Genomic DNA, 72089 nt, shown 5'->3' with positions numbered 1-72089 from the left:
CTACGTATAGGAGAGAAGTTGTAAAAATGCCAAAAGATCAGACCACCACTAGACACTGCACATGGACCCACTAAGCGAGCCTACAAGATTTAATGAGTCATCATGCAAGTCAAGACAAAAGGAGCAAATAATTGGAACAAAGTGACACCTTGCATGTAATTAATGAAGTTAGATAAGGTTAGGTGCTAATAGTGAAAACAAAGCAAGGTGTCACTTTACTTTGATTTTGTGGATAAGATGGAAATAAATATGTTTTGGTGTTTCATGTGGGATAGAGGGAAAATGCTCTCATATAGAGGAAGAAAACAAAACAAAGTGGAATCACTCTATTTACTCCCTTGACTTCTTTTTCCCTTATTTTCCTTGTTTTGCTTTTAGTCTTTAGTTTTTGGTTTTTAGTAAAAAGCTTGTAACATTTTAATGGTGGAAACAACTTGCTAGTTCTTAATAAAACTTCTTTCTTTCTTAGGTAATCAAATTGTTTTACATTCCTTTCTTCTTTCTCTCTCTCTCTTTAACTTATATACCTTGTAGCCTTCAAACAATCCAAGGATCCCCTCTAAGGTTGAGGGTTAATGATGCTCATGTGAGGATTTGTATAAATTTCTTAGAAGTAGAATTCACTGCCTAGACTTAAAGACACATGTAACACACTACCCCAAAATGGTAGTGTCCGGCCAAACTTGAGGCCTGGAAGTGAAGAAGGACTCGCGTGCGCCTACCTTTTTATGCTTGGGCGAGCCGCGCGCGCAGTTATTATTTGACTTCTTGTTTCCATATTTGAAAGTAATATGTTTTATGAGTCCAGGAGTTGAAATGGAGTTTCAAAGATGAAATTCCAGTTCAACTCCTTATGCTAGGAAAATGGACTTAGAGATGAGTTCATCTCGCTAGGGATCGACGCTCATGCCGGTTCAGGTTTGATAATGAACCCGAAATAGCGTAGAGATGGTAGTAATCCGATACTAAGATAAGATAATAAGACCTTGCATGAGTAGCATGATCCTCCACCCCTTCTTTCTCTTTGAATATCTTGTGAAAATTCTTAGCTTTTTACCATTTTCGTGTTTCGCATGTTAAGCATGCATTAGGATTAAACAAAGGAAGCTTAGCTAGCAAATCAATATGAAACTTACTCACTAGTTTCCTGACTTAGAGCATAAGAAAGTTGTATGTTGTCCTAGAATTTAGGTTGGTTCGAATCCCTACTCAACTAAACGCACAAAGACACGTGAGTAAAGATCTTATATTTACACCAAACGGAGAAAAGAAACCGAATCTAAAGTCCGCAAAGTGTGAAGATCATGCACCGAACTGGAGTTTTGTTAATAACTACAGTAGCAACCCAACTGGACGGATTTGGGTATTATGGGATCCTAACCTAGTATCAATAAACAAGCTGCATGAAACCTCTCAGTTTATCCATTGTGAGGTGTCAATGCATTGTAGCTCCACTAGCTTTGTTGCCACTGTTATCTATGCCAGTAATAACAGTCAGGATAGGGTGGTACTATGGATAGATCTTAGACAGCTACACCAAAGCATCTTTGAACAATGGTGTGTCTTGGGTGATTTTAACAATGTCTTTTTTTCTCATGAAAGGATTAGGAAAGCAATGCAATCGAGGGAAACGATACCCTTTGGGGAATGTCTAACTGATACAGGGCTGTATGATTTAAAAGCATCAGGGTGTTTTTACACTTGGACTAATTATGGGTCTGGTAGTAACAGGAAATGGTCTAAAATTAATAGAGTGCTTGTAAATGTTGAATGGTCTAGAGTGTTTGCATATGCCATAGCTGAATTCTTAACTCAAGGTATCTTAGACCACTCACATATGCTGGTGCATCTGGTTGAAATGGAAAGGGATAGAGTTCTATTTCATTTCTGCAATGTCTGGACACTACATAAAGAGTTCAAGGAGGTTGTCCAGCAAGTTTGGAATGTTGAAGTGGTTGGTAGTCCGCTTTATATCCTGGTTCATAAGTTGAAGCTGCTGAAAAATAGATTGCGCGGATGGGCCAGAGTTCACATGTTGGATATACATCTTAAAATAGAGGCAGCAAGAGAGGAGTTGAAAGATATACAAAGAAAACTTCAGCAGTTCCCTCAGGATGCTCAATTAACTGATCAGGAGAAAGATGCTAGAGATAGACTCTGTACCTTGATAGAGATGGAGTATATGGATTTAAAATCCAAGGCAGAAAATGATTGGCTTGACTATGGTGATAAAGGCAACAAATTCTTTCATCAAGCTATGAAGGAAAGGATGAATAAAAACTCCATTTGGGCTGTGACTGATACGAAAGGTGTAAAACATGAAGCGGTCGATGTCTCTAAAGCTTTCCTTCAGTTCTATCAAGGTCTCCTAGGTGTTCAATCCCAAGTTATGTGCTCTGATTCTTTGTTACAAGAGATTCCTATCAGAAAAGTGGTGGATCAAGAGACGGTAAATATGCTCTCTGGAGATATATCAGATGAAGAGATCACGAAAGCTTTTTTCTCCATGGAAGATGCAAAAGCTCTGGGCCCGGATGGGTATAATGCTTTCTTTTACAAGCAAACATGGGATATAGTGGGTAGTGATTTTCTTGGAGCTATCCAATCAATCTTCAGGAATAACAATATTCATAAAGGTACCAATGCTTCTTTTATGTGTTTAATTCCAAAGAAAGCTATTGTGTATAAGGTTGATGAGTATAGACCGATTGCTTGCTGTAATGTTACTTATAAATGTGTTGCCAAGGTTCTAAGTAACTGGATGAAACATCATCTAAAAGAGTTGATAGAGCTAAATCAGTCGGCTTTTATCCCTGGAAGGTGTATTCAGGACAATTTGCTGCTAGCGCATGAGCTTCTCAGAGGATATACAAGGAAACATGGTCCCCAGAGATGTACAATCAAAGTGGACGTACATTCAGAAAGCCTATGACATGGTCAGCTGGGAAACATTGATACTAGTCCTCAAAAAATTTGAGTTTCCCAAGAAGTTTATCAAATGGCTTGTCATGTGCTTCACATCTCTTTTTTTATTCTATATTGGTGAATGGATGCCCTCAGGGGTATTTCGAAGGCAAGAGAGGGCTCAGGCAAGGAGGCCCATTATCTCCATATTTGTTTGTGTTGATCATGGAACTACTGGGGGGTCTCTTAAAGCAGGGTCTGAACTCACGAAGTATTATCCCACATTCAAAGTGTAGAAGACTGACCATCACACATTTGAGCTTTGCAGATGACGTTCTTCTTTTTTGTAGAGGGGAAACAACGTCTATTACTGTAGTAAAAGAGTCCATTGATTGCTTCTCCAATCTTACAGGGCTCAAGATTAACTCCATGAAAACTTCTATGCTCACTGGTAGCATGACAGAGGATGATGGGCTGGCTCTAGCTAATTTGCTAGGAATTCAGAAGGCTACTCTTCCTGTAAAGTACCTCGGATTACCTCTTACCTCTGCGAGAATAAGCTCCAAAGACTGACTGCCTTTGATTGAAAGAATATCGGTCAGAATCTCAAACTGGAAAAATAGAGCTTTATCTTATGCAGGAAGACTACAGCTTATACAATCTATTCTTTCTTCTTTCCACATCTATTGGGCTAAGATCTTTATCTTGCCTATGGGAGTCCTTGATAAGGTGGCCAAGCTGTGCAACTGGTTTCTTTGGTCTGGAGTGTCCATGCAAAATAAGATGCATAAAGCCAATCATGCAAAATTGAGATTACACAAATCCGAAGGGGGGTTAAGCATTATGGATCCGCGAGTGTGGAACAAAGCGGCATATTGTGGTCTAGTCTTCAAAGTGGCGAGTAAAGAGGAATCTTTATGGACAAAGTGGGCCTGGGAATATCACATAAGGAATAAGCACTTTTGGACCATGAGGATACTGCAACACTCTTCTTGGGCCTGGAGATGCATTCTCAAACACCGAAAGACTGCTAGAAAATTTATACGATGTTTGCTAGCAGACGATGAAGGGACTAGCTTGTGGCATGATCCCTGGATGTCATCAAAGCTGTTGATCCATGATAATCAAGCTCAAAACTTGCTGCAAGTCTTTCTAGATGACTCCAAAGTAAGTGAACTGATTACCAATGGTAGATGGAATGAGGTGGTAGCACAGTTACCAGATGGAGAACTGAAAGTGCACATCCTACAGACGACCATTAAACCTAACATAGGGAACAATCTAGTTGTGTGGACACTTTCCAATAGTGGTAAGTTTACCACGAAATCTGTATATAAGTCTATAAAGAAGGTCAGAGAGAAAGTGAAATGGCATAAGCTAGTTTGGGGTAAGTTCACAGTCCCAAAACACTCGTTCATAACTTGGCAGCTGTTCGCAGGGTTCCTAGCCACTCAAGATAGGTTGATACACAAGAGGATTATCACCACTTCAAGATGTTATTTCTGTGAGGCCCATCCTGAAAATTCTAAACATCTCTTTTTCAACTGTGAGTATTCACGCACAGTGTGGGCAACAATAAAGCAGCGACTGGGGTTACAAGCATTTGTTTGTGAATCTACTTTAGAATGGCAACGTATTTTGTGGATAAGTCGGCAAAGATCGGTGACTACTGAGATAATCAAATCTTTTGTTTGCGCCACAGTATATGGTCTCTGGAATGAGCGGAATAGCAGGAAGTTCAAACAAAAATCTCACGCAGCGATCACACTTTCTAGTGATATTATTGAAAGGATGCGAAGATACCTCTAGAGAGTGAAAAAAGACGCAGAAGATACACCTGAAGCTAGGAAGATCATTGCCAGTATCGGTATTGTCTTATCGCTGAAACAGAATACTCCAATACTAGGACAATGGGTGAAACCACCTTTTGGAACGATAAAGGTTAATACCGATGGGGCAGTAAATGTTGAAGGAGTGGGATATGGTGGAGTTATAAGGGATCTAGAAGGGGTACCAGTAATTACCTACATGGGCCACTCAAATCTTAGATCGGTAATAATCCAATAGCTAAAAGGAGTTGAAGCTGGGCGTTTAGCAGCCCAATATATGAACTGTAAGAACATCTTGGTAGAATCAGATTCCTTGAAGGCAGTTCAAGTGATCAATGGGAGGGAGATATGTCCTTGGTATTGTTTAGAACAGGTTGCTGTGATCATAAGGACCATGAGGAAGTTTGAGTCTGTTGTCGTCTCCCATGTGTTTAGGGAGAGAAATAGAGTGGCCGATTGGCTGGCCAAGGCCAGTACTATTATGGGTAGATGTAATCCTTGTGAGAGTCGAAGCACCTTATATAACATTCTTCCTCTAGCGTATGAGTTAAATGTAATAGTGGATGAGGATGCTAGGGGTATGATGTACCAAAGAGGTTAAGCTGATTTTCTAATACAGGTTGGGGTCTGCCTAACCACTAACTGTGTCTAAAAAAAAAACCCTCTTGAGCCTTCACCCTTTTGTAAAAGCCTTTTTATTCTTCACCAAAAATTTCTAACCCGTTTCTCAAATTATCAGATTTTGTTTTCCCTTCGTTTTTCTTTCTAAACCATCACCCTTGCCCCGTAACTCCTAATAAAAGACCTCTAGTTTAATTAGAAATAAGATGATGTGATAGTAAGTGGCAAGCGTGATCAATCGACCCCAGTTTCTTTGGACGTCATTTGAGTATGCGAGGAATATAAGTGCCCACTGCACTTGAGAGAACGAACCTTGAGTGAATTTATCAAAGAGTTGTGATTGCAACACACCTTTGTGAGAACCCACCTTAAGGATGCTCTCCAAAAGTCTCAGAAACAACTCTGTTTTTGTATTTTATTGCTCATGTTTTACACATTTATCTGTAGATGATTAAATTATTGTACATATATTATTCTAAGTTTAAAGGAGCTTGTCCTTATACCCCACTAATGAGATGTATGAACTTCTGAGAATAAATAAGGAAACAAGACCCTTATATAAGAAGTTTGTGAGTACCTTCACTGGAAAACTCTTACGAGGCTTAAAGCTCGTCCACTAGGGAATTTCTAGTCGTTTAAGGCCTTGTTGCATATGGTCAATGCAATCGCACTCTGTGAAACGAGATTAGTATATCTTATAATAAATCACTCATTTGTGATCTTAGTTTTTTCTCTCATCCGTGCTTGAGGACAAGCAAAATGTTATTTAGGGGTGGTGATCAGCTCCCAAATGTGTGTTTTATTACCATTATATTGCTGCATTATATGATAAGTGTAATGAAAAGACAATGCATAGCTTTTATTGCCTTTTTTAGGTTACATATAATTTCAGACCACTTATCATAAAAGTTGCGTCTTAGCACCAAAAGGAGCCTTAATCACGCTTATTATGAAGACCAGAAACTGCTATGGAAAAGTGCTGAAAAAGTTAAACTCAACGGTCAAAGTCAAATGTCAAGGTCAAAAGTCAAAGCCCTAAACTCATAAGACCAAAGATGGAGGCCCTTATCTCAAAATATGACATTCTCAATAACCTACCTTGGTCAAGAAGAAATCAAAAAGTAAAAGAAAAAGCGAAAGTAAAGTGTGAGGTGTCTTATTTGTAATGGAGAAGGGCAAATCAGTAAAAGACATAAAATAGGGGTATATAATCCAAAAGTTAGGGAGAGAGAAGGTATCCATTGCTTTAGGGTCCAAACCATTTGGTTTGTTTTAATTTTCTTGTCTAATTTTTCAATTAAGTCATTTACTTTCTTGTTTTTTAATTCAATATTTTTCTTGTTTTTTTTATATTTCAATCAATCTATTTCTTTGTGTTATTTCTTCAATCAATCACTCTCTTATTTGTTTCCAAGTTATTTCTTTCAATCATTCAACAACTTTAACTTTGTTTTCAATGTTCTTCATAACTTAGATAAAGACACAAGTCCTAAAGATAAGATCTCTACATTCCTTTCTTCAAACTCCCATCATTCAAGCCCAAACAATCTAGGATGAACCTCACTTCTTACTATATTTTGAAGTTACACACCACTTACACAGCTTCAGCAGCACCATGCAACTAATCAAGAAAGTCATTTGACCGTGGAATAGGAAATCTGTACTTGGTAGTGAGTTTATCAATAGCCCTGTTGTCGACACACATACACCAAGTACAATCCTTCTTGGGAACTAACAATGAGGGAACCACACACGGGCTTAAACTTTCCCGAATAAATCCCTTATCAAGCAAGTCGGTAACCTGTCTTTGTAACTCAATATATTCCTTCAGGCTCATACGATAGTGTGGGCGGTTAGGGATTCTGGAACTAGGCACCAAATCAATTTGATGTTGGATATCCCTAATAGGAGGTAGCCCAGCTGGTAACTCATCTGGAAAAAGGTCCAAGAATTCCTGCAATAAATCCTATACAAAATCTGGAATAGTGCTTATCACTGTATAAGGTTCACACATTAAAACAAACACATGGTTAGCAGCTAATAACTCAGTCTCAAAATTGTGCATAGCTAGGCAAGAAGCTTTCAGTTCAGCTGGTGTAGCTGGAACAGGATCTTTACTAGGTACCAACACAATTTTAACACCCTAAAAAATAAAGCTATAAGTGCTCTACCAACCATCGTGCGAAACTCGATGATCAAACAGCCAAGGGCGTCCTAACAATAAATAGCATGCATCCATAGTAACAACATCACACCACACCTTATCATTATATTTAGAGCTAATAGAAAAGTTAACCAAACAACGTTTAGTCACTATTACCTCGGTTCCTTTCTTCAACTAAGACAAATAAAGGGTTGAGTGCTTCTCAATCGGCAAACCAAGCTTGCGTACTACTTCAGAAGAAATCACATTCTCACAGTTGCCAAAGTCGATAACAAGTTTACAGACCTTACCCTGAATAGTACAAGTAGACTGAAAAATATGGTTACAAAGCCAACCATCACCTTCAGTCTCCTTAGAAGCCAAACATAACCTGCAAACAACAAGAAGTTCACCCCTATCTCCCGAAACTATCTCTTCAAGAATCTCACCCAACTCCAAATCAAATAGAGGAGCTTCAAAAATATCCCTAACAGGGTCCTCATCAATATCTTCGTTCTCAGCAAATAAAATTTTCCCAGGAGCAGGTGGTTTAGAATACCGGTTTGTATAATGACCTACCTCACCACAGCTACAACATTTAACCGATAAGATCATTTGAGGGTTAGAAGGACTACCACCCTATCAGTTCAACTGCTTCTCCAGAATTAATACCCATTGTTAAGCCTCAGACACAGAAAAAACATCAAACAGATTTAAGGCATTTTGTAGATTAGAACGAAAACCCCTAATATAACATGCCACCAACTGATCATCAGATTCCGTTAGTTCTACATGAGCCAATAACAGGTAAAAATCCTTGGTATAGTCATCCACAGACTTAGAACCTTGGCGCAAGTTCTGAAGTTATTGATACAGTTCACGAGTATAAGTAAATGGTAAGAAATTAGCACAAAGATGTTTTTTAAGTTTCTCCCAATCAACAATTTTAGATTTACCTCTTCGTGCACGAGTTACCTTCAACTGTTGCCACCAAGCCATAGCACGACCAGGAAAATGAGTTGCATTTGTTGTCGGGCACTTCTTTGAAATCCATAACTTCCTCCACTATACCGATCCAATCAATCAATTCATCTGGTTGCAAGCTCGACGCTATCACAATTTTCACATTCATTCTTTATGCCATTCAATATATATATATCTTTACAAAATACATAATTGTGACTGAGCAATTATCATTTATTGGATTAGGAATATGGTATCCAGACTGTTAAGGCCATAATAGATGAAATTATTGGTACTTCAATAGTGTTTGATATCAAAATCAGCCAATACAACATCCAAAGTCAAGGCAGGTATGGCTTTACATCTAATAAGGTTTTTCAGGTGGATAACAAACTTGATTCACACCAAATACAAGAACAAACTGAACATGTAAATAGATATACAAACTTATCCTTTATGAATGTGTTTTCTTTATTCAATACATACTTCATTTTTTCCCCTTCGTACCTGTTCAATTTATTATTATCCCTCGGCATTCTTTCATCAGCTGGATGGCGTTGAGTGGATGACTCAAGACACTTCAGAAAATGAAAGAGTGGAAGGTAGTGACTACTGATCTATGTGTACTCTGCTAGAAAGATATTGAAATAGAAGAGCATCTATTCCACATGTGTATGTTTGCACAGGCAGTTTGGAGTACAATTCTGAGGAGAATGGGTTTTAACAGGCTCATGGTGGTGACATGGCAAGATGAGATACAATAGGTTGAAAATATTACAAGGGGAAAAGGATGGATTCAAGATGGGTATCAACTTTTGTGGAATGGGTTCATGTATTGGATCTAGAAAACAAGAAATGATAGAATCTTCCAGAACATACAAGTATTTGCAGATCAAGTTGCAAATTTGGTAACAAGAGATGCAAGAACACGATTGCTAGTGCTTAACATCATGATGGAGCAAGGGCCCAAAATTCAGGACTTCATGAATAAATGGAATGTAGAGGTCAAGATGAAACAGGGAAAGAAATAGTTTTGTAAATGGGAGGGAGCTTAACAAGGGACCTATACGCTGAACACAGATGGGACTTTACAAGGAGTAGAGGGAGGATGGGGCAGCAGCGCTGAGAAATGAAATGGGAGAAGTGATTGTAGCAAGCCATGGGAAATCAGATAGGCAGACCATTACTTTGATCGAATTGCAAGCAGTTGAGCAAGGGTTGGAAATAGCATTAAGGCACGACATCAAGAGCATTACAGTGCAAATGGATTCCACAAATGTTGTCTCTTTTCTCAAAAAGAAGACCAAACATCCTTGGGCGGCCGAAAAGCTGATCAGAAACATAGAGAAAATGAAGGGAGAACTAGAGTTGTTTAAAATTATTCATGTATACATGGAAACTAACAAACTAGCAGATGCTTTAGCTAGCAACATTCGTACTATTAGTTATATAGAGTTAGTACCTAGTTCATTTTCAGAAGATGTAAAGAGCATAATCTATGATGATGCTAGAGGGAAGCAATATATAAGAATGTAACAATATCTATTCTATTTTATGAAAAGGGGTAGGGGATCTCTCTAAAAACCTTGCTTATCGATAAAAAAAACCAAAAAAAATAATAAAAAAATAAAAATCATATGCTTATTTATCATTGGCTGATATTTATTATTTTACCTCTTAATGTACACTCAGGTGACAGAGTCATCACAAATTTTAAATGATACCTTCCAAGCCCATACACTTGACAACATACATAAGAACAAATCAACTCTGATGAAAGAGAAGGTATTCATTTACTTTTACTCTACTGCCAATGAATGAATATCTATAAAAAAAAATATGCATATTCCTTGATTCAACGCTTTGTTCTTATTATGATCTTTTGTGTAGCAGCAGCTTTGTTTGCCAAAGTCCACTGACATTCCTCAATCCTCAAATAAAAAAAGCAGGTCTAAGAAAACTTACAAAAACAAAGCTTATGTGGTATGTGTTTTACTTTTATATGTGTCCCTTTTTAATAAATAGTTAGACATTCACTTATCCTCTTTCTACTTATTTGTCAAAGGCATTTTCAACTTAAACATCCCAGACTTCAGCCAATAGACCTCCATCTAAAAGGGTGCGTAGGATAAAAGAATACAAGGTATTTAAACATTACTTATGGTAAAAAAAAATTTACCTTTACCACAATTCTACATGATTCTTCTTACTGATTTGAATCACATCTACTTTCGCTTTGTCTGTAGGACTGAAGGTCAAATATGTCAAAGTGGATCATGCGATGGAGATAATTTATATTAATTCGTTGTTATTATTAGTTGTGTTCTTAATAAGAAAACTTATTGTACTATCTTCTGTAACTTTATTGCATTTAGACATAAAGTCCATCTCTATCATACTTCAACTGTAATTCAGCAATGCAAGATCTTTATAATTATGTACTGATGATAGTGTACATCCGTTTTTTTACTCCATCGTGTCATCGATACTTACTACTATCTCAGTAACAAGCTTATATGCTTAACACCCTCAAATACGCTAACATAGGATCTACTAGCCCAATCTTATGCCTATATTAGAGCAGTATATAAGCTCACTTAGACGCATATACTATTATAAGACTAATAGGATCCAAGTAGGTGATGCCTCATTCATGAATCAATATAGCACTCATTATCATACTTTGATAAGGTACTCTATCTCCCCCACACTTCGCATAGATGTACATTTTTACCCGTTCCTAATGCACCAAAGGTACCACTGGCAAACCAAACAAATCAAGAGCAAATTAAAACCTAACAAAATGGGTATGTACCCTTCTACCATTTTTATTTTTCGTATAACTAAAAAAAGGAGGCTCTAACAAATATACAAACAACCGTTTTTTTTTTTTTTGGGTAAAACAGCCCGTTAAGGAACCTATGAGGTATTGCTTGAAAGTGGTTTTCTACTATTACTTTTGGAAAATGCTCATACCATAAAGATTTCTAGACAAACTAGCTAGGCCCAGGAAGGGAACAAACAACAACAAACTTATCACTTAGATCCCTACTACTTGAAGTTCAATTCCCTCAAACGTCAAAAAACTCTTCCTTTAAAATTCAAATACTAACTGCTCCAACTATCGCTCATATGGTTTCTTCAAGCAATAACCGTTTGTTCAGCAAAATTGTCATTATAAATACATAAATTGTTACGTTGTCAAAGCCTAAATTCTTCTCTTGCTTCCCAATTTCTCATGTGGCATCATTGGCACCAGGGAATAGCATTATCCTGCAAAAAAGGTTTGCTCATTACTATCTTCAGTCTCTTCTACAACACTTTGCATATATTAACTTTAAATGGACACAATTTTATCCTTACTGCATTGTTTCATCGTCTCAATTTTTTTTCATATACTATAGTTTTTTTTTATGAAATAGCAGTTCGACAATTACACTTTCTAGAGTGATTGATTACTTTTTTGTGTAATATTTTTTATTCACTTCATTTTATAATCTCCTTGCATTAAATATTCCTTCCATGGTTTATATTCCTTTGACTTTAAAATTTTATAAGTTTCCTTTGAAATGACAACACCGGGATATGTTCCTTTGTTTGACATAAATAGCTAGAATCAGCACTGCAGAATTAAGTTTCGCGTCTCTAGAAAATGGAGCATCGAAAAAGAATTGTAGGGAAAAACTAATAGATTTGACATGGTTTTGATAGATGATAAAGTTAGCCAATTTCATTTGAATTGCACAAATTCCCCTTCCATTATTTTTATTGCAAACAATTACTAACTATTTTTGTATATTTTGGTTTCAGGGAAATCAAATGAATGCAATTGTTCCAAAGAAGCAAGCAGATAAATACTCTTTAAATAGGACACATTTGTTAGATTGCTAAGTGAAACTCAATCAAAAATTCCGCCATACAAGTTTGCTTTTGTTGAATTTGACAACATTAGAAGTCGTTTAAAAAAAATCATTAGGTACGTTGAGAATATATATAAAACTACAAATATATATATATATATATATATATATATATATATATATATATATATATATATATATATATATATATATACATACACAAATATCTCTTTATAATGTCTATCAGATGTATATGGCGTGCTTGAAGGAATGTTAGCCATAACGTTTAGCAAAGGAATGAAGCAACTGAGAAATATTCACTTAAGGAATGGCAGGTCAGCTTTCAATTTTGTTTTTTTTATGAATATGGAAAACATCTTACCTATATCTATATACTCACAAAATGTTAACTACACAGTGGGAAAAAAATGAGGATTACACTATGGGAAAATGGAGTGGACTTGGTTGACAAAGATATCATTAACTCTATTGTGGATCAGTCTGTGGTCATTGTAACATCATTGACTATTGACATCTAAAATGGTAACTTCATTATTACGAGTATAATTATACACTATATATTACTATATTATCTCTTCACCTTGGAACTAACTACTTTTTTAAATATTTCATAAGTGTACTATCTAAATTCGACAAGGGCGACAAAAATTTATTACAACTTGAACATTCCTGAACTGAAACATCTACTGGACAGGTAAAGTTCCCACACGTTCATATACTTTACATTACTTAAGTTAAATAGAAATTTAACTATCAATTTTTTAGTTCGAAGAACAGGAACCAACTACTCAAGAATAGAAAAACTCTTTCTGAAATTCTGAATTCATTGGGCAGAGACTCCATTGTGAGTTAACATTACACTTTTATATAATATTTTTTTAAAAAAAAACTTCTCACTATATAAAATCATTCTTTTCATGGACATGTTATGACATGCAAAGCTTCAATTTGCGAAGTCATACATGATTACGAGCCATTCTATTTGTCCTGCCCAAAAGCTAGGTGTTGAAAGAAAAAAAATGTTGGAACAAGATGATCGCTATTGGTGTAATAGCTGTAATGAGTTTATACCATCTCCATTTACAAGGTAAAACTATTAAATTTTATTAAACATTTCTTCATTTCCCTTTCAATTATTGATATTGACATTCAATGCTAGATATCAAATTTGAGTCCACCTTCACACAGATTGTTCAACTATGACCATATTTGGACAAGAAGCAGAAGCACTAGTTAAACATCCAACATCTGAATTGGAGGCAGTGCTTAAATTGGTAAATCTACTATTAAACATTTCAACACTAATGATTAGCTCTCAAATGTGCATTTTATTAGCCTTATATTACTGTATTACAGCCCTTCTTACTCTTAATGAAAAGACACCTCATAGCTTTTATTGCCATTTTTAGGATACAAAACAATTCAGACCACTTATCATAAAAGCTGCGTCTTAGCACCAAAAGGAGTCTTATCTACGCTTATTATGAAGACTTGAAGTTGCTATGAAAAGGTGCTTAAAACGTCAAGGTCAAAGGTCAGAGGTCAAGGACGCAGAACCTAAGGGCTAAAAGTCAAGTCATTAACTCAGAAGACCAGAGATAGATGTCCTTAACACATAGAAAGGCTTTCTCTAAAACCTATCTTGATCAAGAAGAAATAAAAATGCAAAAAGAAAAAGCAAAAGCATAAAGCAAATGGTGAGGTGTCTCAAATGTAATGGGAGAGGGCAAATCAGTCTTTTGTAAAAGTAGGGGTATAAGAACTAAAAGATAGGGAGAGAGAATGCACTTAGACTTATTCTAGTGTCATATAGGATTTATTTTCTACTTTTTTTTTTTCATTCAAGTCATTTACTTTTTGTTATTCATTTTCAATCTTGTTATTTACTTTTTGTTATTCAATCAATCAATCATTCTTCTTTGTTGTTCTTTCTTGGTTCTTTCTTGCAATCAATCTTTCCATTTCTTTCAATGTTTGTGTTTCCAATCTTTCATTCAACAAATCTTTCCAATGTTCTTCATACAACTAGTTAACTAAACAAGTCCTAAAAGAAGTCTACCTTCCTACCTTCTAAAACTCCCAATCATTCTAGCTCCAAACAATTTATGGTGAACCTCATTCAATACAACTTTGAAATATTCACACTAGATCTACTTCAACTAACTTATTTGCCTTTAAATATATCTCGTTCAAGTGCATAACCTTTTCTTACACCAAGAAAGTGGTTCTCAAATGGTTAAGAATATACTGAATGAGCTTATAGGTTCATCATTAATTTTTGAAATAAGAATCAGTGAATATAACATCAAGAATAAGACCACCAATGGCTTCACAGCAACTAAAGTTTTTCCTGTGGATTACAAGTTAGAAGGAGACATGATGCTTACTCACATTGAAAAGGTAAAAGGATAAAGTATATTTGAAAAATGTTTGGAATAGATAGACAAGACATTATTTTTAATTTATTCAATACATAATATCTTTTTGTGATTATAGATGCAGGGCACCGTGGAACTACATACTCTTGATACTATCTACCAAGATCCTATATCCAAGAGTCCAAAAGCGAATGATCCTAAACTAATCGAAAAACAAGTTTTTATTTAATTGTTTACTTGGGATAACTTATATATATATTAGAGAGAAAATATACATACTAATATGCTATCACACAGTCGTTTGTGCCTGTGTTGTTTCATTTCGTTGTAAATTTAGATGTATAAACCAATTTTAATACCTTCATATTAAGTTCCCCGCATAGCAAAATCTTTATATCAAGGAATCATTATTACCATACTAATCTTCCTTATTCATTCCTTCTTGATTCATATATTACCATTTGAAACTTCTGCTGAAACACCTGGAACCTCAACTAAGGAAACAAAGCCTAAACGGATGCATAGAAAGTCTGAATGTGTGGTAATATGCAACTGCGGTGATTATTTACTATTTGCTTTTATCAATGCTTAATTCTTTATAAGTAACACGGGGAAAAAAATGTGCTTATTATGATGGCACAAGAAATTTATTCTTACAACTTTAACAAAACCGTGCAAACTTCAGACACGACTGTCGCATCTAAGAGAATATGCAAACTTTACCAGGTAAGCCACTTTAGTTATGGTCAATAGAATGTTACATTTCCATTTATTATGATCTTTAGTTTTAATAAAAGTTGGGGTATTTAGGTTTTGATCCTATTTATAGTAGCGATATTAGGCTTTGATACATTTATTATTGGAAATTAGACTTTAGTCCAACTTTTGGTAATCAAACTCATTGACTGTCTTGTATTTTGCTTAATACCTAGAACACCCTTACACGTGCGTCTCACACATTTGATTAATTTTAGGACCATAGCCTAATATCGCTACTATAAATAGGACCAAAGCCTAAATACCCCTAATTTCAGATAGACAAAAGAGATTAATTCTGATAAGTACAGCAAAGTTAAAACTCATATAAATACTTTAGCTCCTCATCTATACGACTCAAAATCCAAAGTGACCAAAGAGGGATAGATCTCCTCATCTATATGGGGTAGTGTGGGTCCAAAATACTTTAGCTCTTTTAGATTTGGGGAGCAAATGCGGATATCACTGGTATCATTACCATTTTTTGTTCCCAACAACTCCAACACCTTAAGGTTTGGAGGAGAACATATAATGGTATTAAAATCATGCCTACTGCAAGAACGGATGATCAATTCTTCTAGCACGTGACAGCTCGAAAAGAGATTTTCAGTTAACTTTTCACCATAAATAGCATTTGCAGTGAGCTTCAAAATTTTGAGACTGGGAAGAGAAACCGTGCTAGGTAAATGAAAGTCTACATATTCTAAATGCAATTCCATCAAGGTATGACACTTAAAGACACAATCAGGAAGCTCTTCCCATGGATAAGAAAGTTCTAACATGTGGACATTGTGCTTTATAGCAAAGTATATCCATGCATTGACCTAAACATCATTAATCACGTCTTCGTTAACAGTATCATCCATTACAAGTTTGAAGCTTCTTATCTCAAACCTACCGTGAGTAATAAGAAAACAATCACCAAAGTTCTTGAAAACTTGCACACTTCTGAACTTAGGTTGATTAAACTCCAAGTGAGAAAGAGAATAACAAATGTTTCTCCATTGCCGAGAAAGAATGTTGGTTCTAACAACATCTTGCATAGGAAAAAAAGAGAATATGTGATAAGAGCCCAAAACTGTAGTTTTAACCCCTTAACAATCGTACTTTTAGACCAATTATGTGAATAATAAGTAAGAGTTAATACTGATTACGTGTTTTTATACATTTCAGGCTTCAAAGTCCATTATGTGCAGAAATGTGCCACTTTAGCGAGATAAAGAAGCAAAGGTCGGTTGCTAAGGAGTTTTGTGATTAAAGGCCAAGATTCAAGAAGACAAAGCCTCTGTAAAGCCCGGTCAAAAGATGAAAAGTCAAAGTCCACGCAGGCAGAAACAGTGCACAAAGTCAACAAAACTTCCGAAAACCATATCTTTGGACTCAGACCTCGGAATTGGGCCTACCTTACGTCAAAACGACCGGCTCGGAAAGAGCTTTCTAATGGTTTAAGCCTTGGCCCAATCAGAAGAGAAAAAGTGGACGAAAAGTCTGTCGAAGTCAACTGCAGCTGAAGAGGCCTTTTTGGACTGAAAGAATTGGGTTTTGGGCCTGATTCTCTGGCCCAAAACATGGCTCCAAGCCCATGCACGATTTTTGGATCTGGATGTATAAAAACAAAAGCTTAGCTCTTTGTTAATGGTAGATAGTTAGGTTAGAAAATAAATTAGGTTAGAATAAGAAAAGTAGCCATTAAACCTTAGTTCTAGATCTAGTTTTAGATTAATTAATTAGTTTTTATTCTTGCCTTAAATTCAGTATTAAATTATTGTTATTGATTTCATTAGATAAATAAATTAGTGTTCTTGATAATCTTGTTCAATTTCTTTACTTATTAGCTTAAATCCTTATATTCAATTACTTGTCATTATTAGTTTAATTCAATTATTGCATGAGTAGTTTCGAATTGAGTTTAAACAAGTAAAGTTCAAATCTTTATATTATGTCTTGTTTAGATTTCATGAGAAATGATAGTTTAATGACTCTAGGCTAACCCTCCATTAGAGGGTTGAGGAAGCCTTGATGAAGACTTGATTTTGTTAGCGTAGAATTAGTCCTCATAATCTATTCAATTCTAGAAGTAATTAGTTCACCATGAGAATGGGTTTAATACTTCACATGCTAGTTATTACTTGGTAGAGATTGCCATGAATAGTTAGGGATTAGATTTACCAATTGTGATGCGATAACATTTCAATTTGGAGTGACACAGTTCTTTGTTAGTAGATTAAGTAGAGTTAAAGGCGGATTCAATCCCCTAATTCCTTATCATAGAGTCTAGTTAGTATTTCGTAGTTTAATTATTATATCTTGTTAGTATAAATTGAATCCGTAGTATAATCATAGAATAGATATTTCATATAACACATCACTCTCACGATTGTTCTTTGGGTTTGATTAGTTGAATTTGTTTAAGTCTTGAGAGTTAAGAGTGGAACGATTCCGTACTCTATATATTGCATGAATATATATGTGAGAGTAGGAAATAAATCATTGATACCGTAAGAATAAGGTTAGAGTAATCTAATTGAGTTTTTACGGGTTATCAAATGGCGCCGCTGCCATCTTAATCTCGTTCAAGACAAGAATTCAATTTCTTGAATCTAAGGGGCAATCCCCCATTCTCTACCCACCCACCCTTTTAATTTTTCATTCTTATTCCTTGAATTTTCGGAACTGTTCACTGTTTCAGGCATAGGGGCTGCGGATTCACAGAGAAAAATACTGCGGTGAAGGTATTTCTAAATTTTCGAAAATTCTGAAAATATTCATACATAATATTTAATGTGTTGTTGATTTACTAGAATATTTTCAGATTTTTCAAAGTTGGTTTACCTTGTGAAACAAATACGATCTTTACAGTGCTGCATTTCAGTTTTCACACCGTATGTTCTTGAAAAACAGACGAGTAAGGTTACTTAGGGAGTTCTAAAAATTCTATAATTTTTACAGGAGTATCTATCCTAATCCAGGAGTTTGTAGGAAAAATTTGATGAGTTTTGATTTTTTTGACCTCCTAAATAGTAGAGTGTTTCCAGTGTGTTTCTGCAGTGTTGCAAACACTTAATATCTGGAACACCATCCAATAAAGAGAGGTTGTAGACATCCAATTGCTCTAAATTTTTTACAGGAACAACTAGAATCTGTCAGGAGTCTCCAGTAAAAATTTGGAAATTTTTGGATTTGTTTTGATGGGTTAACCATTCGGTTGTTTGTATTGTGTCCAAAAACCATTTCGCAAACTTTGAAGGGCTGTAGAGGGACTTTCACAGCTCCGATCGATCTGAAATTTTACAGGCTACTTGATAGACGTCTTAGAAAATTACTGTAAAAATTTCAGATTTTTTGGAGTACGATAAAAGGCCTAAAACTTGAAAACCCTGGAGCGCGCCCGCGCCCATGTTGAGCGCGACCCGCCCTTATTCACTGTAATTTCGACTTACCTTGAGCGCGCCCACGCCCAACCCGCGCCCTACAAGAAAAATTCATCCGAACAGCCCAATTTTCATAGGTAAATGCATATTTTTATTCCTTAAAGTTATTTAGTGTTTCTAACTTGTTAAATACACTGAAATCACAGATACAATACAAGCTTATATTATTATTAGTTTAAGCAAGGAGGCATTCAGGTACTCCTTCTTTCACTCCTTGTTTCTTCTGTCAGAGGAGTTTTAATTCTAGTATAATCAGGTTTGTTTTCTTAAAACGAAATGCCACACGCCTATCTAGAAATGTATGCTTAGAATTGTGGTTGCATATTAATTGCCCTATAATATATTTGAAAAACCAATATGGCATATCAATATGTAGACCAACAATCATATGATAATTATGCAAACCCTTCACCATGTTCATCTTGTGGTAGTCCGACCATTGGGCTTCTCAATGCCCATCATATCAAGAGCAATCTTGTAATTATTATGGGAACCCTTCACCATGTTCATGTTGTGGTAGTCCTGATCATTGGACTTCTCAATGCCCATCATATCAAGAGTCTGAGCCTACTATAGGATATAATAATAATTATGAGCCTCAATTTTCAAATTTTTATAGTGACTCATACAATCAAAAGTTTCCTAGTCATCCAAACTATTCATGTAATTCCACCAATAACAATCAACCAGCCATTCAGCCTCAACCTAACCCATCACAGTACGACATCAACCAGAGTCACTCAAACGCCAATAACTATGACTATCAAACACCATACCAACCAGACCCACACCACCAAGCTTCACCTCAGCTAACAACATTCGATGAAATGATGGCCCAAAACAAATTAATAATTCAGGAAATAAACCGAAACCTAAAGATACTAGGTTCACACCGCCAGACATTTCTACCATCCCAGAGATCAACACTATTCCCATAACTAAGCCCGGTCCAACCTAGTTCACACCTACCCTACATTTCATGAACCATTACCTTCCAAAGACCCTCCCATTAACCATGATATTAACTCCACACCCCACTGGATGAGGAAATTCTTGTAGGCGACTCTTTAATTAGGACTAGTTTCAGGATGACCACTCAAACTTGGCGATGTCTCCAAGGAACTTCCCAATCGATCCACCGACGATGAATATAATGATTACACTTTAGAAGATATTTATAAAGATGTGACGAAGGAAGAATTTGATAACTATTGGCATTCCGTAATATGGACCCTCCGTTGAGCATGTCCGGGCAGCTTTGAGTTTGCAAACCGCGACTCGATTTGGATGATGTCTCGACACATTCGAATGAGGCCATTGAGGATACTTGTAGTGTTTTAGAGGAAAAGGGTGAGGACATGGAGATTAACAATTCAAATCTAAGGCATGAACAAGTTAATGTGCAAGAAAAGCGAGGAAGTTACATCTTTAGAGCAATGTGAATCTCAATTCAGGTTTGGCGGTGAGGAAATAACAATGGAAGAAATAGAGAAAAATCTTAAAGATAAAGCCACAAACCATAACCTTGTGGATTCACGTAAGCCAGATGTAGAGTTCTTAAGAGCATGTGAGGATCCACCACCCAATGAACCACCAACCAACCACCATCCACCTGAAGTTACCACCTCCTATAATCCAACCATCTACCACAACTAAGCCATCCATTCACCCACCATTTAAAAGGAACCTCGATTTTGCCCTTGAGCCAATTGCCTCGGAGACCATCTATAATTTTTTTCAACCCTCACAATGAAGAGTGTTTGCCTAGCACACAATCCCATGAGTACACCATTCGGTAATTGAGAGACAAGCTCGACCGAGTGTAGTGAGAAACCTAGTTTGTCTTATTTTTCCTTATCGAGCTTCATGAAAGACATCATGATCCACACTTCATTCCCTTCTCACCTAAAGTATCGCTAATTCATCTTTTTGGTCATTCCAACTATTTAAAATAATTACAACATGATGGTTTGCATATGTTCTTTGATAGGATGCATAAGTTTTCATTCCTTCGCGGCTTACATGTTTGCTTCCAATTATACAACATTATTACGTTTGGGGGTGCATTTAGTATCATGTTTTATGGCTAGACCCCAACTCTTCCGACTATTTGTTTATAGTTGACCCGATCATCCACTTTGTGCCACCCCAGTGTCATGCTTGTTTGGGGGTGTGCCTAGGGAAATCTGACGTAAAATGACCCCACATTAAGTCTCGGGAATCTGACCTTAAAAGACCCACGTTTTAAAACAAATTTTTACAAACCTGTTTTCAAAAATTTGTTTGGGGGGTGTGTTTGGTTTTTCCATGCTTGATCACTCAAATTCTTATTCTTACCCCACCTCGCTCCCTTGAAGAGTAGCTAGATTTCTTCTTGTTTGTTGTTTTGATGTTGTTTTTTATTATTTTTAGTAGATAGGATGTTACGTTGTTAAATTCCGTAGTTAACTTTGAATTTGGTAGTTAAATGTTGTTTGAATTTCAATTTTAATATAATGTGGTTCTTTTCAAATTGTGCATGGATTTTATTGTTAGTCCCACCTTCCCGAATTGTTTGGGGGTGGTATTATTTATTATATCATGATTTGTAGAAGATCCTCCATTTTAGAGTTTGTTTTGGAGTGAAGGTTGAGAATATTGTCGTAATTGGCATACCTATGATTAGATGTGGTGGTAGGATGAAATCTAAGAGAGTTTAGAAGTTACTAGTCTAAATCCAATATGAAAGATATTAGGGTTGTTATAGAATCAAGAATATGAGTTGTTTCCGTTTTCGGGTTCGGAAATTTTATTGTTTCCGGAAATTGCCTTAAAGCTTTTTGGCAACCTACCGATTCGTTTTAACAATTCAAAACCTATTTAAACTCCCTTCTTTCTACACTAACAAACCACAATACATTCCACCATCATCCCGCACCATGCACTCCAAGTTTTACTTTCTTTTTCATCTAAACTCCGATTTCAGCCCTTCAGAGCGCACCCGCGCCCCATCAGAGCGCGCCTGCGCCCTTCACATTTTTGGAAAATTTAGTCAGAGCGCGACCGCCCTCATACTGAGCGCGACCCGCCCTCATCTACTGGACCTAGAGCGCCCGGCGCTTCAAGCCGAAGCGACCGCCCTCATCTATCATTGGACCTAGAGCCGCCCCAAAGCCGGCGCGACCAAGGCCAAACACTGGAATTTAAAACTCGAGGCCGCGCCCAGCGCTTCAAGATGAGCGCGACCCGCGCTCAAACACTGGAATTCTAAAAACTTCAGAGCGCCATTGCGCTCTATCGAGCGCAAGCGCTTCGGCGGCTCGACTTCCTGGACCAGAAAAATTCCAGTTTTCTCACGGGTAGTTTCGGATCATTCATAGCTATTCCAGGCGTAATTTTGAGATGACATCTCCTACATTGATACCGAACAGTCTTTCGAAGATTTGTTTCAAAGCACTACTTATGGTGCTTGGTTTGTGAGGTGATCACACACGTAAGGCGGGAACCGCTTATGGTTCTTGCTAGCATTTGTTCTTGGACTTGCCATGCCCGCTGAAATACATTACCCATGATGCTATTGGGTAGATAATATGCATATCTACACTTATGACTTTTTGCATGAGGCTTATGGGGCAGGCATTTTCCGTATCGAGGACCAAGGGGAATATAACGTCGCCCTTGGTAGCCTGTCCATGAACATTGGAACTGTTATGTTTTGGATCATGCTAAACATTTTAGGGGAATGTCGTTTTTTTTTTTCTTCTGTGAATGATGCCACTTGCAGCGTCTTCCTTGCTTTAGCCACGGGACGTATGTGCCATGACCTTCCCAGAACCTTGATGTCTAGTTTAGCACGAGCCCATAGCATGAGGCATAAGTATCTTCTTATGCCTATATTAGTTTGCCGTATTATACTATGTTTCTTCCCTGTTTTTTGTGCCCGTTTCACGGACTGGGTTGGAGTCGACATTGTGAGACCCACCAATTCTATTATTCGATCTTTCCGTGCAATGACTTGGCAAGGGTGGAGGATACAACCTCATCAGGTTGCACCTTACACCCCATCCGACCAAGTGGTGCTTTTAATGTGTTAGCATCCGTAGATGATAAATGGCGGCAAGCTTGGCAAATTATCATGGCATGGCTGAACGCGCGAAGGAACCTCACTTCTTTATAGAAGAGGAGGATGACGATAAACGCTTATTTGGAGTGGAGGTAAGTTTTTAATTTCAGTTAGTGTCCGCTTATGTCCCAAGCAATTTAATTACGCTAACCCCATAATGGGTGTAACTCTTATAGAGTTCGTCGGTTTTTGTATTTCCTATATTAGTATGTTCTAACCTTGTTTTGCGGATGTTCCGAATTTCACGCGCGTTTCCATGGTATTTTTTTCTACCCTCTTTATTTAAATGCTTTGAGGACAAAGCATGCTTCTTGTGGGGGCATAGAAACACGTGTAATTAAGGCATCTGTTAGGATATAGAAATGTATAATATGCATTTGTTTTCAAGTTAAAAATTTCAAAAATATAAATAAATAAGTTTATGCTATACACTTAGGAATATTGGTATTGTTTTCTTTCTCTATGCTCTTAACAATCTAGATGTCTCACATAGCTTTTGCATCAGAATAATTGTTAGAAACTTAGGTTAATATGTAGGTAATAATCTTTGCATCTATCTATAAATATATTACATGAGTATCTATGATTGTTAGCAGTAAGTTTCTGAAATCTAGGCTAGAGTACTTATTCTACAAATCCTGTGAGAATATAGCCTAAAGCCTTTATATGAGCTAAAACATTTGAGAAATGACACAAGGGAGAAGTAAAATCCGGATAGAGAAATCACACGTCCACTTGCTTGATCACTATGCCATATCCTAAGCGAGAATTTAGGCCCTCTTTGGATCGATATAGCCAGAAATTCAAACCTATGAATTATTTTCCGCTAGTAAGCCCCCTCGAGCCTTTCTTTAGCCTTCCATAAAACCACAATTCCTTTACCTGTTACAAAAAACAAAACAAAATAAAAAAAAAAAAAAAATCAACCTACCCAATTTAGAATAAGTCTGAGAATAGAATGAGTGAAGAAAGAAGAAGAGAAAAACTTGTGTAAACAAAAATTAGTTAGATGCTTCAGAAAAAGAAAAGAAGTTTCCATCCAAGGAAAAGAAAAAAAAATAGAAATAAATAAAAACTCCAAAAATAGAATAAAAGGGAGTCAAAAGCCAAAGAAAAGAAAAAGAAAAATATGGCTAAAGATGGAAACAAAGTATAGAAGCAAAAGAAAATAACAAGGTTTTCTCTAAGTTACATAATATGAAGACTCTATTATCTCAGACTTGTCCTTTTGAATATCCATTTTCTTCCTTCTTAAACCATCTCCTAATCCCCGCAACACCTAATAAAGACCTCTAGCTCAATTAGGAATAGGTTAGTGTGATAGTAAGTGGCAGATGTGTTTGATCGACTCCGGCTTCCTTATTTGTCATTGAGATTGTAAGGTAAAGTGTGCCCACTGCACACTGGAGTAGCGAAACTTGAGCGGAAAAATCAGAGTGATTTTTGTCTTGACATTTATGTGAGGACCTACTTAAAGACGCTATTCCGAGTTTTCAGAAACGAACCTGCTAGGCATTTCATAGTATTACTCATAGTATCTATATTTGTATCACAGATGATTGATTATTATGAATATATTAGTTTAGGTTTTTGACTTGGTTATTCTTATTCATTTGCTAGTGAGATATATAGATAGTTGAGACATGAATGAGGAAACAATAGTTTTATTTCTTAGTCGTTGTAGTATAGATGAAGTTTGTGAGTACCTTCACTGGAAAACTCTCACGAGGTTATAACTCGTCCACTAGGGAATTCCTAGTGGTTTAAGGCCTTGTTGCATATGGTCAATGCAATCGCACTCAGCGAAACGAGAGTAGATAGAACTCCATTTTTGGTCACTTATTCTAATTTCTCATATTTGCTTGAGGACAAGCAAAATGCTGTTTGGGGGTGGTTTGATAAGAGCCCAAAACTGTAGTTTTAACCCCTTAACAATCGTATTTTTTAGACCAATTATGTGAATAATAAGTAAGAGTTAATACTGATTACGTGTTTTTATACATTTCAGGCTTCAAAGTCCATTATGTGCAGAAATGTGCCACTTTAGCGAGATAAAGAAGCAAAGGTCGGTTGCTAAGGAGTTTTGTGATTAAAGGCCAAGATTCAAGAAGACAAAGCTTCTGTAAAGCCCGGTCAAAAGATGAAAAGTCAAAGTCCACGCAGGCAGAAACAGTGCACAAAGTCAACAGAACTTCCGAAGACCATATCTTTGGACTCAGACCTTGGAATTGGGCCTACCATACGTCAAAACGACCGGCTCGGAAAGAGCTTTCTAATGGTTCAAGCCTTGGCCCAATCAGAGGAGAAAAAGTGGACGAAAAGTCTGTCGAAGTCAACTGCAGCTGAAGAGGCCTTTTTGGACTGAAAGAATTGGGTTTTGGGCCTGATTCTCTGGCCCAAAACATGGCTCCAAGCCCATGCACGATTCTTGGATCTGGATGTATAAAAACAAAAGCTTAGCTCTTTGTTAATGGTAGATAGTTAGGTTAGAAAATAAATTAGGTTAGAATAAGAAAAGTAGCCATTAAACCTTAGTTCTAGATCTAGTTTTAGATTAATTAATTAGTTTTTATTCTTGCCTTAAATTCAGTATTAAATTATTGTTATTGATTTCATTAGATAAATAAATTAGTGTTCTTGATAATCTTGTTCAATTTCTTTACTTATTAGCTTAAATCCTTAGATTCAATTACTTGTCATTATTAGTTTAATTCAATTATTGCATGAGTAGTTTCAAATTGAGTTTAAACAAGTAAAGTTCAAATCTTTATATTATGTCTTGTTTAGATTTCGTGAGAAATGATAGTTTAATGACTCTAGGCTAACCCTCCATTAGAGGGGTTGAGGAAGCCTTGATGAAGACTTGATTTTGTTAGCGTAGAATTCGTCCTCATAATCTATTCAATTCTAGAAGTAATTAGTTCACCATGAGAATAGGTTTAATACTTCACATGCTAGTTATTACTTGGTAGAGATTGCCATGAATAGTTAGGGATTAGATTTACCAATTGTTATGCGATAACATTTCAATTTGGAGTGCGACAGTTCTTTGTTAGTAGATTAAGTAGAGTTAAAGCGGATTCAATCCCCCTAATTCCTTATCATAGAGTCTAGTTAGTATTTCTGTAGTTTAATTATTATATCTTGTTAGTATAAATTGAATCCGTAGTATAATCATAGAATAGATATTTCATATAACACATCACTCTCACCATTGTTCTTTGGGTTTGATTAGTTGAATTTGTTTAAGTCTTGAGAGTTAAGAGTGGAACGATTCCGTACTCTATATATTGCATGAATATATATGTGAAAGTAGGAAATAAATCATTGATACCGTAAGAATAAGGTTAGAGTAATCTAATTGAGTTTTTACGGGTTATCAATATGCGATCACGAATTTCCTCGGGCAAAGAGCTAAGCCTGTCTATGGGTCGTTTAGTAGAAGAACATTTCTTTTTACATTTCCTTTTACCTGTCATTGTGAACTTTCTTCAAACACCTTGTGATCAACCCACACTTAAGGATTTACCACTTGTCATTGAGACCTTTTTTTAAACACCTTATGCTCAAACTAATAGCTATCTATGACACGTTCTATTCTTATACTTCTCACTCGTTTAGTTTTCACTCAGAGACTCCACCAGCACATCTCAGTTCTCTCACTCTCTCTCTCTCTCAAAAAATTATAAGCTTTGTAATAGGTTGGGCCTAAAAACATGCCCAATGCAAAGTTTTTCATAAAGGCTTAAGCCGAGGAGAATTTTCGTCTAAAATTAGGGGTATTTAGGCTTTGGTCCTATTTATAGTAGCGATATTAGGCTTTGGTCCTAAAATTAATCAAACGTGTGAGACGCATGTGTAAAGGTATTCTAGGTATTAAACAAAATGCAAGACAGTCAACGAGTTTGACTACCAAAAGTTGGATTAAAGTCTAATTTCCAACTATAAATGTATCAAAGCCTAATATCGCTACTATAAATAAGACCAAAACCTAAATACCCCATAAAAGTTTGACCAAAGAATCTGTGGTTATAGGACTGAAGTCTGGAGATGGATTGGAGCATGTCAACGGAATTCATTATAAACAATGTAAAAGCCATTATAAAGTTTTGCAAAAATTAGTAGGTATAGGTTCTTTTGCCTTTATCAATCTCTGAGAACGGACTCGAATTAGTTCTCAAGTGATTAGGGCCCTAGCAGTATGTATTTTTCAGTTCATATTAACTATGGTGAATTGTGTATTATTAATTATGGTGATGGCAGCAACTCAATTGGACTCAAACTTTATGACTATATTTGATTATTAGATAATTTTTCATTGGAAGAATTGTTAGAGCAGTATTTGAGTTCATTTTAAATATTTTCAAATTTGTTCCAACTGTTTTTATTGATTTTGTGCATTTTGCACTTGCAAAATAATGCTCTAGAGCTGCTCTGATGGTTTTTACCACTAACTTTTCCATTAAGCAGTCTTGAATCCTGATTGATGAAGGTTTTTCTCCTTTTCATTTTTTTTTGGGACTGCCTTCAGTGTAAATCGTTTCCTCATTTCTCCCATACTGAACTTTTTCTAAATCTTGCAAGTAATATCATTAGGCTTCAGCATGTCTTCTTTACAAAGTTGGATTTGAGCAGGGGACTCAACTCTTTATTCCTCTCTAGACAAGAATATAAGTTGGGCATAAGGCCATTAAGTATTTTACATCTCAAGACACTAAAGTAAAAGATGAGTCTATTGTCAAAGGGATGTATACCGTAAACTGATTACTAACTAATGCTAAATTGTTCTTGACTTATCAGAGAGTTATGTTCAGTCACATCACATATACTTGACCCTGCTATTAAAGGCAACTTAACCCTCCTTTAGTACAATGACATCTCAATATAGCACCGGGAATATGATATCCGCAGTAGATGAATTTGCTGGTCCAAATCATTAACACTAAAAAAAAAATGATTCGATAAATTATGCCCAATTTTGCAGCTCCACCAAATAAAACATCAAAAACCCTATATACCACAAGGAACAAACTATTAATAATTTGTCCTAGCAAATGTATTTTCTTTTTCCATCTTCACCATCTCTAACCACAATTTTTTTTTCTCCCAAACTCTCTCTAACATCTTGCAGCACTTATGCTGGTTAAATGAGATTCGTTTGGCATTCTTAATCATGAAACCAATGAATTTGATTGATCATTTCAAATACAATAAGGTAAAAGTGGTGCTTATGATTCATCATATACATCTTTAACAGTGTACATCGAAAAAAACGGAGTTTATTACAAACAAACAACTATTAATGTTTTTTTAGGACTTTGATTCACTAGAATCTAATGAATTTGCTCAGTTCAATGCGCAACTTCAAGAACCCAGTTATAACAGCAGCAGCATCAAGGTTAATTAGAGTCCTTTGTTCTCATTTTTTTTCCTTATTTTATATATTATTTTCTTTTAATTAAATAGTTCCTTACACAAGTACTTAAAACTTGCTAATTAAAAATAGCCAGCTAGATACCTTTTCAAATATATTTTTTCAGTACGTGAATAGGCAAAAATGCGGATGACTAAAGATGAAGCTGCTGTTGAGAAAAACAATTAGCGTCTCCAAATTCAAATCCAAAACAATAATGCTACGAATTATTGTAGTTAAAATTATCTTATTATTTTGTCATATTAAATTCTATATGAATAAATCAACTATATGACTTACACGTGCAACGCACGTGCTCATTTACTAGTTAGGTATAATACTGGTATCCGAAAAATATTTCCTCAGCCCAGGACTGCAACACATTCATAACCTTCTTCTTCTCATACATCCTCAAAATCAAGTTGGTTCATCGCAAGTGTAAGGCAACAGAACCATGTCCAGCTTAGTCAGCAAGCCAACTTAAAATGTGTGAGATGAGAGCCTCGTCTAATCTGCTTTCGGTAGAACTGTGTTTAATCAGTTTAATAACAATTCACATCAAACTCGCTTGAATCTATATTAAGAGGTTATGATACCAAGTAATAACTCAAGCCTCAGGGTACTAAGAAATTACGAAGTTATTAACTCTAAATAAATATGGGTTTTCATATAGACACCACTGATTTTATCAAGGACACCACACACTAACCACAAAACAAACGGGTCATAGAATTTGGAGTGAAAAGAATAATCTTTTGAAATAGTTTATTAATAATCAAAACACGAAATTTTCTAATATTCAAAATCAAACAAGAAATATTTATAAAATTTATCCCTAATTGAAGATACTCCTGCATTGATTTTTTTTTTATTTTTTTTAAAAAAAAAATTGATTGAATTATAAATTTTAAATTTATCAAACTTTGGAGGAACCCCAACATGAAAACAAATAAGCAGCCTCGTAATAATTTACGAATTAAATCCATAGTAATATTTTCTCCACATTATTACAATTGATGAAATCATAGCAAAACTTTTAAAGAAATTATTCAATCGCGCATTTGAATATACCCATTCGTTCAATTTTATGGAAGATGATTAAATTTGAATTTTGTCAACATTGAAAAGACACATTGATTCAATGGAACGCAAGATAAAACCAAACTAATCAAAATTAAAGAATTTTTTTCTTATAAAAAAAATAAAATTCTTAAGTGGTGTCTATTCAATTCTCAAGTGGTGCCCATTTGGACTCAGGATTCGTTTGGTTTTGTTTTGGGTGCAGGCAACTCTTGGTAAAATAAGTGGTGCCTTTATGAAAACCCATAAATATCCTTCAGGTTTACTTATACGTTGTTTGAGGCTGATATCTCGTAGATCTTTGACCCCAACAAACACACTTAATTCATTCTAAAAATTCCACTTTTAACTACAAGATGTATACAAATATGTACAAAGAGATGTCTATATGTCTTGCAGGTCCATCATATTTTCAAAAGAATTATTGGGGAAAACGATACCAAACCGCTAAGATAGCTTGTATATGGACACTCCAAACTCCAATCAAAATCTAAGTTTTCACTACAACCAACAACTACAAACCTAAGCTATGGAATTAACTATCACCAACAAACAATAGCAATGTAGAATAAAAATTACATAACACAATGAAACACAAGATATAACGTAGTTCGGCCAATGATGTCTACCTCCACAAGAGTAAATCCTTTATAAGAGTGGGAAAGAAGATTGCAATCATCTCTCCAACACTTACTAGATTTCTCTTCTACAATACAAAAATTAGACCTTAATTTCTTTAGTTTGTATGGATTCCTTGAGCATATCGCCATAGAAAAATAGTTACTCTCTTAAAACTTTTTCAATCGCTTCAGTGCATACATACTAGATTTTTTTTTGAAGCAGTGCTATTGCTTGATTGTAATATTGAATTAACTAAAAACCATACAATGTGTCTTGAGTAATACTATTGAATTTCAATTGTATTAACCAATTAGTTTATTCTTGGATATTTTATCTTATGGGTTTTTTGTTTGAGTTTTATATTCAGTATATGGTTTTTGCACTTTCAAATGGGAATATCTTAGCACCTGCAGCTTCTCAATTGAAAATATTTGGTTGTTCAGATAATAAAAAGGTACTACAAATATTCTTTGCATACGATTCATTAGTTAAACCATCATTTCAAAGAATTTAGTTTAGTATGTTAAGTAGCACCCAGGATGGTTCTTCTGCCAATTGATTAGTTGCAGAAGTCTACTAAAACTCAAGTTGTGCAATTTTTTCCCAATTTAGTTATTTCAAGTTTCTTTTGTCACGTTTCCTTCACTTCCTTATCTATTGAAAGAAGCATTTATAGAAAGAAGTTAGAAGTATTAGCAATCTTAATTTTGTTTTATATTGTTTTAGGCAATTACCATACAGTTACCACTACTAAAAGAAGGGCTTTTTGTGTCACTTTTGAAACTAATTATGAAGTGACCTATAAGCCCCCGACACATAAAGTTCTACCAAAAGTGACACAAAAGCTTTACTAAATGTGTCACTTTTTGTTAATAAAAGTGACACTTACGAATAGCCTCTTGTGTCACTTGTAAGAAAGAGTGTCACAGTGCTTGTCAAAAGTGACACTAGTTGTATCAGTTTTGGATCAGAGTGGGACATAATTTCGTCAAAAGTGACACATTAAGTATACTAGTTATGTCACTTTTGGACTAGAGTGAGACATAAATATGTCAAAAGTGACACATTAAGTATACTAGTTGTGTCACATTTGGACTAGAGTGAGACATAAATATGTCAAAAGTGACACATTAAGTATGCTAGTTGTGTCACTTTTGGACCAGAGTGAGACATAAGTACGTCAAAAGTGACACTTTTGGACCAGAGTGAGATATAAGTACGACAAAAGTGACACATTAAATATATTAGTTGTGTCACTTTTGGACCAGAGTGAGACATAAGTACGTTAAAAGTGACACATTAAGTATACTAGTTGTGTCACTTTTGGACCAGAGTGAGACACAAGTACGTCAAAAGCGACACAAAAGCCCCTTACTTCTTGTGTCACTTTTGGGAATCAACTCCATGTAACTCGTATGAAAAAGAAAGCGACACAGAAGAGTGGTCAGTTGTGTCACTTTTAATAGATATTATGTCACTTTTTCCAAAAGTGAGACAAATGAAAATAATATTTTTTTAAAACTTTTTCTCATTTTTGTATTCGATCGTATTCATTTCTCAACCTGCATCCTATACATCATAACCAAAATCCCATTAACCTGCTTTATGACAGAAACAACATCCACATACATTTATCAAAACATCACAACCAAAATCACTTTAACCTGCTTTATGATATGGAAACAACATCCACTCGAGAAGAAAGAAACAACATTTAAAACAATTAACTTCTATTGATTTCATCGATCAAACCAAGTATTTATCATCTAGTTTGACTCCCAACAAAATAAGTCATTCCAATACCAAAAAAAAAACCCTACATAGCGCCAATATTATCCTAGCAATATCTTAGCTTGTTGTGCGCACTTCCAACACCAAAAAACCTAGCTGCCATCTATTCATCTGTTAATCAATCCATGCACCTGCATCATATCATGAAGTCATCATTTCACTATAACTAGTATATAAAATTAAAAAGCAAGTGAATCAAGAAGGCTATATTGTACAACTAAGAAAAAAAAAATTGATAAGAAAAATATATATAGATAAAGAAAAGGAAAATATGGAAGCCCACTTACTCAGATAAATTGTTGGATAAAGTCAATGAATTCAAGACGAAGTTCATCTATTTCAGTGGTGTAACTTTTCTTGCTAGCGAACTCCAATACCTGTTTGACGAAAAATATATATAAATATTATGAAAATGAATAATGCAGGCAATGCATTGCCTACCATATTTACATACACCAATTTATAAACTAGCTAAGACTATATAAAAAATAATGCTACTTTACAGTCACCTTTTTTTTGAGTGGTGGACTAGGATTTTCCACTAAATCTCGCATAAAGCGCAACACATAATATCCGCATACAATCCCCCCTTGTTGTTGTGGGCACTACACATAATTAATACTTGCATTAACACATATACACAAATTAGAAGATACTTTGTATTGTATTCCAAAGAAACTAAGTTTACTGTCACATAGTTCCAATTTGGATTTGGATTAATCTTTCTCTTTCCTTTGGACATATTTGATGTCTTGATCGCACTGAAAATGCATTTGTTTCATTCTCATTATTTTGAAAATAGAATCAAATTAATAATGAAAAATACAATAAATGCATACTAAACTCACATGTTCACTAATAATTTAAAAGCTGGATCCGGCGGCCCTCGAAAATCTTTTAAAGAGTCGAACTAGTACATTAAATATGAATTTAGTTAAAGAGAATACTTGAAATGTGTAGAGAATCAGAAATATAAATTTAAAATCCAAAAAACTTACCTGCTTAGACTTGGCAATCACCTGCTGCCTATTATCACTTTTGGCACTATTGGATTCCACATTTTCTAGCGAGTTGACGAGTTTTCGTCCTTGCTTGAGCAACTCGCTCAACAATTCTGTCATCAATGGTGAATTAGTCACACCTTGTTCTTTAAGCACATGTAGCACCAAAATTTTCAACTTCCCGTTTTGAGCTTCTTTCTCTTTCGACTTTGCTTCCAAATCCTCATGATATTTCTTTGATCTTTTATTAGGAAGATTGAAGTACATAGTGGGAGTGGTATATTGTCCACCTGCCCTGACTTGACCACTAGGCTCTGGAGTTCACAATGCCATAGTAAGTATGTCAGTCTTTCCTTCCGTTACCAAAACCCCCTCCTCTACCTTATTTTTCAGCTCCTCTTGCAAAAATAGATAAGAATCCAATATTTCTGTCAATACAAAGGCAGTACAAAGGAACCCAATGGGAAACTGAAGTAGAGATGGTTTTGAATATGATGGAAGGATCAAAAAGCAACACAGAGAAAGGCAGTACAAAGGAACCCACTATTTTTGTCGTACGTAGTAGCAACATGCATGGGAGATTCACTACAATTCCTATTACAACTAAGGCACAGTTGGGTGGACAAAAGTCAGGTAACTCAAAAGAAGGGAACAAATTTTGTCCCTTGAGTAAAGTCTTAGAAGATCTGAAACTCATCAACACCTTTATTTTGAGTGTACTTACTCTCAGAATATATGGTGTACTCTGCTGGCATTTTCAGGGTATAATTGGCAGAACATGTTAATATCTAAACCACAGTTGGGCTGCATTAAAAAAACAAGAAGTGATGGACAGGAGATTCTCATGAATTATATTTCAAAAGAAATACAATAAATAAAAGACTCTAAAGAAAACTTTCAAGAGATAAAAACAGCAGAAGGATATATATAAGCGAGAGGCCATGCTCATGGTCAGCACTAGCAGCATAGCTCAGGGGGGATGTACTTATAAAAATAAGGTTCATACTCATGTGAATTGTATCAACTTGTAAACTAGACCCCACATCACATACATAGCCCACAACACAAACTCTACATTATTTTATGGTCAAGAAATTCCCAGTAAGGTTAGGCGTCTTCCTTGCTTTCTTCATTCCTTCATCCATTCTTAATTTAGCCATAGGATGCCTTTCAAAGCAATACTACAGAGTGTTGAATGGTTTACTCAAAAAGGAATGCAGTCGGTCGGTCGAGTACTTCAAGCAACTTTAAATAACTACCAGATCATTATGCATAAATTATGAATCCTGAAACAGCTTATGAACTGAGCTTCTTATACATTTCAGTTGCTTATTAGGAAATATAATTATGGATATGTTTGGTTCTGAGTCTTAGGAACCTCGTTGATCGAACATGCAAGGTCATTCCTAATGAGCCCTCCTCGGTCAGCGTTAAATTGCAAACAATTAAGGAGCGAAACATTCAGAAAAATTGAACAATCTAAATACCACATTTAACTGATTTCCAGGAATTGTCGTTTCATCGTAGTTTTTGTTGTAATTGTTTGCGTATTTTATTATTGATATTACTTTTTAGCTATTGTACGGTTAGCTGAAAAACCCCTGGAACTAATGTTAGTATGTGACAGTGCCTACTTCCTGAGTATATAAACCTCAAAAAATATTTTTGTGTTAGGCCATTCATGCATTAGCCGGATTTTTTTTAGCTTTTTCCCTATCTCAAGCTTTTGGATACTTGTTACATTGAAGTCTACGAGTAGTTTCAAGGTTACAATCACTACAATAACATACGCCAATGCTTACATGAACTGCTGTTCTGGCATATCAACAGTCCCCCCTTGTTGAAGTTTCAGACCAAAAGTGTGAGCCTAATACTCAACCATAAGCAAGCGACAATACTGAACGGTGATAGATCACAAAAATTCTTAGATAAACCAAAATTTACTGCATCAAGAACTTTACACGACTTGTTTAGTTAGTGACAAACATCGATACTGAGTAACTATGACAGGTGACTAGGTAGTTATTCTCAACAGCATTGACTCCATATGAAACACTACCTATTATTCATTGCTTTGATTCTACTCCTTAATGAACCAAGACCCCCCCCCCCCAATCCCGGCCATTTACTTTAAGTTTTTATTTAAGGATCCTCTATATATTGAAGCCTTTGTCCTCAACGGACGAAGACAATATTGAAGCAGCCTTCTTGAGTTCTCAAAGTCGATAATTTACACTCTCTCCAGCCTTTAATTTGTTTTCTTTCTTAAGTCAATAGCATCCAAAACATCAAACAAGTTCTCAAACTAAGTTCCCGCATGAGATAAACCAGTACTTTCTCAATGAAATTAAATCAAAACGAAAAATAATATTACCTTTAATTATTTTCTTGCTCGCGAGAGAGAGAGGCAGCTAGAAAGGGAATTGGGATGGATAACGGTGAGAACGCTGGTGAAAATTAGTTTGGAGGAAGAACGGTGAGGTCTCTTCAGCGTTTTTGCGAGACAGAGTTTTTCTTTTTCTGTTTTTTTTCTTCTATTTTTTTTCTTTTTTAACCCTTAGTGATTTTAGTGATTTAAAGTATTTCAGTTCATTCTCTTTTTATTTCTTTTCCTTTTAGGTTTGGTTTAGTTAGCCACGCCCCCAAATCACGACTTTGAGTTTGAGGGAGCAATTACTCCTGTCCCTTATTTATTTTGATAATATGTTAATTTTGTTTTTGATTTTTTTACACCTAGAAGTGACACAACAAGGCAAACCACTAGTGTTACTTTCAAATAATGGGACACAAAAAATAAAATTATTTGTGCACTTTTTCTAGAAACAAGATATCAGCTCTTGTTCCATAAAAAAGTGACACATCAAAACTCTGTGTGTCACTTTTTTCTAGTAAGTAACACGAGACAAAAAATAACTGACACAAAAAACCCTTCTTTTAGTAGTGTACAAATGTTAGTTCCGTGTATATATATTTTGAATCATTGTTTCCGTTCATCTGTCATTTGACTTTTTCTGTTTTTCTGGTTTCATAGCCATTTAAATTGGATTGAATGATGGTACAAATATGTATGCATGATTCGCAAACATGGGTAACGTCTTCTACTTTTTTGTTGTTGTGAGTTACTAAATTTTTTGCCATTTACTATTTAACAAAATGTCATCACGTTGATTTGAATTAAAACTATTATTGTTTTTTCAAGAAGATATAACCTCATTGTTTCTATCGGGTTTTCAATAGGGTGAATGAACAATACGAAAGCCACGATTTTTAGGGTTTCTCAGTTACAAGGTGTGTTCTAACCTTTATAAATTTATTATTAATCAGAGTGAATTGGATTGAACAATTAGAAAGCCCTTTCGAATATAATCGTTATGCTATATTAGTTTGACCTTTACTATTTTTCTTCCTATAATTTTCTTTGTAAGTCCAGCAATAGCTATACACCAATCAATTATGAATAGTGGTGGCCTGACTGTCAAAATTAAAGCAGTGACCAAGGAATGAGTCACCTTGTTGGGAGATTTCACTAGAAGGTCACACCTCAATCTAGCTACTTTCTATCCCAAATGATTTCAACTTAGAGATCACACCAAGGAAATCACCCACCCAAGACTTTGGTAGTTATCACAACAACCTCAACCAAGCAAAACCACTACTGTATCATCACAATTCATAGCAACAATAATAATGGAAGTAAATATGCAAAGAGACACAAAGATTTAGGTGGTTCGGTAAATGTTACCTACATCCACACACAAGAGCCGAGTTTCCTTTATAACAAAGATTGGAGAGTTTACAAGAGATCAAGAATCAATAAGAAGAGGCCTCACTCAAACCCTAGCTCAATAGAGCTCCCACAATACCCTAGAAATGAATCTCTCAAAGTTCTACTTCAAAACCCTAATCTATTTCCTTTATATAGGTGTACATAGACAAAGGGGAAGTAAAATGGGCTTGGGCCGCAATTCTGGAGCACGAGCGCCTGAAGCTATGGCTTATGGATGGCGCGAAGCCTCTTTATTTGATCATGAGCTGAAGGCCGCCAGGTAGGTGCCTTGGCCCTCTTCATCAGATCATGAGCCTTGGCTTCAGAGGTGAGCTTGATCGCCCTCTTCATCAGGTTCAGGAGTCGAGGGTGGCATACGGACACCGGAGCAAAGCTCGACGGTTCCAACAGCCCAACACTTACGACCCTGAAGATGTACCATATGATTCCAATCTTGAGATAGCTTGCTTTAACGCTCTCATAAGAGGCTTGGATCCACAGGAGCACATAGGGAGTTCACTTGAATGCTTCTTTGAGTCAGTATAGTGTTCACTCAGAGGATGAGGTTGTATCTGGGCATGTATGATCTATGTCAAGATACAATGGAAGGAAGCAAAAAGAGTTGAATAATACTCGCAGACCAATAAATTTACTCCTGTATTTACTTAGACTGTGAGAAATGACCAAAAATGGGAAATTGTTAACCTTATTTGTTCAAATTACACCATTTTGTTCTGCTGCAAGATCACTCTGCCATTGTTTTCACCCCTGTGGACACTCCACTTTTTAAATTTCGTGGTTTAAAATGAGTCAAGGTGTAAATTTGATGCGTACATGTCGCTGGTGCTCTAATATCAGTTCTTGAAAGGTAGCACAATTATAATGTGTTTCTTTATTCATCAATATTGTGAGTTCTCAGCCCTTAATTATTTCAGAAATCATGTTGGTAATGAAATTTGCATTTCCTTTTGCCTTCCATTCCCCCTTTGTGGTTTATGGTATTTTGTTTTAAAAAGTTCTACGTTTAGTACTCTATTTGGTTTAAATATTTAATTGAGAATACCATCTTTTTAAAAAATAAAATTGAAGTGCACAAATGTTGTTGTTAGTACTTAAGTAGGAATTAGGAAGTAGGAACAACGTTGTGACTGCAGTTTCTCTTTGTTGATTCCTCTTTTTTAATAGTTAAGTTAACTGACCATTTTTACATATCATTTTATATTAGGTGATGTGGTTCTCTTTCAAGGGTCACCCATTACAAAATAAAAATCCCAAAAAATGAACGACTGCTCCTTTTCTATATTTTTTCTCTTAAAAAAAAAAAGTTTCGTTCTCCTGCTCTACCAGTCCTTTTATCCCTTTTTATTGGAAAAATCGGGTATATAGTTTTCTTTACCTTTAGTTTTTTTTTTATTGATTACTTAGATGTCCTTAGTTCATTTTCTTTTGATTTTGATGTCAAACCCCTAAGGGCATCTCCAATGGGGGTGCGTGTAAAATATCTGTAGGTATGCCTTTCATATATTGCTTCCTGTCACATAATCATTCTGCTTAATTATATTGCCTTTCTGCAGTGGACATATAGTGTACATGTGCCATTTTGAACGAAAAAAGTGTGAATCAATCGATGGAGAAGATGAGATGGAACCATTCAAAGTTGATATCTATGCTTGGATTTAATCAAGAAGGTAAGAAGAAAAAACTGCTACATATTAGACTACTAGATTTTCCAATTGATTATTGAAGAAGATCAATTTCATTTGCATTTCATAGTAGGCACTAGGAATTGAACTAGATATGAAGTGTTAAGTACATCCTCGCACCTTTGATATATATCATCAGTAAACGACACTTATATGTAAGGAAGAAATGCATGTTACTATGCATTTGATAGTAATCATTGTATTTGATAGTATGCATTTATTGGAAATACATGTATTCCAGACCTATAATCAAATTATAAGAATGAACCCTAATAAATAGTTGTATTTACATGATCTACATGTATGTTTAACTTAATGATATGATCTAAATATGGGAGTGCAATTTGTATAGCATCTACTTTTCGGCAATATTTGTGGAATACCAAAAGTTTGAATTTGAGTTCTTAGAAAATTGAAAAATGAATTGGCAAGATATTTAGGTAGTGGACCTATTACTATTTTTTAGGATGACAAGTCCATTGTATTAGATTTTTGGAAGACTTATTCGGGACAATATCCTACATTATTTCTACATTATTTCTCGTGATTTACAAACAACTCCTGTGTCTTCAGTTGCATCCGAATCGGCTTTTAGTACAGGTGGAAGAATTTTATCGGAATATCGATCTCGTTTGATTCCGATGAATTTGCAATCATTGGCTTGTTTGAAGGATTAGTTTCTTGCAGAAAAAGGACAACAAAGCCGCGAAATCAAAAAGCTTACAAGAGCGTTTGAACGAATTGAATTGTAAACATGTATTTTTTTTATTTATTTTTTTGGGCGTGGGTGCCAATCCCCCAAGGCTATGACCTGGTTTTAGCACCTTCGAAAAAAAAATTAAAGACATGTAGTGTTCAGTGTTGGGTTTCCTGACTATTTTTTCTTGTTCAAGTTTTCAAGCATATTTTAATTTTCACATTATATGAAATGTTTGGTTTCGGGTATTGTAGTGTTTTACAATGGTGGGTTTACAGTTTACAGGTGTGACCATTCCTCAAACACCTGAAGGCCACAATTAAGAATGCCCAATCATCCTCATCCCTGTTTCCATTATCTCTCTCTCTCTCATTATATGAACCCATTTCATACCATTTAATCTTACATGTCTCAACTCCTGATTTGATGCGGAAGATAAGAAATAGTCTTGATTTGAATTGATCGGCAACCATTTTGGTTGCCTACGTACTCTCTTACCAAGGAATCAAGCCACGCCATAGTTCTCCCTTTTCTCGATCTCCTCTATATCCCTCATTTTATTGTTTGTGCAGTAGCCTCCTTTTCCTTTTCCTTTTCCTATTTTCAACTTTATTTCTTATGGGATTTATACCCTTCCCCAAGTCTTTTTCTAACCCTAGATCATTTTTTTTCCATCTCATGGTCTAAAATTACCCACTTAACTCTCTCTACTTTTTTTTGAGTTAATATGTGCTCCCATCTCATATAAATGATATGTTATAGCCCTCTTATACATGTGATGTCACTGGTCATAAATATGGCTGCTATACTCATCATCAAACAACTTGTGCATATTTCAATCCAGCTAAAAAAAACAAAACCAACTAATCCAATACACACATTCACCTAGCTAATCCTTCAAAGACTACCAAAATAATGCAATACCATAACCAAGTCCTCCTAATTCACCCGGCCACGATTAAAAAACAAAAACAAATCCACTAATCCAATGTTGTTCCTAGACTACAAGATGCCAGCTGTAATAGCCATTTTCATAAGATGGGCCTTTGTAGGTATTGGGCCCAGAGAATAGGCCCAAGACCCTACTAGGCCCCATGAGGTAAACCTAAAGAGGAGATATAAAAGTGAGGAGAGGAGGACTTGAGAAGAGGGGAAAAAGAAGTGAGGGGAAGGAGAAAAGAAGAAATGGAGGAAAGAGGCACCAGAGAGAGAAAAAGAGAAAGGTTGAGGGGAGGAGGAGGGAGGAGACAACCAGAGTAGGTGGAGACGACGGCCAGATGAGACGTCGGCCAGAGAGGAGGAGGAAGAGGAGGGGAAATCTAGAGAAGGGGAGTATGGAGACGTCGGCCAGAGAGAAGGAGGAAGAGGAGGGGAAATCTAGAGAAGGGGGGTATGGAGACGCGGCCGGCCGAGAGGAGGAGGAAGAGGAGGGGAGATCTAGAGAAGAGGAGAAGAGAGACGTCGGTCAGAGAGGAGGAGGAAGAGGAGGGGAGATCTAGAGAAGGGGAGTATGGAGACGTCGGCCAGAGAGGAGGAGGAAGAAGAGGGGAGATCTAGAGAAGAGGAGAAGAGAGACATCGGTCAAAGAGGAGGAGGAAGAGGAGGGGAGATCTAGAGAAGGGGAGTATGGAGACGTCGGCCAGAGAGGAGGATGGAAGATCTAGAGAAGAGGAGCAGGGAGACGACGGCCAGAGGAGACGACGGCCAAAGGAGACGACGGCCCGAGGATACAACGGCCAGAGAGGAGGAGTAGGGAGATGATGTCTCGAGATAAGGAGGAAGAGAGGAGGAGATATCTATAGCAGAGAAGGGAGAAGACGACGGCCAGAGAGAAGGAGTAGGGAGATGATGTCTCGAGATAAGGAGGAAGAGAGGAGGAGATATCTATAGCAGAGAAGGGAGAAGACGACGGCCAGAGGAGACGACGGCCAAAGGAGACGACGACCGAGAGGAGGAGTAGGGAGATGATGTCTCGAGATAAGGAGGAAGAGAGGAGGAGATATCTATAGCAGTGAAGGGAGAAGACGACGGCCAGAGGATACGACGGTCAGAGAGGAGGAGTAGGGAGATGATGTCTCGAGATAAGGAGGAAGAGAGGAGGAGGTATCTAGAGCAGAGAAGGGATGAGACGACGGCCAAAGGAGACGACGGTCAGAGGAGACGCCGGCCAAAGGAGACGACAGCTAGATGAGACGACAGCCAGAGAGGATGAGGAATAGGAGGGGAGATCTAGAGAAGAGGAGAAGGGAGATGACAGCCAGAGAGGGGAGGAGGAGTAGGGAGATGATGTCCCGAGATGAGAAAGAAGAGAGGAGGAGATATCTATAGCAGAGAAGGAAAAAGACGAAGGTCAGAGGAGACGACGGCCAGAGGATAAGACGGCCAGAGAGGAGGAGGAGTAGTGAGATGATGTCCCGAGATGAGGAGGAAGAAAGGAGGAGATATCTATAGCAGAGAAGGGAGAAGGCGACGGCCAGAGGATACAACGGCCAGAGAGGAGGAGTAGGGAGATGATGTCCCGAGATGAGGAGGAGATATCTAGAGCAGAGAAGGGAGGAGACGACGGCCATAGGAACGGCGGCCAAAGGAACGCCGGCCAAAGGAGACGACAGCCAGAGAGGAGGAGGAATAGGAGGAGAGATCTTGAGAAGAAGAGTAGGGTGACGACATCCAGGGATGAGGAGAAAGAGGAGGAGAAACCTAGATAAGAGGAGCCAGAATGAGGAGACAACGAGAGGAGAATGGGGAGACAACCAGAGGAGATGACATCTAGAGAGGAGGAGAATCCAAGAGTGAGATAGAAAAGAGTGGAGAGAGGAGAGAACTACGGTGCAGCTTGATCCCTCGATAAGGGGGTATGTAGGCAACCCAAATGGGTTCAGCTGATGAAGTCAGATTAGTTGTATTGTTCGCCTTCAGCATCTAACCAAGTAGTCGAGAATTATAAAAATAAAAAAATTTGTGAAATGGGTTGCAACAAATGGCGCCGTCTGTGGGGACAAGATGAGCTATCCCTGGATATAGTTCGCACTACCCGAGCGCGAGCTGGGGATGAGCCCTCCGCGGACCTTCGCGGTCCAAACAAGGGTGGGGGGCGAAGCAGAGTGTCCCGACCGGCGCGTCCCGAAGCCTCGAGCGGGATAGGATCCGCGGACCCTCGCGGTCCAAACAACAAGATCCGGGGCAGTATAGTCGCCCCGACCCTCGCGGTCCGGTCTCGAAGTAAGATAGATCCGCGGACCCCGTGGTCCAAACAAGCGCGGTGGGGCAGCCGAGCTGTCCTGCATCGGGCGGTCCGGCCTCGAAAGCAGATAGGATCCGCAGACCCTCGGTCCAAAAAATGCGGTGGGGGTGCAGAGTTGTCCTGACCTCGGTCGTCCAAGCCTCGAAAGGGATAGATATATGGACATGAGATCCGAGTCAAGCATTGGGGCAAGCAGAGTTGCCCCTCGTCAGACTCCACTCCTGAGCAGAGACAGCGGGGGGGATGAGCCCTCCGCGGAGATGAGATCCAAATCAAACATGGGGGCAAGCTGAGTTGCCCCTCATTAGACTCCACTCCAGAGCAGAGACGGCAGGGGGGGGGGATGAGCCGTCCGCAGAGATGAGATCCGAATCAAACATGGGGGCAAGCTGAGTTGCCCCTCATCATACTCCATTCTAGAGCAGAGACAGCAGGGGGATAAGCCCTCCGCGAGCCGGAGTTCCAAATTGCAATTGGGATCGCAAGCAACATATTTAGAAGGAATAATACTATTGAGTTCGACAAAAGAGAAATATAGGGGATGCGGCCCTTTGTGGAAGAGATATCGTGCTCCATGAGTAAGTGCAAAGGGGAAGAGACCCTTGGCGGATACAATGTTGAGTTCTATGAAAGGGAAATGAAAGGGTGAGACACTCTGCGGACATAGTGGCGAGTTTTCCGAGAGAGAGATGCATGGTGGTCGAGGCTTAGATGACCCCACATAGTAGAAGTTCCGTGGAAGGAGAGTTTATGGCGGGTCGGAGACAATCTCGCCGACATAGTGGCGAAGTTTTCGGAGGGAGAGATGCATGGTGGCCGAGGGCAGACACTCATGGACATAGTAGTGAAGTTATGTGAAGGAAAGCTTTGGTCAATTGAAACACCCGCTGGACATAGTGGCGAAGTTTTATAAAGGAGAGATGGTGGTCGAGGTGATCCACCGCCGGATATAGTAGAGAAATCGTGGAATGAGAGCTTGGTCGGGCCGAGACACTCCGCAGACATAGTTGTGAGTTATCTAAAGGAGAGATGGTGGCTGATGTGTGACACTCCGCGGACATGGTAGTGAGTTTCGAGAAGGAGAGCTGGTGGCTGGGGTGAGGCGTTCCACTGACATGGTAGGGAGTTCTATGTGAAAGGTGCTGGCTGGGTTAAGTTGAGACACATCATGGGCATTGTATTGAGTTGAAGGGTGAGAGCGAAGGGGATGAGACCCTTCGTGGATACGTTAATGAGGTATATGAACGAGAACCGATGGATTGAGACACTTCACGGACATGATAATTAATGGTGAAAAGAGTGCCACGGGAAAGAGACACTTCGAGGAATGGTAGTGAATTCTATAAGAAGATCTAATAGCAGAAAGAGGGACTAAGTACCTTACAGACACGATCCAAGAAAGTAGTACATGGATATGAACGCCCGAGGAGAAGAAGATCACAGCGCATTACCCCAAGATATCGGATATCTAGAGTTCAGAGGGAGAGACAATGAAGTTCAGAGAATTCCCGGTCCCGTCGTCATCACCGCCAAACCCGAGAGGGGGCAAATGTAATAGCCATTTTCATAAGATGGGCCTTTGTAGGTATTGGGCCCAGAGAATAGGCCCAAGACCCTACTAGGCCCCATGAGGTAAACCTAAAGAGGAGATATAAAAGTGAGGAGAGGAGGACTTGAGAAGAGGGAAAAAGAAGTGAGGGGAAGGAGAAAAGAAGAAATGGAGGAAAGAGGCACCAGAGAGAGAGAAAAAGATAAAGGTTGAGGGGAGGAGGAGGGAGGAGACAACCAGAGTAGGTGGAGACGACGGCCAGATGAGACGTCGGCCAGAGAGGAGGAGGAAGAGGAGGGGAAATCTAGAGAAGGGGAGTATGGAGACGTCGGCCAGAGAGAAGGAGGAAGAGGAGGGGAAATCTAGAGAAGGGGAGTATGGAGACGTCGGCCAGAGAGAAGGAGGAAGAGGAGGGGAAATCTAGAGAAGGGGAGTATGGAGACGTCGGCCAGAGAGGAGGAGGAAGAGGAGGGGAGATCTAGAGAAGAGGAGAAGAGAGACGTCGGTCAGAGAGGAGGAGGAAGAGGAGGGGAGATCTAGAGAAGGGGAGTATGGAGACGTCGGCCAGAGAGGAGGAGGAAGAAGAGGGGAGATCTAGAGAAGAGGAGAAGAGAGACATCGGTCAGAGAGGAGGAGGAAGAGGAGGGGAGATCTAGAGAAGGGGAGTATGGAGACGTCGGCCAGAGAGGAGGAGGGAAGATCTAGAGAAGAGGAGCAGGGAGACGACGGCCAGAGAGGAGGAGGAGGGAGATGATGTCCCGAGATGAGGGAAGAAGAGAGGAGGAGATATCTATAGTAGAGAAGCGGAGAAGACGACGCCGAGGAGACGACGGCCAAAGGAGACGACGCCCGAGGATACAACGCCGAGAGGAGGAGTAGGAGATGATGTCTCGAGATAAGGAGGAAGAGAAGAGGAGATATCTATAGCAGAGAAGGAGAAGACGACGAGAGAGAGACGATCCGACCGCCGCCGAGAGGAGGAGTAGGGAGATGATGTCCTCGAGATAAGGAGGAAGAGAGGAGGAGATATCTCTAGCAGAGAAGGGAGAAAACGGCCGAGGAGAGATGACGGAGGAGAGGAGGAGAGGAGATGATGGATAAGGAGGAAGAGAGGAGGAGATATCTATAGCAGAGAAGCGGAGAAGATGACGGCCAGAGGAGAGGAGGAGGAGGAGAGAGGAGATGATGTCTCGAGATAAGGAGGAAGAGAGGAGGAGATATCTTTAGCAGAGAAGGGAGAAGACGACGGCCAGAGGAGATGACGGCCAAAGGAGACGACGACCAGAGAGGAGGAGTAGGGAGATGTTGTCTCGAGATTAGGAGGAAGAGAGGAGGAGATATCTATAGCAGAGAAGGGAGAAGACGACGGCTAGAGGATACGACGGTCAGAGAGGAGGAGTAGGGAGATGATGTCTCGAGATAAGGAGGAAGAGAGGAGGAGGTATCTAGAGCATAGAAGGGATGAGACGATAGCCATAGGAACGGCGGCCAAAGGAGACGACGGTCAGAGGAGACGCCGGCCAAAGGAGACGACAGCTAGATGAGACGACAGCCAGAGAGGATGAGGAATAGGAGGGGAGATCTAGAGAAGAGGAGAAGGGAGATGACAGCCAGAGAGGGAGGAGGAGTAGGGAGATGATGTCCCGAGATGAGAAAGAAGAGAGGAGGAGATATCTATAGCAGAGAAGGAAAAAGACGAAGGTCAGAGGAGACGACGGCCAGAGGATAAGACGGCCAGAGAGGAGGAGGAGCAGTGAGATGATGTCCCGAGATGAGGAGGAAGAGAGGAGGAGATATCTATAACAGAGAAGGGAGAAGACGACGGCCAGAGAGGAGGAGTAGGGAGATAATGTCCCGAGATGAGGAGGAAGAGAGGAGGAGATATCTAGAGCAGAGAAGGGAGGAGACGACAGCCATAGGAACGGCGGCCAAAGGAGATGCCGGCCAAAGGAGACGACAGCCAGAGAGGAGGAGGAATAGGAGGAGAGATCTTGAGAAGAAGAGTAGGGTGACGACATCCAGGGAGGAGGAGAAAGAGGGGGAGAAACCTAGATAAGAGGAGCCAGAATGAGGAGACAACGAGAGGAGAACGGGGAGACAACCAGAGGAGATGACATCTAGAGAGGAGGAGAATCCAAGAGTGAGATAGAAAAGAGTGGAGAGAGGAGAGAACTACGGTGCAGCTTGATCCCTCGATAAGGGGGTACGTAGGCAACCCAAATGGGTTCAGCTGATGAAGTCAGATTAGGTGTATTGTTCGCCTTCAGCATCTAACCAAGTAGTCGAGAATTATAAAAATAAAAAAAATTGTGAAATGGGTTGCAACACCAACCTTGAGAACAAACGAAACGGCAAAGGAGAGGTTACACAAGCAAATCTATGCAAATCACTCCTGGGGCGAGTTAATTGCGAAAGAAAAGAACTTGATCCACATCTATTCAACAACCTCAAGCAAGTACCAGATCCAGCAACAAAAAAAATCCAAACACTACAACGGAAGCGAAATGCAAAGGAAAGAATACAACTTGACGGTGGTTTAAGGGGGCGGCTTCATTGTTTGAACGGCCCCACCATCTTCCACTTTCTCAGATCTGTGTTTTTTTTTTGGGTCTTGAAGAACTGGGTTTTAATCGGGTTAACCAAAATCGAAACCGACAGTACCCAACCCAGTCGGATAGAGGGTAGGTTTAGGTTGTTGTTTTCTACTTTCTACCCGAACCCAAGACCGAACCGAAATTGTCAGTTAGGTTTTTGGATTACTCGAACCCGACAAAAACCCGAACAATCGGATACGGGCAATCCGACCCGACCCGAATGAACACCCCTAGTTTGAAGCACCCGAATGCCCAACTGTTTTGTACTATTGTCCTGTACCATCGTACTATAAATTCCCACATTAAACTTGTACGAACAAAACAACCAAGTGGAAACTAGGTATTAGCATTCTCAACGCACAAACGGAAGATTCATTTCTTACCTCTTTCATTGGCATCAAGTTATTGATAGTCTGGAAATGGAAAACTAGAAACAAACAAACAATAAACCACGTATACCCAATCTTCTTTTGCCAAGTCTAACAAGTACCAACTAAAAACTTAGAAAATCATACTCGATCTAATTTCTTTTCCCAAAAAGAAGATAACCACTCTGTGTGTACATATTTTAACAAATAGATATGTGACATGTGGCAACATCTTCTTAAGGCTCGAATATGGTCTTGGTGTGAGTAGGAAGTATCAGAACACACTTTAAGTCCAAATCCTGACTAACTTATTTTCTAAGTTCGAAAGTAAAATAAGAAAAAGAAGGTTTCAGAATTGGTTGGAGTAGTAGGCTCGGAAAATTGGAGGTTCGGAATTGGTTGAAGTAGTAGGCTCGGAGAACTGGAGGTTCGGAACTTGTTGGAGTACTAGGCTCGCATAACTAACTCCTGACTATGAACACCAAATTCGGAACTACTAAGTTCGGAACTCCAACTCCCAATCCGAACCTGAACATGTTTCTTTGTTGTTGAAGTTAATAAAGGAGACTTATTGACTTGGAAAACATGAGCTTTTAGAAGAGTCTGGATAAGACTTAACAAGATATTGTTTCCTAGTTAAACACTAATTACTTAACTCACAAGTCATTATGGGAAACCTAATCTATTCTTATAAGTAGAATAGTTGAACTATGTTTTGAGTTGGATTCCTCTTCACAGGATATATAGGCACCCATTAAAGAACGTGGTTCAACTCGTCATCTTCTAGATCTTTCTTTTTTCTTGATCCAATACATCTCATTGTTCTTTGATCATCAACAAAATATTCGTGTTTCTAGATTAGGAAAAATTATCACATACACTCCATTTCACCCTTCACAGACCACAGTACTCCCACAAACCTTATCATGCATAGTTCAATCGGAACAAATATATTATTGGAAACAATGAAATTTTCGGCATCAAATGGTGTTAGAACCGGTGTGTGGAAACAACAACTAATTGAAGACAGAAGGAATAGTAGCAACCAAGGCGTGTATGACACTGTCCATAAGAAAATATTTCGCCCCTTCCAACGATGTATAAAGGCTATAGTGGCGTCTTCCTCACAGGATACAATTGTTAACAGAATGTTGAATTGCACTAAATATACATCTGTCTAGAACGGCGGACAACTCTCTCTGGTGGCTAATAAGGAAGTAGAGAATAAGAAGGTAAGGGTTTGTAATTTTGTGAGTTCATAAATCTGGACGTGAGTCCTTTTCTTATAGCAATCCAGACGGTTTAGTTTCTAATACAGTATTAGAATTCTAGTGTAATTAGAAAATAGAAACGTGGAGAAGCAAAAACACTTTAGGGAATTAGCCAAGCCCACTACCCACTAACCTATCACACAATAGAAGCCCAAGCCTAAGCCCGAACCTGACCCAACACAACTCGACTTGGTTAGAGGTAGTGCGGGTATGCACATGTGTGGCTTTGTGCACGTGTAAGTCCTTTCTCCTAACACAAAAGTCTTTGTACCCTAAGGGCACGCCCTTATGCTAGTGGAAGTGGAAGTCCTTAAATACTTACAAAATTAGTGGTGGCGGACCAATGTGGGATTACCAAGAAAGCACAAAAGTGGAGAGAACATTCAATGTTCTTCTCCTCCACTTTGCACACACATAAGTAGCTTGAAATATATAAAGAGATTCCAACAATCCCCCACTATTTTAAATTACTTATAGTCTCTCACTATTTTGGAATAGGATATTACAAAAGAAAAAGTTTATGAAGTGCCAAAGAGAAACGAAATCGTAATGCCTAAGATACTGGTGTTTTACGGGCTTAAACCAGTAATAGGATAACATGTCTTATCTCGATCACATGAAGGTGGTAGATTTAAATTTTTTGAACCAACATTCCCTTGTAGTAAAATAGATGACATCCATCCAAACTGTTTTTTCATTATATACCAATTATGCGGTGTTACGCTTTTTGGCCCTGCATTACTTGTGTTTCATGAATGCTCTAGGATACATGCTTAAATATCCATAATAACTTACCCAGTTTTACATTCATATACGTGGATTTCCATCAAGTGTACATTGCAGTTAAAATACACTATCTCATAATAAAATGGACTATGGAATCCAATAAAAGTAAAATAACTCATCTTTACTCAATGCAATTCTAGTTATAAAATGTATACAAAATTACTATTTTGCCATAGGGTGGGACGTCTCAAAATTGAAAGACGATAGTATATCAGGACAACAAGGTGACTTGTTTTTCCCTTTGAACCTACTTCATGGAATTGCCAATCACATAGGTAGGGTTGTCGTCAATGTCGCCCTATAGCTTAGGCAAAAGTCCTATCCCGCTCAATGTATCAACCACTTGCCTCCTGCTAAGCGGTTTAGTCCGAGAATCAGCCAAATTTAACTCTGACCTCACATAATCTAGAGCCACAACTCCAAATTCCAACAGCTACTTTATATACTTGTGTCTCAGACGTATATGTCTGTTTTTCCCATTATATAGCGTGCTCTTTGCCTTTGCTATTGCGATCTGACAGTCACAATGCTCCACAGACTACAGTACTCCCACAAACCTTATCATGCATAGTTCAACCGGAATGAATATATCATTTAAAACAAAGAAATTCCCTTGAGGAGTTGTCAGCATCAAATGGAACATCACAAAAAACCCAAAAATAAATCTAAAAAAGTACGAGCATATGAAAGAAAAATTAGAAAACCAATAGCCAGATAGCAAGGTATAAAAATAATGGAAATAGGTATTTACTTGAATAAACCTAAAAAGTGAAGGGTATATGGGTGCGAAAGATGCAATTAGAGGCATGGCGTCGCAAATAAAGCAAACAATTTCTAGATATTTTCTAGATTTTGAATTGTGCACACATAAAAGAAAACGAAAGTGAGGTAAAAGAAAATTCTGAAAAGCGAAGAAAAATGGATCTGATCGGTAGGATACACCTACCTTGGGGCTTCTCTTTCTTTAATTTTATTTTCTTTGTGTGTGTTTGAGGTGGTGGTGCTTGTGTCTATGTCTTGGGGGATGGCGGGGGGCCTGGTTATGTCCCCTCCAGGCTAGGTGTAGTTAATTCCAATCCTCTCCCCATGCTCCAGTTTCTTTTTGTAGAAGCGGATTGTTTATCCTATGTTTGATAGCATAGGAAATGAAACTTGCTTCATCAATGAATAACTATACCTTCTTTTTCAACGTGTTTAATGTTGTGAGAATGCGTGGAAGTCAACATATGACAGGGTCTAAAACTCAATGTTGCCTCACCTCATGCAAATTCATCTTTAGTTCTTTCAAAATATGATGGACCTACTGTAACGCCCCCAAACCCACTATATCCTAGCTGCCCAACCCAAGATATAATGAGTCAGAGAGCCCAGCTACTTCACCGTCTCGACAAGTGTCAGAGCAGTCAAGTAACCGGTTTACAAAATAAAACCATTACAATAAGTCAAATACGGGTGATAACTAGCAAAAATAAAACAAAAACAAAGTGTCCAACAAGTTCTAACCCGAATAATATCCCAACTTCTCTCTTCACGGGGTCAAGAGTCAAATACCTGCAAAATCTGTAAGGGGATAAAAACCACACGCCCAGCAAGTATCACCTACAAACTAATATTTTATATCTAAATAAAAAGAGTTACACAATATAGTATAATAAAATATTTTTATTTCATAGAACTTCACATAACCGACAAACCTAACATCCAGTCAAAACAAATCAGCAAGCCAACCATATTCCATATTCTTAGACATGACATATATTACCAAATATTTAGCAGGTAAGTACTACCGTGTAAATATATTCTCATCAAATATAATAATCCCGCCATCAATAACAACAGATAACATAGCCACAAACACAACAAACTAATCAAAGTCGGAATCTAACGAAACCACTCGATAGCTCAAACTCCACAATCCAACATCACATAATAATTAACTTAGTCATTCATTCAACCTATTACGATTCTAATATTAATAATATCAACTTCTAATTCAAAATAGCAATCACTAACAATGTACTAAAAATAACCAAACACAATATTCATGAGTGACTTCAAAACCATCATACTTATACTTATTATCAATCTATTTGAAATAAAAAGAAAAGCATATAGATGTACTTGCCTTAGATATCCAGCCTGAAGAACAGCAAGGGAAACTTCCACACGACTGATCAAAAGTCACGAAGTCACCTTATCGATTTATCCCAGCTTTTCCCCTGACCTTATAAGTTTCATAACTTCCAACACCGACGTTCAAAAGCAGTGAAACTCGCTTTGTTTAAAAACTTGACTCTGAAGTACTAACTTTTTGGTGTGGCTATCAAAACCCAAATCCAACTCTAGCCATCTCAAAATTTACCTCAAAGTAAGGCTAACAATTGTTGCCCTCGACACTAACCATTTTGCAGTCGTTCCCCAAATTGAGAATAAATAGAGGAGATCAATTTAAGTAGAACTATAGTAACCATAAAAATAAAAAGAACTTCATCAAGTCAGTCCAATTCCACCCATCCATTCATGATTCCCGAAATCAAACATCCAATTATTTATAATTATGTGGAACTGGCCATCATAAATACATTGACCTTGTTCATCATGTACTAATCGGTTCCATCCCATGTTGTTACCCACAAAGAATTAATATAAAACACCAAACTCACCTCTATGTATTCAGCAAGCTATCACTCATGTGATGATAGTGGCGTGGTTTATTATACCTTTCAGAGGAGAAAACAATAGATGAGAGAGAGCAGGTGAGGTTCTTCCTTATTTCTTCTTCTTTTATGTTGAATTAATGGGTGGTCTATAAATTTTGCCAACTTAGTGTTATAGAAATCTGGTTTCTGGCTTCCCTATTCTCGCCGTCCTCACTGTTAAGATATTCACAAGAAAAGAACGAGGTGAAACCCGAGCACTCCAATCTCAAACTTATGGGTTCTATAAGTTGGTTCATGGGTCAACCTAAACCCAACTCTACGTTAATGGGGCTCTCTAATTATAAACCCTCAAAGCCCAGGCCCAAAAATATGGGGTTGTACATATTTGTATACATCTCGCTGTTAAAAGTGAATGGAATTTTAAGAATGAATTGAGTGGGTTTGTCAGAGTCAAAGATCTACGAGAGGCATCTATTATAATAAAACATAATGGCAAGACATCGGGTGGTCGGGATCGTCTGGAGATCTGAGTTAGATTGGGGTAGATGTACGATCTAGAGCATTTTGAAACTCCTTTTCAATACCATTTAAATATATTACTTAATGAACTAAATGTTTTATAAATGAATTAAATGGCTTGTAAAATAATTATTGCGCTTGGGTTTCTAAATAACGCATAATACAATGGGAGGAGGTTTTTGGAGAGAAGAGTCTACGGTCAAAACCGGTTTAAAGCAAGGTCCTTTTTTAAATGTACCCACTGCCCGGTCTCAAGTTGTAATTAAACCCCTAATTTAAATGAAAATTGGGGTTTCACTTATGTAATCAAGTGATTTGTACAACGCTCCAGATTTGAAAAAACCGTGCGTTACGAAATGGTTCAACTAGGCGTCTTCCCAAATCAAATATTTCTCTACTTTAATACATACAAAAAGGCAGTCTGATCGATCTTAATCAGTCAAACCACCCGTGGCCTGCAAAGTTGAGGTTGAAGGTATTTTTCCTGAAGAAATAGGAAGAACAATTTGAGTGTTTTAGTCTCTCAAGTGCAGGCTCCCCAATTCTCACTTGGTTTGTTACTCTTGCCATTCTTAGGTAAGCTTGGGTTAGCCATCTATCTTCTCTATTTTCTCTTACCCCTGTTTGGGAAATGAACATTTCATATCTAAATTTATTTTATATGTATTTTTTGTCAGGTGTTCGGAGACACATGCGAGAAGCAAAAACTCAACTAAATTTTGCAAAGTAGTTAGATAAGTTGCCTTCTCATCTCCATGATATGTCTAATTGTAAGAAATTGTTTTTCTATATTTTATAGTGTTTATCGCTTAACCAAGCTTTAATATGATAGGATTCTCATATCAAATTTGATTGGAGCGCAAGAAAAGATCCCAATCTAGCTCTGTGTTGATACTCTTGAATCGAAAATGGTTGTTCCCACTTCCATTTTATTTAATTTAACTGTGTTCTTATCTGTTATATTCTTGAATACACACATGATCCCTTGAATAGGTAATTTCTCATGTGTGTTTCTCTAGCAAAGATATCTTTTTATTTTTCTTACATTGTTGCAATGCCTGTTCACATTTCCACCTCAATGAAATGATAATTATATTTTCTCTACATTGCAAGGGTTCAACCAGTTTTACAGCCATGGCATAAGCATTTTTAAGGGTGTTGGGATTTAATTTATTATGGAAATCGTTAGACAATCCATGGTTTTCGTTTCAGGATAAATTTCATTATTTCTCCCTCATTACCTATAAGAAATATACTGATTTTGGGTCTATAAATAAATCTTTGGTTCATTAGTTTGGCTTTACTCGGTGCTTTCATGCAAAGGTGGGATGGCCTTGGCATGCCAACTTAAAGATGCTCTCAAATGTCCAATGTCAGAGGTGTGTTATGTCTTTGCCATTCTCTATCCCCACAATCCTGAATTTACGGTGTGTTATGTCTTTGCTATTTGGGTGTGTTATGTCTTTGCCCTTTCTTCCTCTCCCTTACCCTTTCCGAACCATTACTCCATAAGCATCGCCATCAATATAATAGTTAGCAATGGCTTTGTATTAACACCATGCTCTACAATAAATTAATTCCATCTCTAAAAAAAAAAAAAAATAACTCCATTTTTCATCAAGCCTCCGTCTTCGTCCGAATTTTCTACCTAATAAATTCATAAGAATAAAAGTAGTAGGTTACAAAGTAAAGGATTGAGTAATGTTTCTGATTTGTTCTCTCAACTCTACCAGTATAAAACCCTCGAGTAGGCAACCTTTCTCCTCAACACTTTGAACAAGGCTACTTGATGTAGCCATCCCCCATATAACTGTGTGTTTGGCACCATTTTGGTTACTAAGAGTATTTCAAGAACTTCAGTGTATTGCAGATTGCTCCTATCTTGAACAAGACGACTTCAAGCTTTTTAAAGAGGTCCGTCATGGTTTATTCACTCTTCTCTCTCTTTCATAAACTTTTACTTTTTCCGGAATTTCCCTTCCCTTATTATTGTTGATGTAAAATAAAACTTACGATTCTGTAATAGAAAAACTAAATTGACTTTATGTGTTTGGTCATAAACTCGCTAATGTTAATCCTTGACTTGCTTAGCCATTTTTTAACTTCTAATCTCCCTAACGCTGGGAAACTTTTTGTTATTACATCTGATTTGTTGGTTCTCTTCTTTTTATTTGTTGATTCTCTTATGACTGGATGGTTCTCTTGCAAGTGTAAGAAACATATAGTTTACTAACTTTATCATAACATTTGAACCATTTCTGGAAGGATAGTATGAAGTTCAATAAGTGTGGATTGCCTGTAATGTGTTTACTTAAAACGGCATATCAAGTGGGTGTGTTTGGGGTGCATGTGTAAGAAACATGTAGTTTACTAACTTCATCATGGGATTTGAACCATTTTTGAAAGGATAGTATAATATAATTCAATAACTGCCTTAGCCTCTGTATAGGTAAACAGATTGGTAACTTAGGCAGTTCTTCATTAAAATTTATGAACTAATCAATTATGCCACATTTGAAATGATCTAATCAATTTTCTGAACTGCATGTTCATCTCTCATTTTAACAGATTTCAGTTTCCATGCATATTACAGGTTCCATAGAAAATGAAGGATCCACAATTCAATGATCTCAACCACACAAGAACGGACCAGTGGAGGATCAGAGCCTAGGCCCGTTTCATAAGGATGTGGAAACCCCTGAATTTGAAGAAAAGATGTGCGATTAACATTGAATTTGCACTGGTCGATATTAAGGTAATGAAAAGAATTGTGTATTTCCTTCTTAATTTTTCCTTGGGTTGTGAGCATGGAGAAAGTATATATTTGTGAATTCATTATAGATTTAATGTTATCTACAAAGAAATGGAATTAATTATTTGTTATTTTCCTTTAATGCTTCAATGCACTTTTGTGGGCTGGAAAATTTTAAGTGCTACATCCATGGTAGAAGCGTAATGCACCCATTTCTTCCTCCATTCCAGCTCCAAAGCTTTTTTAGACCGATGTAAGCTCCTGCATTCAGTCCTTAGTGATCTTTGGAGGTGGATCCGCAACCTGAAATTGGTATTGCATGTGCTTGAATATGTATTGGTACTTCAGTGGTTTAATTAACAATTATGGCATGTCATATGGGATGTCTTTAACTGAAAATTCATTATTTTAGGAGTTCAGCCCAGCAAGAAAATCTCCCTTTATTAATTTCTAGCCTTTTCTAACTTTAATTGTTCCCGTCTGTCTTTAACAATACTGTGCATATCATTCTTGGTTTCAGCAAGGTCTCTAACACTTATTTATCTGCCAAATAAGTGCCATGAAATTCATGTTTTTTTTTCTATTTACTCTACATCTGCATTAGTTTAATTTGGCTTTTCCATAGCAACCTTTTTGCTAATTGGTTCTATTTGATATGCATTGGTGTTGCATGTGCGACTTCAGTGGTTGTATAAAAAATTACATCGTGTCATATGGTTTAATTAGGAGCTCAGTCCATCAAGAAAATCCCCCACTATTAATTTCCATGTTTGCAACAGGGTACTCCAATACATGTGGTTCTGTATGAAAAAGACTTTCAGTACTTCGATAATATTGTGAAAGAGGACTTCGTAAGGGAGGGTAGTGTCTATGATAAGAGCCCAAAACTGTAGTTTTAACCCCTTAATAATCATACTGTTAGACCAATTATGTGAATAATAAGTAAGAGTTAATACTGATTACGTGTTTTTATGCATTTCGGGCTTCAAAGTCCATTATCTTGTGAGAAATGTGCCACTTTAGCGAGATAAAGGAGCAAAAGTCGTGAGAACTTCCGAATGCCATATCTTTGGACTCAGACACCGGATTGAGGCCTACCTTATGTCAAAACGACCGGCTCGGAAAGAGCTTTGCAATGGTCCAAGCCTTGACCCAATCAGAGGAGCAGAAGTGGACGAAAAGTCTGTGGAAGCTAACTGCAGCTGAAGAGGCCTTTTTTTTGAAAAGAATTGGGTTTTGGGCACGATTCTCTGGCCCAACCCATGGCTCCAAGCCCATGCACGAATTTTGGATCTGGATGTATAAAAACAAAAGCTTAGCTCTTTGTTAATGGTAGCTAGTTAGACCTAAATTAAGATATAGAATTATAGATCTAGTTTTATTAATTAAATTAAGTTTTAGTTCCATTTAAATTCTTGTTTTAGATTAAATCCTTGAATCATTGTTCTTGATAGATTAGATAAATAAAGTAGTATTTTTTTATCAAGTTCGAATTTGTCATTTCCATTTTAGATCTAAATTCAATTCTTGTCATTGTTTTATTCCAGCCATTAAATTAGATTCATTATTGCTAAATTAAGTAATTCTCAAATTCTCACATTATGTTTAGTTTAGATTCAATGGTAAATGTTAGATTGATGACTCAAGGCTAAACCTCCATTAGAGGGGTTGATGAAGCCTTGATGAAACCTTAGTTGTTTAGTATAGAAACGTTGTAGCATCTATTCCACTCTAGAAGGTCGCGTTTCGCCATGAGAATGGGTGGGCGACCTCACATGCTAGTTAGTACTTGGTAGAAATGTCATGAACACTAGGGATTAGACTCGGAATTCTTGCCGTGAAAACGTAAGAATCGAGATACCACAATCTGTACTAGGTCATTAAGTTGGATTCGAGGTGGATTCGATTCCCCTCTAATTCCTTTATCTAGAGTCAAACAATAGTATTTCCATAGCATTTGTAGTTAATTTCTAGTAATCATCTTAATTAAGTATCGTATTATAATATTTCGTAAAGCTCTCATTGACTTAAGAGCGACTAGTTAGACTTAGAAAACAATCCATGCTAGAGAACTAGGAATGGAACAAACTTCGTACTCCATTTAGTGCAATTCGCATTGAGAGTAGAAGCTTTGATAATTGACACGTAAAAACCATAAGTTTAGTTTACTTACGTTTTGGATTCGTAGTTCATTTCGTAGGTAAACTATTCATTTTACATTTATCAAATGGCGCCGCTGCCATCTTAGTTGCACTTTAGCATTGTATTCATAATATAATTAGTTATTTTTAAGTCCCATTTCACCCACCCACCCTTGTTTGATTCATACTGTGGTTGCCGTTTCAGTTTTGGAAAAATTCCGCGAGAAAACGATCTTGGCCAGCGCCAGCCAAAGAGAGCGACGCGCTATCTTCTTGGACTTCGTTTATACACCGAAGGCGGCGCAAAGAGAGCGACCAGCTATCTTCTTGGACTTCGTTTATACACGAGCGCCAGCTTCAAAAGAGAGCGCGAATTCGCTATCTTCATCGAGCTTCGACTTTGCCTTGGAGCCTACGATATAGAGTCGCCAGCGCCGCTCTCACGAAAATACAGGATTTCCACAGCTTGTTTCGAACTTCGAGTTGTCAAGTTTTTCAGTGTTCTAATCTCTTATATACACTGAACACGCGTAAACAAGACGCTATTCATAAGCGAAGCAAGGACGCTATCAGGTATTCCTTTCTTCCATACCTCGCATTTTCCAGTTAGAGGTTTTATACTAGTATATCAGAATTGTTTGGAGTGTTGCATGTTAGTTAAGCTCAACTTAGTCTTGCATGAGATTAAGGTCTGGTCGAACAAAAACAACAAACGCAATTACACCACAACAAACAAGTCTATCTAGTACACCACCCACGACACCTCTAACTACTATCACACACACCATACCTGACATAATGGCTGAAGAAAGAGAGACTCCTCTCTCCGACTTCTACAAAGCTTTGGCGATAGCCCTAAGTCTTGCATCGTTTCTAGCAGACCGATTGGGGGATTTTGAATTCCCCAAACATATTTAATTGTTACCCGTTTTCCATGGTCTAGACCATGAAAAACCTTACTAACACACATCGTAGGATTGAACAAGTCCTTACAACATTCCACCATCCTACGGTTGGTGCGAACAGATTAAACTAAGGGTATTTCCTTTCACATTAGCCCGATAAAGGCGTCTTGGTTAACGCCCTTGGCGCTAATTACGTGGACTCGTGGGCTAAACTTGTTCATTTGTTTATGGAACATTTTTACCCACCCCTAAAGACGGATGAAATGCTTTCCAAGATTCATTTCTTAAAGCGGAACCCTCATGAATCATTTTCTCGAGGGCATGGAATCGTTTCATCGATCTCCTTATAGAGTGTCCACACCATAACCTAGCAAAAGACACGTTAGTTCGTGCCTTTTCAAAGGACTTCAACATCACCATAAAGAAGTCCTTGACATAATGACCGGGGTAGTTTCCTAAGTAAAAGGAGCCACGGAGGCTTACAAATTTTTAGAAGACCAAACTAAACGGAATAATAATTGGGGAGTGATGATATCCCCCGCTCCGCTAGTTCTTCTTCTTCAACGGTCAAGGCCCGGTATGTTTGAGAATAAAACCGATCCGAACTTTAAAATTTTCGAATCTCTAACTAAAAAGTGGAAGCTATTTCTGTTCAACAAAAGCCTATCCCCGTCATGAATGTAAACTCCAGCCCATGTACTTTCTGTTTGAGTCCAGAGCACCCTGACAATTATTGTCCTCTAGCTTATGAACAACAACCACCGGAACAGGATAATGTTTACTCTATTAATAACTATCCTATTCCTAACGCCCCTTGGAGACAACATCCCAACTTCAGTTGGAGAAATAATCAACAAGTTACACCTCCAGGGTACAATAATCAAAACGTTAGGCAAGCAAACAATTATAACCAAGCCCCACCTAGGCAAGGACAAGGACAAGGTCAAGGGAATTATAATAATTATAACAACCAAGCGCAACCACGACAAGGTCAAGCACAAAGTCAGAATAATTATAATAATTATAATACCAATAGAGGTATCGTTCCGGTTAATAATAATAACTATCACAACCCACCCATAAATAATCAACGAGAGATAGTTCGGTCGCACCACCGCGTGACTACTACACCTACACAACCGGATCATGATCGACGCCTTTATACAGGTTACCCAACAACTTTTCCAATCAATGACTAAATCAAACGAACAGATCTTACAATCAATAAATCAGGGCATACAACAGTTAGCCCAAGAGAAAGCCCAACCAAAAGGCGTGTTTCCAGGTCAAGCTATACCAAACCCTAAAACAGCAAACACAGCCTTTGAGGTAAACGGTAATTCTAGTACGGACACTACAATCGTAGGTGACCTAAATGCCATCACCACTCTCCGTTCTGGAAGAGTGGTTGATAACAAAAAATAGCTGCTCCTATAGTTACCCCATCAGTACTCCCTACACCAGATATCGAACTAGATACCGAAATAGAAACTGAGGAGCCTACCACGGTAGAGGTACCAGTTAAACCACAACCAAAGAAACCGAAAGCCAAGGTTACACAGCAAGTAGAGCCATATGCGAAATATAGAGCGAAACCACCGTTCCCTAAAAAATTAGCCATGCTAACTAGGGATACAAACTTTGAGGAAATTAGGAACGTTTTCAAGAATCTAACGATAAACCTCCCTTTTCTCGAAGCTATTAAAAAGCTTCCTAACCACGCTAAGTTTCTTAAAGAGTTGTGCACTACTAGGCGTAAGGCTAACATACCCAAAGACGCCTTTTTAACTGAACAGTTCCCAACTTTATCCGAAAATAATGGAATTGTTAAGTACAAGGACCCTGGTCGTCCTACTGTAAAATGCACCTTAGGAGATTCCCACACGACGACCGCTTTATTAGACCTGGGGGCGAGTGTTAACTTACTCCCGTATTACTTGTATAAACAAATAGGTCTACAGGAAATGCAACCTACAAAAATAACGTTGCAATTAGCGGACAGGTCAATTAAGTATCCTAAAGGTGTAGTGGAAAACGTGCTTGTTAAGGTTCAGGATTTCTACTATCCTGCTGATTTTGTTATCCTCGATACAGAAGTCGCTAATGACTCCGTACCGATCATCTTAGGACGCCCCTTCTTGGCAACTGCCAATGCACTTATAAATTGTCGCGATGGAAAGATGTCCTTATCTTTTGGCCATCTTTCTGTCGAGGTAAATGTTTTTAAAATGATGAAACAGTTACCAGATTCATCTATAGATGGGGAGGTTAGCATGATCGAGAGTTTAGCTCAAGATTATTTTAACAACACGTTTCCTGAAAACAATATGTACAAATTCCTTTCTTTTGGAACTTCTGATTTTGTAAATGACTCCTACTTAGAGGAAGTCAACACCATCCTAGAGTCCACACCAATTGTAGACCCGTCGGTTGCTCCATACACTGATTATGAAGACTTGCTACGGCGGTATTCATTATGCAAAATGAGGACCGGACGAAATATCTATTGATTTTCCACCCACCCGGTGCTTAAACCTTTTCCCCGGAATTAAAATATATACAACTTGATCCGGATGGTAGTCATCCGGTAATTATATCTTCTTTGTTATCTAAAGATGAAGAGACATCTTTAATAAGGGTGATTAGGGAACATCGGTTCCGCGATTGGTTGGTCCTTAGTGACATTAAGGGCATCGACCCTAATGTCCGCACTCATCGTATACATTTGGAGGATAACGCGAAGACTTTCATGAACCTCGGCGTCGCTTGAACCCCGCCATGAAAGAGGTGGTTAGGGAAGAAGTCTTTGCGATTACTGGATGCGGGTATTATATACCCAATCTCCGATAGCGAATGGGTAAGTCCCATTCATGTAGTTCCTAAGAAGTCGGGAATTACCATGGTACGTAACGGGAAGGGTGACTATGTTGTCACTCAAGGTCCTATGAAATGGAGAATCTGTATTGATTACAGACGTTTAAATGCTATGACACGAAAGGATCACTTTCCCTTACCATTTATAGATCAGATGCTAGAACGTCTAGCTGGTCATGCCTTTTATTGTTTCCTGGATGGCTACTCTGGCTATTTTCAGATTATTATTGATATTGATGACCAAGAAAAGACAACTTTCACATGTCCCTTCGGAACATATGCCTATAAAAGCGAATGCCTTTTGGCCTTTGTAATGCTCCGGAACCTTCCGGTGTGTATGCTTCATATATTTAGTGACATGGTAGAGCTTTATGGAAGTTTTCATGGATGATTTTTCTATCTATGGAGACTCCTTCACGATTGTTTGTCTAACTTTCGTCTAAGGTTTTGACACGGTGTGAAGAAAAGAGCCCTCGTTTTAAATTGGGAAAAGTGTCATTTCATGGTCAAAAGGGCATAGTACTAGGTCATATTGTATCTAGTGATGGCATCGAAGTAGATAAAGCCAAACTAGATAAGATAGCGACCTACCTAAACCACGGATTTGTCCGGTGAGATTAGAGCCTTTCTAGGCCATGCGAGGGGTTTTATAGGCGTTTCATCAAGGATTTTTCGAAAATAGCTAGGCCTTTAACTAACCTCCTTTTGAAAGATGCCATCTTTGATTTTAATTTTAACTGTAAACGGGCTTTTGAAACCTTAAAAGCCCCCTAACCATTGCACCTATTATCTGACCTCCGATTGGTCTAAACCATTCGAACTCATGTGTGATGCTAGTGACTATGCGGTTGGTCTTTGTCTTAGGACGAAACTAGATAATAAGTCCACTGTTATTTATTATGCTAGTAAAACTTTAAGCGATGCTCAACGGAATTATACAACTACTGAAAAAGAATTCTTAGCTGTCATTTATGCTTTAGATAAATTTTCGGTCCTTATTTGGTTGGTTCTAAAACTTTACTTTACACGGACCATGCAGCCTTAGGTACCTTCTTGCAAAGAAGGATGCTAGCGAGATTAATCCGATGGATTCTTCTCCCGCAAGAGTTCACATTAGAAATAAAGGACAAAGAGGGTCGAAAGCGTAGTTGCCGACCACTTATCTAGACTTACAAATGGCGATAGTAGTGATTCGAGTCCATACGACTCTTTTCCGATGAACATCGTATGCTATTTTTTCATCACCATGGTATCGCGGACATCGTAAATTATTTAGCGGCTGATGTTTATGCCTCATAATTGGTCAAGAAATGAAGCGTAAGAAATTCTTGGCGAGTCAAGTTATACTATTGGGATGAGCCCTACCTTTTTAAGTATTGTGCGCGGATCAGATTATTCGTCGTTGCATTCCCGGTGGGAATATAATGAAGTTCTATCCTACGCCATGACAAAGTGTGGTGGCCACTTTAGCGGAATGAAAACAGCCGCTAAAGTTCTTCAATAATGGATTTTATTGGCCTACCCTTTTTAAGGATGCCCAAGTGCATTGCAAGGCGTGTATTCGTTGCCAACAACTTGGGCTTAATCCTGGCGTAATATGATGCCTTTAAATCCAATCTTGATAGTAGAAATTTTCGATGTTTGGGGTATTGATTTCATGGGCCCCTTCCCTATTTCCCACGGTTATATTATATATCCTAGTTGCCGTGGACTACGTGTCTAAATGGATAGAGGCCCTAGCTTGCGTAGCAATGACCATAAGACCGTAGTATTTTTTTATTAAAGAATACATTTTACGTAGGTTTGGCATTCCTAAAGCCATCATTAGTGATGGGGAACACATTTTTGCAATGAGTTGTTGCATCCCTAGTGAAAAAGTGCACGGAGTTACACACAAAATAGCAACTCCTTATCATCCACAAACTAGCGGACAAGTAGAAGTTTCTAATAGGAAATCAAAAAGATTTTAGAAACAACGGTAAACCACGATAGGAAAGACCTGGTCGAAGCGTCTATCGGATGCCTTATGGGCATATAGAACTGCTTTCAAAACTCCTATAGGTATGTCTCCCCTTTAGACTTGTATTTGGGAAACCATGTCATTTGCCCGCCGAAGTTAGAGCACCGCGTGCTCGTGGGCTATAAAAGCCTTAACTTCAATATTGATGAGGCGGGTGTCAAAACATATGAAGTTACAATTAAATGAGCTTGAAGAAATCCATGGCGATTCTTACGATCTCGTGAAGGATTATAAAGCCAATATGAAACGTGTTCATGATAAGCATATCTTTAGCGCCAAAGAGTTTTGTGGTCGGACAAAAGGTTTTGCTTTACAACTCCCGCCTACATATTTTCCCGGAAACTAAAACCCGTGGTCCGGTCCTTTTTCAGTTATGAAGTCACCCCTTACGGGCAATTACCTTGGTAAATCCCAATGACAACGGTACCTTTCAAGTTAATGGTCAACGGTTAAAACATTTTCACGAACTTTTGTCCCCGATGTGGAGGAAGTCCTTTTACGGGACCGCCTCTATGAGGATCGACCTTGTCATTTGGTGTACTTACTTTCATTTCCATATATAATCGATAAGTACACCATTCAGGTAACCGGGCCCTCCTTATGGAGTGTGTGGGTGTAAGTACCGGATCCTAAGTCCACAGTTCACATAATTCCGTTTTCCACTTTTGCATGTTTTTCGATTTTTGAGTCATGTTCCTCTATGGAGTGAATTATGTATTTATTGTTTTTCGTGTTTCTTATAGTAAACAAATAAAAATAAAGTAAAATTCATAAAAATCATAGACATAGCAATCCAACAAGTCTTGGGAATCGACTTTAAAGCGACCACGTTGTAAACAAATTTTTGGTTAAAAATTGTTTGGGGGTGGGAAATCAGTCTTTCCATCCGGATTGCTCGAACTTTCTAGTTGTGTTGTTTAGGTCCATTAGTATAGTTCATTTGGGTTGGCGTTATCAAATTTAGTGTTCATTCGTTCGCGATAACTTACGTCATGCACGCACTACGAGGCGTTTTCCACTATCTTATTCGTCACCCCGGTTGGAATCGAGTGTTTTATGGATCATTGGATTGGAAATTCTCTCTGATCATTTCCATATCTCATTCGCAAGAATCGGACCGATAACGGCGGGAAATCTAGTTTGAAATTGCGCTTAAAAATCGACAAAAGTCGAAAAATAAATTGGGCTTGAGATTTCGCTCACTACGTTTAATTTAATCAGAGGCGACCAGCTCAAACTCTGTAAGTCCAAAATCCAAAGAGCGACTTCGCTCTATCTATCTGCGCCAGCGCCCTTTCAAAACCAAGTCGCGACCTTCATCTTCTCCAGCCGCTTGAAACAAAATTAAATCCAAACCCTACCAACCTAAAAATAAAAAAAAAATAATAATAATAATAATAAATAATAGAATATATCCAAATAGAAACACCACCCACGCCCATAATAGAAACTCAACACCAATCTTCCACAATCTCCAACCGATCCCACCATCGAAACCACCAACCAATTCGAGTTTCGAACCTGCCGCCGAACCTACCATAACCACCACTGTTGGTTTGGTTAGTTTTCATCAAACTCGCATCCACCACCATCTACAAACCCCAAATCAGTAAATAACTTCAATGGCGCAACGACGTAGAATTCTGCCGGAAAACGCGTTTGCCGAAAGCGGTTTAAGCCATTTTATGACGCGGAGATGTTTAAGCGAAATTGGAACGGACTGTGGTATTCGACAGAGGATTCCTACCACTATGATTTGGTGGAACAGTTTTATAAGAAACGAGAAGTGGAGGGAAATAGGATTTTCATTAGGATAGCAGGAACGCGGAGGGAAGTTACGAGACAGTTGTTGGCTGAGCTATTAGGAATCACCCACGTAACCAACCTAGATCGACCATTCGGGAATCCAAGAATACTGCAGTTCTGTTTTGATGAAAGATACGGTCATAGAGGGTGAATACAATACGATATCTCATTCGTTCGCCGGGCGACCACGAGAACCAATCAAACGGGCTGCATTTCGGTGGATTGGTAAGAACGCCCTCGGGAAAGACAAAGTCGGCGACATCGGACTTGATTCCGCACGCGTTCTCGGAATTTGCAAAGCGAAGGAGTATAATTTCTGCATCCTTGATTTAATTTTGAATATGATTAGAGGAGTGGGAAAGAGCCTAGCGCCTCTTCCCGTATTGATCACTAAGATTATGCTCTCATTTAGAGCCGTCGCTAGATCTGTTCCTATTAAGATCAAATTGCCCTCTAATGCGAGTATTTATAAGGAATGCATTCAAAAGACTTGGCCGTTGTCTGCAGAGACAGAAGTTGAGTCGGATGATGAAAAGGAAGATATGACATGGTTGGTTGAGGATAATTTTGATAGTCATATTTCTAATTTAGACCGAATGATAATCTTCGCAAACTGGGTTGCGATCGCGGTTATCGATATCTGTGAAGATATTAGACATAGACAGATTGTACTTGAAATAAGCAAACGGACCTTGAGGGCGACGGTTGAAATGCTCGTAAAGGGTCAGGATGATATCTTGTCTAACATGGAGGTTATCCACAATAACCACCAAGCCCAGTATGCCGTACTCAAGACTGAGATGGAAGCACGCGTTTGTTCGGGATAGAGATGCTACGACGCATGCCACTTTCGTGGATGAGTCCGTCGGTGAGTCCGAGAGGCATGGCGTTGTCGCCCTTGAGCCGGATGGCTCAAGCCATTCGACACCACAGAGCCCGTCTCCATCTCGGGGACCATCTTCTTCACACGCCTAGGTGTGCACCATCAGTTGGGTCCTTTAATTACATTGTTTTTATTGTTTTGTTAGTGGAATTTATTTTCAGTAGTTAGATTTGAGTATTAAGTTGTTTGTTTTAGATTGCTTGGATTTCATATTATTTTAATATAATTTATTTTGATTATCTTTCGTATAGTTGTCTTGGAGTAAAAGTTGAAAATTAGGCCGATACCGGCATATCTATGATTTTTTGTAGCGGTAGCATGATATGTAGGAGAGTTTAGAAGTTACTATTCTAAACCAAGTTTAAAAGATACCAGGGTTGTTAGGAAATCAAAGACATGGTTAGTTCCGTTTTTGGGTTTGGCGGTTTCCTATTTCGAAATGGCCTTTAAAACAATTTGGCAACTTGCCGATTCGTTTTTGGAAACCAGGAACCTATTTAAACTTCCATCATACTACACTCACAACCCACACTACACCCCACAATCATCTTTCACTTTTCACTCCATTTTTTTTTTCTTGTTTTTTCTTGTTTTTCTTAGAAACTCAATTTCGCACTCACGAAGCCGCTCAAGCCGACCGACGCCCTACTTTTATCAGTAAACTGAAAAATCACTAGAGACCGCGCCCGCCAAACACCGGAAATCGAAAAATTTAACAGAAAGGCGCCAGCTTCAAGTAGAGCGACCAGCTCAAACACCGTAATAATTCAAAACCCAAAGCGCCAGCCAAGATAAAGCGCCAGCGCCCTCTCCGATAAACACGAAATTTTAGATTTTTCGAGGTTCTTCCGTGTTTTCGCAGCTATTCTACAAAGTAGTGTTGAGATGACACCACCTATAGTCATTCCTGAACAGTCTTTTGAAGACTTGATGGGAACTTATACCTATGGAGCATCGTTCCGCGAGCGGATCTTGCAATTAGGATGGCGACATCTTCTGGTGAGTGATGACGATTCTTTTTCACCTAAGCTAACGGAATTCTTCTATAATAATATTACTTTCTTTTGTACCCAAGAAGGAGAACAAAAATTTTCCCTTACTATTGATGGTACGACTATGGAATTCAATAAACACTTGATAGCTTTGGTTTCAGGATTGCCATTACCGACTCTATGCACGATGGGGATATATGATGATAACTCATACCTATATGAATATGCCTATTTCCATGAGTATTATGGGGAGGGTATTTCAGTATCATGGACCAAGACCAATATAACATCGCCTCGAAAGTAGCCTATCACTGAATGTAGGCACAACCATGTTGTTCATCATGATGAACATTCTAGGGGAACGGCGGTTTATACGCCAATAATACCATTTGGTGACGTTTTTCCTTGCTTTAGCTGAGGGGACGTCGTAGGTATGACATTCCCGAAGTTTTAGTTGCTACTCCGGCGAGCCCATACCTTGAGGCATAAGTACCTTCTTATGCCTGTCTTGGTTTGCCCGCCTTTTGGCGCTTGCCTACCCGTGATTCGCATTACCGCGATTACCGATTGGAAAAGGGTCGAAATCATGAGACCTACCAATCGTGGTGGTAAGATCATTCCGAGCCATGACTTGGCGGGATGGCAGGTGCAACCACATTTGGTTGCTCCTTACACCCCATCGACCAAATATCACTAAAGAGGTTAGCATTAGTTGATGATACACGGCGTAAAGGCGTGGAAAGTTGTTATGGCATGGCAGATGCGAAAGAACCTCATATAGAAGAGGAGGATGACGAAAGTAAATCTTTGGGGGTGCAGGTAAGTTTTAGTTAAGTTAGTATCCGCTTATGTCCCAAGCAATTTAGTGCATTAACCCCATAATGGGTGGAACTCTTTATAGTAAGGCGTCAGTTTTATTTCCTATATTAGTATGCGTTCTAACATTGTTTTGCGGATGTTTTACGAATTTCCGCGTTTCAATGGTATTTTTCCTACCCTCTTTATTTAAACGCTTTGAGGACAAAGCATGCTTTTTTTGTTTTGGGGCATAGAAACATGTGTAATTAAGACATCCTGTTAGGATATAGATATGTATAATGTGCACTTGTTTTCTAGTTAAAATTTCAAAAATTCAAAAATATAAATAAATAAGTATGCTAAACACTTAGGAATATTGGTATTGTTTTCTTTCTCCATGCTTTTAACAATCTAGAAGTCTCACGTAGGCATGTTGCATCGTAATAATTGTTAGAAACTTAGGTTAATATGTAGGTAATAATCTTTGCATCTATCTATAAATTTATTACATGAGTATCTATGATTGTTAGCGAAGAAAGTTTTGAAATCTAGGCTAGAGTACTTATTCTACAAATCCTGTGGAGAATATAGCCTAAAAAGCCTTATGAAGCGAAAACATGTGAGAAATGACACAAGGGAGAAGTAAAATCCGGATAGAGAAATCACACGTCCACTTGCTTGATCACTAAACCATATCCTAAGTGAGAATTTAGGCCGCTCTTTGGATCGATATAGCCAGAAATTCAAACCTATGAATTACTTTCCGCTAGTCGCCACCGAGCCTTTTCTTTAGCCTTCCATAAACCACAATTCCTTTACCCCTGCTACAAAACAAAACAAAATAAAAAAATCAACCTACCCAATTTAGAATAAGTCCGAGAATAGAATGAGGAAGAAAGAAGAAGAGAAAACCCCGTAAACAAAAATTAGTTAGTTGCTTCAGAAAATAAAGAAAAGAAGTTTCCAGAGAAAAAGAAAAAAAAAAAAAAAAAAAAAAAAAAAAAAAAAAAAAAAAAAAAAATAGAATAAATAAAAACTCCAAAAAAAAAATAGAATAAAAGGGAGTCAAAAGGCCAAAGAAAAGAAAAATATGGCTAAGGATGGAAACAAAGTGTAGAAGCAAAAAAGTAAATAACAAGGTTTTCTCTAGTTACATAATATGAAGACTCTATTATCTCGGACTTGTTCTCTAGAATATCCATTTCCTTCCTTCTTAAACCATCTCCTAATCCCCCGAACACCTAATAAAGACCTCTAGCTCAATTAGGAATAGGTTAGTGTGATAGTAAGTGGCGGATGTGTTTGATCGACCCCGCTTCCTTGTTGTCATTGAGATTGTAAGGTAAAGTGTGCCCACCGCACAATCGGAGTAGCTTAAACTTGAGTGGAAAAATCAGAGTGGTTTTGTCTTGACATTTATGTGAGGACCTACTTAAGGACGCTTATTCGAAGTTCGAGAAACAAAACCCGCTAAACATTTCATAGTATTACTCATTGTTATATGTTTATTGTAGATGATTGATTATTATGCATATATTAACTTAGGTTTTTTCTTTGTTATTCTTATGTAATTGCTAGTGAGATGTATAGATAGTTGAGACATGAAGGAGAAAACAATAGTTTTATTTCTTAGTCGTTGTAGTATAGATGAAGTTTGTGAGTACCTTCACGGAAAACTCTCACGAGGCTATAACTCGTCCACTAGGGAATTCCTAGTGGTTTAAGGCCTTGTTGCATATGGTCAATGCAATCGCACTCAATAAACGAGATTAGATAGAACTCCATTTTGGTCACTTATTCTAATTTCTCATATTTGCTTGAGGACAAGCAAAATCTTTGTTTGGGGGGTGGTTTGATAAGAGCCCAAAACTGTAGTTTTAACCCCTTAATAATCATCTTGTTAGACCAATTATGTGAATAATAAGTAAGAGTTAATATCGATTACGTGTTTTATGCATTTCGGGCTTCAAAGTCCATTATCTTGTGAGAATGTGCCACTTTAGCGAGATAAAGGAGCAAAAGTCGCAGAACTTCGAATGCCATATCTTTGGACTCAGACCTTGGATTGAGGCCTACCTTATGTCAAAACGACCGGCTCGGAAAGAGCTTTGCAATGGTCCAAGCCTTGACCCAATCAGAGGAGCAGAAGTGGACGAAAAGTCTGTGGAAGCTAACTGCAGCTGAAGAGGCCTTTTGGATGAAAAAATTGGGTTTTGGGGCCGATTCTCCGCCCAACCCATGGCTCCAAGCCCATGCACGAATTTTGGATCTGGATGTATAAAACAAAAGCTTAGCTCTTTGTTAATGGTAGCTAGTTAGACCTAAATTAAGATATAGAATTATAGATCTAGTTTTATTAATTAAATTAAGTTTTAGTTCCATTTAAATTCTTGTTTTAGATTAAATCCTTGAATCATTGTTCTTGATAGATTAGATAAATAAAGTAGTATTTTTTATCAAGTTCGAATTTGTCATTTCCATTTTAGATCTAAATTCAATTCTTGTCATTGTTTTATTCCAGCCATTAAATTAGATTCATTATTGCTAAATTAAGTAATTCTCAAATTCTCACATTATGTTTAGTTTAGATTCAATGGTAAATGTTAGATTGATGACTCAAGGCTAAACCTCCATTAGAGGGGTTGATGAAGCCTTGATGAAACCTTAGTTGTTTAGTATAGAAACGTTGTAGCATCTATTCCACTCTAGAAGGTCGCGTTTCGCCATGAGAATGGGTGGGCGACCTCACATGCTAGTTAGTACTTGGTAGAAATGCCATGAACACTAGGGATTAGACTCGGAATTCTTGCCGTGAAAACGTAAGAATCGAGATACCACAATCTGTACTAGGTCATTAAGTTGGATTCGAGGTGGATTCGATTCCCCTCTAATTCCTTTATCTAGAGTCAAACAATAGTATTTCCATAGCATTTGTAGTTAATTTCTAGTAATCATCTTAATTAAGTATCGTATTATAATATTTCGTAAAGCTCTCATTGACTTAAGAGCGACTAGTTAGACTTAGAAAACAATCCATGCTAGAGAACTAGGAGTGGAACGAACTTCGTACTCCATTTAGTGCAATTCGCATTGAGAGTAGAAGCTTTGATAATTGACACGTAAAAACCATAAGTTTAGTTTACTTACGTTTTGGATTCGTAGTTCATTTCGTAGGTAAACTATTCATTTTACATTTATCAGTCTACGTCTTAGAAAAGTTTGCTGTTGTATTTGCAAAAGACTATCGCCCTGTTGAGCATGCCTACAAGATCCTTTTCAAACCAGAGACATTGACCAAGTCAACAGATGGGGGAGGGTGACGACATATCAAAGCATGTGTTCAAATTCAGCGAATTTGACACCATTCCCAGCAAAGCACTACAGATTGATAATGTTTCTATCATGTGAGTAGTTATCTATACAAATATACCACAACATTTACTCCATAATAAATGTTCTAACAAATAATACTTTTTAGCTGTGATTGGTGTATTGAAAAAGATCGGGAAAGTTAAAAAAGTTGGTGGGAAGCTTCTGAGAGAAATCATACTCATGAATAAAAGGTAATTGACGAAGGCTGTATTTCTAAATTTTTATTTTGTTCACAATGCATCGTATGTATTATGTTGGACTCTAATGAGGATTTCCCTCTTTTTTTAGTGTATCAGAGATGATACTTGCTTTGTGGGAAGGTATGCCATCAGCTATTCCTGACGACTTAATGGAACTACAAAATGTAGTAATCATTGCGACTTCACTAAAACCAAACAACTATCAAGGTTATTTTGCATTGTGCTTTTCATTTTTCTGAAATTTATTTTTTCTTTTATTATTTCGTTTATATTAATCTTCATATATTGTTCGTTTAACTGACCAACTGAATATTTAATTGAAATTTTTTGTGGTGTAGGCCGGATTAGTCTCTCATCTATTAGTGCCACAAAAAATTATATAAACATGGATATTAACGATGTGAAGGACTTCAAGTAATGGTACCCTTTATTTTGCAGTTGCCAAGTAGATTTCACCACACTACTTAATATCCTTTATTTTACAGCTTTGAAACGACAAAAATAGTGGTTGGACTGGGGGATTCTGTTCAATCTGGCAGCCATTCTGAGCAAGAACAGTATGTGCAGAATGTGCTGTAGGCATGGTAGAGAGGTGTGCAAAATAAGTTTTCTTCCTTTTCCATGAAGTAATTTTTCGTCTTTTTTCATTGTACACAATCTAATTCTCTTATGGAAACCAAAACATTATGATGCGGGTATATGCATCGAATGGTATTAATAATTCCTTCATAGCACCCCATTTGTAGCTTTTGATAAAATTGCGAATACTTGATTCAAACGCGTGTGAAAGAATTGGTTCATATTTCCAAGGCATCGGATACGCCAGAGATATTGTGTCGGCTAGCCGAAAGAACGCTTCGCGATATCCCGAACAATACAAAGCCTTTCGGAGGAATCATTGTTGTCCTAGGTGGAGATTTCCGACAAAACACGCCTATTATACCAAAAGGTGTCGAGAACAATTTGTCGCAGCTTCATTGAGGAGATCCCAACTTTGGAGACATGTGCAAGTCCTACACTTGGTTGAAAACATGAGGTTAGAGTTGTCGAGCCCCGATAATGCCAACTTTGCAGATATTTGGTCAAGGTAATTTGTTAATTAAAATCATCACTACTTTCTTATATTAATAGTGTAAGATCATAAGAAAATTTAATCATTGAAAATTGTGCATAGTAACTGACACTTCTCATAAAAACTTCTAGATTGGAACGAGTTCTGAAGATATCGTGGAGTTGGCACCAGGGATACGAAACTGCACAAACATAGGTCTTATT

At 37.9% G+C, this 72089-nt stretch overlaps 2 protein-coding genes and 2 long non-coding RNA genes across 7 annotated transcripts; 3 read left to right on the top strand and 1 right to left on the bottom strand.

The window, feature by feature from the left end:
- Positions 1-31832: 31832 nt before the first annotated feature.
- Positions 31833-35479, bottom strand: LOC147515122 (uncharacterized). Of its 3 annotated transcripts, XR_015213372.1 has the most exons (6): positions 35289-35479; positions 32912-33312; positions 32762-32823; positions 32423-32518; positions 32201-32290; positions 31833-32044 (listed from the first exon to the last, which is right to left on the bottom strand). XR_015213372.1 is itself a non-coding variant. In XM_086594448.1 (5 exons), exons 2-4 carry the CDS (start codon positions 33179-33181, stop codon positions 32201-32203), a joined length of 456 nt encoding a protein of 151 aa, XP_086450574.1. In that variant the 5' UTR covers positions 33182-33312; positions 35289-35479; the 3' UTR covers positions 31833-32044. The 3 variants fall into 3 exon arrangements, 1 of the variants encoding a protein (XP_086450574.1); XM_086594448.1 differs by lacking the exon at positions 32762-32823; XR_015213373.1 differs by lacking the exons at positions 31833-32044; positions 32201-32290; positions 32423-32518 and adding an exon at positions 32532-32674.
- Positions 35480-35926: 447 nt separating this feature from the next.
- LOC147515121 (uncharacterized) lies at positions 35927-39280 on the top strand. 2 transcript variants are annotated; one of them, XR_015213371.1, is made up of 4 exons: positions 35927-36002; positions 36152-36202; positions 38255-38368; positions 38984-39280. It is a non-coding gene; the product is annotated as an uncharacterized LOC147515121 (long non-coding RNA). The 2 variants fall into 2 exon arrangements; XR_015213370.1 differs by having other exon boundaries at positions 38979-39280.
- Positions 39281-52268: 12988 nt separating this feature from the next.
- Positions 52269-54691, top strand: LOC147515120 (uncharacterized). The gene is made up of 4 exons (XR_015213369.1): positions 52269-52647; positions 52749-52982; positions 53365-53985; positions 54665-54691. It is a non-coding gene; the product is annotated as an uncharacterized LOC147515120 (long non-coding RNA).
- Positions 54692-70481: 15790 nt separating this feature from the next.
- On the top strand, positions 70482-71485 carry LOC147515119 (uncharacterized). The gene is made up of 5 exons (XM_086594446.1): positions 70482-70646; positions 70721-70805; positions 70903-71021; positions 71153-71228; positions 71300-71485. Exons 1-5 carry the CDS (start codon positions 70577-70579, stop codon positions 71391-71393), a joined length of 444 nt encoding a protein of 147 aa, XP_086450572.1. The 5' UTR covers positions 70482-70576; the 3' UTR covers positions 71394-71485.
- Positions 71486-72089: the final 604 nt, after the last annotated feature.

Source organism: Coptis chinensis, chromosome 2, assembly GCF_015680905.1.
Source record: "Coptis chinensis isolate HL-2020 chromosome 2, ASM1568090v1, whole genome shotgun sequence".
In the NCBI taxonomy this organism is placed as follows: domain Eukaryota; kingdom Viridiplantae; phylum Streptophyta; class Magnoliopsida; order Ranunculales; family Ranunculaceae; genus Coptis; species Coptis chinensis.
This window is presented reverse-complemented; position numbering and strand designations above follow the sequence as displayed.

Excerpts from the sequence above, each read along its gene's own strand:
- LOC147515122 (XM_086594448.1), bottom strand. The coding sequence starts at position 33,181 with ATGTACTTCAATCTTCCTAATAAAAGATCAAAGAAATATCATGAGGAT. Across the intron at positions 32,519-32,911 it reads TGATTGCCAAGTCTAAGCAG|TGCCCACAACAACAAGGGGG; the intron begins GTAAGTTTTTTG and ends AATTATGTGTAG. Across the intron at positions 32,291-32,422 it reads GTCCACCACTCAAAAAAAAG|GTATTGGAGTTCGCTAGCAA; the intron begins GTGACTGTAAAG and ends TTCGTCAAACAG.
- LOC147515119 (XM_086594446.1), top strand. The coding sequence starts at position 70,577 with ATGTGTTCAAATTCAGCGAATTTGACACCATTCCCAGCAAAGCACTAC. Across the intron at positions 70,806-70,902 it reads ATCATACTCATGAATAAAAG|TGTATCAGAGATGATACTTG; the intron begins GTAATTGACGAA and ends CTCTTTTTTTAG. Across the intron at positions 71,229-71,299 it reads AACGATGTGAAGGACTTCAA|CTTTGAAACGACAAAAATAG; the intron begins GTAATGGTACCC and ends TTTATTTTACAG.